Source organism: Cantharellus anzutake (genome assembly GCF_015039405.1).
Source record: "Cantharellus anzutake strain C23 chromosome Unknown EI90scaffold_193, whole genome shotgun sequence".
Taxonomy (NCBI): Eukaryota; Fungi; Basidiomycota; class Agaricomycetes; order Cantharellales; family Hydnaceae; genus Cantharellus; species Cantharellus anzutake.
The window spans coordinates 1-63,033 of NW_024067143.1; the positions used below are offsets into that span (position 1 = coordinate 1).

Genomic DNA, 63,033 nt, shown 5'->3' on the forward strand with positions numbered 1-63,033 from the left:
TGAGGTCAGACCAGCATCCAAAGTGCTGACAGTGTCAGCACTTTTGCTTGAGATCTTCATAGTAGGTGGCAGTGCAACCCTACCCAACCCTAGCAATCCTAGTGTCCAGAGTGCCGACACTGTCGGCACTTCTGCATGAGAGGCTGCATAGTAAGTGGCAGTGCAGTGGCAGTGAGGTCAGACCTAGCATCCAAAGTGCCGACAGTGTCAGCACTTCTCCATGAGAGGCTGCATAGTGAGTGGCAGTGCAGTGGCAGTACAGCTAGAGCCAGCATCCAGAGTGCCGACAGTGTCGGCACTTCTGCTTGAGGTTCTTCATAGTAGGTGGCAGTGCAACCCTATCCAACCCCAGTAATCCTAGTGTCCAGAGTGCCGACAGTGTCAGCACTTCTCATTGAGAGCCTCCATAGTGGGTGGCAGTGCAGTGGCAGTACAGCTAGAGCCAGCATCCAAAGTGCCGACAGTGTCAGCACTTCTGCATGGGAGGCTGCATAGTGAGTGGCAGTGCAGCAGCAGTGCAGCCAGAGCCAGCATCCAAAGTGCCGACAGTGTCAGCACTACTCCTTGAGAGCCTCCATAGTAGGTGGCAGTCAGACCCAGCATCCATCCAGCCTCCAGCCTCCCAGCCTCCCAGCCTCCCAGCATCCCAGCACGCTAGCCTCCAGAGTCCAGCCTCCAGAGTCCAGCATCCAGTCCCCACTCCAACTCCCAACATCCCAAAGGTCAAGCATCCAAAAAATGGAATCGAGCATCCAAGTCCAAAAAATCACCCTATAACCGACATCATTTGTTATCGAGGGATGGGTGTTGCCAAGATCAGTGTCAGAAACTATGTTCGAGGGGAGCGCGGGAAGCGGGGCGGAGTACGGCGGCGTAAGTGGTCACTTAGCTAATGAGCTACTCCATTGCAAGGCGTCGAGGGGGTTGGGACTTCGGCTTCAACGACTTTGCCAGAGCGTTGCGCCACGCATTCTAGGCTGTCCCGTATTTCACGTTAGCGGGAAAGACCTTGCGGCGACGTTGACTTAAGCGGGATGAAGTTGAGGGGCGAACTCAAGATGAAAGTACTTAGGGGGGGAATTCTAGTCGATATTCAAACTGGGGTACATCGACAGTAAACTACAAGTATAAATAAGAAAGGAGAACAGAGAAGGGACCGGTCGGTCCGGCGCGGGACGGGAGCGAGATGATAAGAACTAACAGAGCGATGCGGACCAGGGTAATGGAACAGAAGAAAAGAATGGAACAGAGGGCGAAGTTGGGAGGCAGAATGGATAGACCGACAATATAGGCGCGCGGATCAGAATGTCAATATACGTATAAATCAAATATTAATAAAGGAATGATCAATTGTCAATAAAGGAAAGTCAATAAGGAGCGGATCACGGCGACCATAACAACCGCTAGTTAGTTAAGCGAATGAGTAGAGTAGAACGGTATCGGCCGAGTGCTGAGGAACCCAAGTGGTGGCGGGAGAACGAAGAAGGCGTTGCTACGGGGCCGTAGAGCGGGAACCACTATCGGCGCCGCTAAGTGATGGGCAATGGCGAGATTAACGGGCGCGAGTAACGGCGTGAGGGTGGGGGTGCAGAAAGTGGTAGAGGGGCGGGGACTTTGCGGGGCCGTGACAATCAGCATCCATACTTGCAACAATAATTCACGCTTAATTTACATGTGTGAGGTTTATAAGAAAAAAGCTGTAGCAAGAAATGACAACGAAACTGGCATGCCGAACACTCGTCAGTTTCTTCTCGTTTCTTGACGAAAGTGGCAGAAGAAACAAGAAAGAATCAGTCACCTTTTGAATGAAGACACAAAAAGAAACAGGTTTCTTTCTACCGAACAGAGCCTTAGTATATGGATGGTTCGACATGGTGTTGAACCTCACGTGCTCTCGACAGCACCTGTCAATGAATATCTCATGAACTACTGGACCAATTGGGATGAATGAGGTATCATTGGAAAGCTGGAAACGAGGAGAATTATGATGGTAGGCGAGGAGAGCGCCATAGAGGAGTTACCTTGCAAGGTCACTTTCGAGTCCGGAATTCCTGGGCATTTTTCCCACCTCCAGCAATGTCACCTTGCTACTTGGTCTCTTGCACTCACCTTCTCATTTGATTGCTTTGGTCGTCCCTGCAAAGCCATGCTTTTATGGAAGAATCGGTTTCTCTTTGGCATTCTCTACATTTAGCCTGGGCATTACGAGATCTATCCAAGATAAATACACACTCTCATGATAAGAGAGGAACACCGACATCCAGCATTCCTGTTGCTTCCCTTCTTGGTGTTCTTGGGGTGATCAAATAAGAAATTGTTGCGAGAGTGACAAACTCTGGGATCGTTGTTCATTTGGGGATGTGCACTTGAGATCTTTGTGCCTGCCTGAGTGTTTTGGCTAATTCTCCTTGTTGTACATTAGTCTTTGAAACTCAGGATGTTAGAATTACTAGGAAACAGAACCCCTGCAGAGCTTTTCTCTTGCTGGAACTTTTCTGTGAATTTACTGTGATTCCTTTGCTGGATCTGTCACTCAGGCTTTCTGAGAGATAATTCTTTTATTTAAGTTGACTTTAGTCGATCCCTGTAAGGCCTGAGAAGGCTGCACATGCTTTCCCATTTTATTCCATTTATATCTTGCTGAGATAGCACGCAAAAGCGTGCTTGTTTACTATTTACCAAGCCACATGCATTTGCCAACTCCATGTCATGACCCGACACATCCGTCACATCCATCAACACGCCCTAGTGCCACTTGGCCCGTCCTGCCCGCTAACATCATCATCCGTCCATCCATCCGTCTGTCCACCCGTCACCGTCATCCACACTTCCTCCCCTGCGCGCATACCTCCCAACCAAGGTTGCCTGCTCAAGTGGTTCTTTGTTGTCCACCCACCAACCAGCCAGCTTGCTAGACGGCTGGATGACCTTTTCTCTTTTGTTCACTTGCAGACTATTGTTCCTCCTTTGCCACTTGTTGTTCTTGCTTGCCTTTTGTTGACCAAGTTTGTGGATATTAACTATTTGTCTCTTTCTTCATTCATTAATATGGCACTTGATCCGCCACTCCTTCCGGGCCAGCCCATTTAGTTACTTGTGCTTATAACGCGTGTAGGTTACACCGGATGTACCTCAGTTCGTATATTGACTTGGATTTCCCCCCCTAGTCTCTTCTCTACATCGTAAGGCTTCTGTCTGAAATTGGGACAACAACGTAAGAACGAAGTGCAGCGCGCTCCACCTGAGTCGCTGAAGCTGAAGTCCCACCCCTCCGACCTTACGAGCCTGGACGACTTTGCACACTTTGCAGATCATCCGGATATGCGTCCGACATGTTCCTGACACTCCGGCATACACTTGTACATATGTATATAAAGTAGCATGGAGGGCAGACTGGCTCTTTAGCCTTTACTCCCCAGTTGATAATATAGCTTCATATGTTATTTCTCCTACAACGCTACTCAATATTTCCATTATTTGATTTAGTTGGATACAAAAATTCCCATCACAAGGGGGCACAGCAGCGATTCTAGTTACTTGCTAAATTGTTGATCCACTATGATAATTTCCCCCATTCATTCATATTTACCTCTCTGTGCCTAATTGGACACTTGTTATTTGGGGCTGCCTATTGAGCCATTTGCATGCCCTGAGAGTAATTTGGTACTGAGGAGAGAGCGAAGATTTGGCAGTGCAGTGGCAGTGAGGTCAGACTTAGTGTACAGAGTAGCAACAGTGTCAGCACCTTTGCTTGTAGTGAGTGGGAGTGCAGTGGTAGTACAGCCAGAGCCAGCATCAAAGTGCCGACAGTGTCAGCACTTCTGCATGAGAGGCTGCATATTGAGTGGGAGTGCAGTGGCAGTGGAGTCAGAGCCAGCATCCAAAGTGCCGACAGTGTCAGCACTTCTCCATGAGAGGCTGCATAGTGAGTGGCAGTGCAGTGGCAGTACAGCCAGAGCCAGCATCCAAAGTGCCGACAGTGTCAGCACTTTTGCTTGAGATCTTCATAGTAGGTGGCAGTGCAACCCTACCCAACCCTAGCAATCCTAGTGTTCAGAGTGCCGACACTGTCAGCACTTCTCCTTGAGAGGCTGCATATTGAGTGGCAGTGCAGTGGCAGTGCAGTCAGAGCCAGCATCCAGAGTGCCGACAGTGCAGCAGCAGTGCAGCCAGAGCCAGCATCCAAAGTGCCGACAGTGTCAGCACTTCTCCATGAGAGCCTCTATAGTAGGTGGCAGTGCAGTGGCAGTACAGCTAGAGCCAGCATCCAAAGTGCCGACAGTGTCAGCACTTCTGCATGGGAGGCTGCATAGTGAGTGGCAGTGCAGCAGCAGTGCAGCCAGAGCCAGCATCCAAAGTGCCGACAGTGTCAGCACTTCTCCTTGAGAGCCTCCATAGTAGGTGGCAGTCAGACCCAGCATCCATCCAGCCTCCAGCCTCCCAGCATCCCAGCACACCAGCGCGCCAGCACGCCAGCCTCCAGAGTCCAGCATCCAGTCCCCACTCCAACTCCCAACATCCCAAAGGTCAAGCATCCAAGTCCAAAAAATCACCCTATAACCCTACTCTGCCGCACCTGTCTTAGCACCACAGTCTTTGCCACTTGATGGGTCCTGGTTTTATGCCTCAGTCGTTTGCTGGGTGTTTTGGCATGGATGCATGGAACAGACCACACCAGAGGTGTGTACTGAACCTCCATCACCATGAGAGTGCTCACGACTAGTTCAGGCTATGCATATAAAAGGGTGCTTGCATCAACCGTCTTCCCTGTCAACTGAACTCATGTCTCTCTCGGTGAGTACGTCCTCCTGCTGCTCTTTCCCAAACTTTTACTGGTGAACCATCACTGCCACTCCTGCCGCCCTCTTGGCTGCAACTTTGTCCACACCTGCACAGTAATCTCTGCCTTTTTTGCACTTCCCATCTCCTCCCCTCTCCACCTTATCTTTTGTTGTTCTCTGAATGAACCTCTGATTTGTAGTTACTCCATCTGTACTGTTGAATTTCATCTCTTTGTTTACGTTCCTCACTTTGCTTTGGACAGGACGGTCAGGGCTAGGGCAGATTCTCCCTGGTGACTTGTTTCAGCTTGTGGTCACGATTCTGTTACTTTCATGTACCACATTGTGTGACACAAACAAGTGTCACACACAGTGTTACAAAACGGTGTCACCCATTATGCACTGTGTTATTGTTTCTCCTCTGTGCCATCAATTCATGGCCCACACTTACCAAATCACCTCCACTCATCCCACCCAGTGTTGTTACTGGAACTGTTCATTCCTGGTAAATTCTTATGCCCCCAAGTACTGGACCGAATTTGGTATGAATAAGTTACTCATGCACAGTTACAGAAAATCCGGATCAACAACGAAGCCCTATGGCACATGGGACTAGACTGCAGCCCAAGCATCATGGATATATAGCAATGATGACAACAGATCTCCTAGATACACCTCCAAGATCATGGAGGTCCCAGACCCGAACAATACAGTAGAACACTTCCAGGGACTATGAACTACAAAATGTCAATACAAATGTTATACATTGTTAATAAAGATGTGCACTTTAATTCTACAAGTACATTGATCCCTACTCTGAGCGGTTTCATTGAGTCTTGATGGAGATCGGGAAGAAACAAGATATTGAAAATGTGTCACAAGGGGTGATGCATTGCATTTAATTTTGGTGAATGGCGCTTCTTTGTGTGCTTCCTCAGGGTGTGCTTCCTCAGGGCGCTTTCTACAATCTGTACCTATAACCTGATGCTGGTGTGTAATCCCAAAGCAAAAGTTGCAGTGGGGACAGCTGTATCCTGGTGGTTATGATGGCCAATGGGAGTTGCCGATCACTTTTTCTCCATCACTTTTTCTCCTCACCTGACGACAGTGCTAATGGACTCCAGGGAAACAACCCCATCAGACTTTGACCCTGAAGATCTCTTAGACATTGACTTCTCAACATATGTCAGAACGGCTTTCCGACTGGAGAGAGGCAAAACTGCTGGGGTCTTGCATGAAGGATTTGAGCAACTTCTTTTAGAAGGCAAGGATGAAAGGGGCTGTTACTTGAGGCTCAATACTTCGAACATGAGAACCAGACTAGGCACAGATGATGTCTCTCTTCACAGAGACTATGACTCTCTCATTGGATTCTATGCTCGGTTGCCACTGTTTGAAAGTGTGGAATTTGGCCTGGTTCCTCGTCCAATGGATGTCCTGCCAAGTTCAAGCAGCCTCCATGTGAAAATTCCTGAACACCTCTTTTCCATTGTAAGCCTGAGTTTCATATACATGTCTCTTGCGATTGACTGTTATCTAGGATTGTACTGTGGGGCCCCATGCAACAGAGGCAAATAAAATACCAAACTACTGCCTAGGAAGATATTCCAACAATGGCCTTATCAGGATGTTTTTTCCATACCTGACAAACATGGTCAACAACCGGGTGGATGAGGTGCATATTGCCGAGTTTTATGATGAAGTCTTGCGTCCTGCCATCATTCACATAATCCCCCATTCTGCCCCTTCATATCCCCCCTACCGCCTACTAGATGGTATCCTTTCCCGCACTAAGGATGGGAAGGTGGTTGGTGGAAAACGACTCTTTGCCTCATCTCTCCTTCATGACTTGGTCCTCCAGATGAGGCACTGCCTCCAGATAAAGGCAGAAAGGCTTAAATGGGCACACAGCTTTTTCTTTGGCTTGGAGATCAAGGGCATAAAACTTAGCACCACACATCCAATTCCCTTCGAGGATGCCCATGCCCATTCTCCTGAAGAAGAGACAGCATGGACACAAATCCTTGGGCTCTTCAACCATGAATTATCAGCAGAGGAGCAGAGAAGCACATGGGTGGATGTGGGGCTGGAAATCCACAGGAGGGAATCCGTCCTCCACTGGGATGCATCCAAGCATCACGATGTCCTTCAGGTTCTTGCCCATGGGTATCAGGGAGAGGTTGAAAGGGGACCACACCAGGACGAGAAGGGTACTTTTGTGATGTTCAAGCAGGCATCCTATCTTTGGCTGGTGGCCGTTGTGCATTACCCCATCGTGCACGGTTGCCTGTTTATGCACAGTGGTATGCTTCTGAGAAGGCAGTGGCCAGAAGGGCAGACAAATTCCATCCCATGCTGGAGATTAGCAAGAAAAACGTCCTCCTGGAAAAGAACCAAAAGAAACTCCAGCGAGAATTCGATAACCTGGATCAAGTGTGGAGTTTAGCCAACGAGGAGTGCACAGAGGGAACAGCCAGAATGGAGATTTGTGTGCCACTGGGGAAAGCAAGGAATGCATTGAGGAGGGGCATAACCAGGGAGTTTATCGAGGAATGCACCATCTCTGTACCTGCTCGATGGTGGTGGTAAGTCAACAAAGGTTAAATTATATCTGCACTGTGGTTAACCATTCAACCTAGGTTGTTCAAACTCCTGACTGCCCGTGCATGTCGTCAGCTCATAGAAGCTCAGCAGAATGCCACCCCCAAGTCCAGGGTGCAGCCTTATGCATTGGAGCTCACTGCAGCACTCCTATGGTGCATCAACATGCTCAACAGCAGGCCTGCCACAGGCTCCTCAGAGCATGCACTCATGTGTGCTTCCCTCCCAGTGACCGATAACTTCTTACACCCAGATGTCCTGGATGGACGTGACAGAAACCCTCACAGAGACCAGGCTGAGGGTGAACAATGTTGCCCATTTGCACCTGGAAATGTTCTCTGGTTCAGGGACATCAGTTATGGTGGCCCCTCCAATCGTGGGCGAATCGCCCCTTCATTCAGGGCACATACCACACTTGGACTGGTACGACGGTGGCCACTGGATGAGGACCATTTTAACCACCTCCTGGGCTATTCTGTCGAGGAGATCAAAACACTGCTCTCAGCCACCCTCTACACTGCAGTAAGAGCCCCTTTCCGTCTCCCCAGACCTCACCGTACAGAAGCCCCCCCTGTACTCGAACCAGAACATGAGCTTCCAGCCGATCTTCATGTCAAACTCAAGAAGCACCATATCAAGCACCTGAGGACTGCCTACTCTGTTGAAGACCACCATTCTGTGCCTCAGCTTGTTCAAGGGACCACCTCAATAATTTACACAAAGTCTCTCCACCAGATTATCCAGTATTTCTATTCCAACGTCCTGCAGACCATCCCAGTACCACAGACCCCATCTTCTGATGTGTTCTATCACATCGTCCGTGATCCAGACAACCCTATCGATCATCCTGGTATGGAGTACTTTGTGGAACCAGATCTGCATAAAAGTGGTTTCATTGGAGCTCACCTCCGAAGGTGCAACCCTTCTGAGTTTCATGTTGCATTCCAACTCACTTTCCCACCTCCAGACCTCCAATGGGAACCACCAAGAATGCAGGGCAAATACAATCGGGACAGGAGACAGGGGGGGCGTATTCAGTTCAAAGATGGGGGCAAAGGATGGAAGAGGCATCCATTTCACGTCTCTTGGTGGGAATTCATCATAAAGTTTGACCGTACTGGTGGTAATCGTATCAGAGAGAAAATTTGGGAGACAGTATACTCCAAACTCGTTTGGGTACCATATTCAGATCTTTCACGAATGTGGTACACTACAGCCAACCCTCGGAGTTCAGACACTTTCCCTGCTGACAGGGCTGGAACAAGGCTCCCTGTGCTCATTCTCAATCCCTTGGTGGATGACAAGGCTATGTGGGATGGGAATCTGATTAGGAGGGGGGTGTGGAAATCTCCCATCCTACAAGATGAGGGCATGGAAGACTGATTTGGCTTGATACTACATGTAATTAACTATCTTCACATGGATGTCAAGCCCCTGACATGGCAGAATGCAGGCAATACACATTTTGGCAGGCATGAGACACAATCTTTATTGTGGATGCTCTCCCTCATTTCTTGACCAAATCCAACTAAGGTGCATTGGATTTGTGAGATCCTACACTGCAATGCCTCATGTGAGTCCCACCCTGTTTCCCTTACTCCCTTGACCCACAATACAAAATTTGATGGAATCCTGTCAAATATGGGTTTCTACATGTGGCTGTAATGCCGCAATTATAAGTTATAACACTGCGATTATAACCCCCAGTCAACTCCACCGCTCGTTTGACACTACTGCTCTTTGAATGTTTTCTGCTGTGCTTGCGCTGTTCTTTCGCTATCTCCACTGCCCACATGCCTGCTATTTGTACCGATGTTGACATGTGTTTTGTTCAACATCACTGCTTCGTGACAATGAAGGCTGCCATGCCGCCCCACGACACGGACCTCACAGAGTAGTGCACCTGCTGCAGCTGCTTGTGATCCAACCCACCTGTCCACTGCTTGGGCACAACTGCCCTGTCATCCCCCCCTCCTGAATGCCCTGAAAGTGCCTGTTGGCACTTGCCCATCTCCAACCTTCCCGACGCACATTCTATGCCAATGAGTAGGAATCACGATTTGGCAAAATAAGAGAAGTTGCAGAGGTTTTTTGTAGGATTCGAACAACCTCTTGAATGTCAGGATTGATGAAAGACTGAAGGAGATCGACGCAAAAGGATGCATTTTGGAAGATTCAACTAAAAACTCGATGCCAGCGCCACCTACAAATCACTTGATCTTGGGCTCTTTCGATAAAGGAGAATCGGGCTTATCTGCATGACGAGTTTGGAGGAGAGTGATGCATTATTGCAGGAGTTATTAACGAAGTAAACAATGACTCTGGGTGCCTATCTCATCGCCCCCCATGTTCACCCCCTTTGCCACCATCTGACACACCGTTACTGTTGCTGCACTTGATGCCCCCCAACTGCTTATACCGTCATTGCCATTGCCATCCCCCTCGCCCTGCTGCTGCCGAGCACGTTATGTCTGGGCGCTTTGAGCAAGGGAGGCAGATTGTGAGCTGATCAAGTGCTCAAAGTGCAGCTGTTCCTGGTGTTGCCATTGACCTCCATGTCCACTGAGTGCAGCCGTTGCTGTTATGTGCCGACTGACCCCACTCCGACATCACCATCTCCTGCTTGTTTGCCACCGCCACTCTTTGGCCATCCTGCTGCTGGAACTGCCCTGCCATTGGAACCGCCCTGTCATTGGACCCTTCCACTCCATCCTACATGATCCCTGAATTGTCCTCATGATGCACCGCACCCACCTGTGCAGGGGTGGCTGCTTGCGATCCAATGTACCCAGCACTTGGGCTGCCTTGCCATGCTGAGATGAACCCCCCCTTGCCCTACTGCTCACCTGACCATCATTGTCGCCACATCCATGACTGGTGGCTGCCACACATGCTCTGCCATCAATACATCCTAGCTGACTTCGCTGACCAATGCGATGTGTCTGGTGCCTGATCATCCATGCAATGATGTGTTGCTGATGTGGATTAGCCATCGATGTTGTTGTTGGGATGCTTGAACTATTTCCATTGACATTCGACCTAGTACTGCATGTGTACTACCCGCTCTGCTCCTTGCCAACCATGTCCCATCCCTGTTGCCGCAACTGCCTGCGCGCTGTCACTTGCGCTACTGAAGTTGTCCTGCTCCTGCACACCCTGCCATGCACCACTACCAAATGGCGTTTTTCCCTAATAAGAGAACGGGTTGATCACAGGATTGTAACAAGCCCTATAACGCTGGGATTGGTGAAGAAGTCGGGGAGATCGTCATCAAGAACATGTATTTTTAATGATCAGAAGTAAACCTTGATGTGAGCGCCATCTAGGAATCGCTCAGACACGATTTTGCGCTTGTCCGATAGAGGAAGATTAGGGCTATCTACTTACTGAGCGTAGAGGTGAACGGCTCACTACTTCAGGAGTTATGAGCGAAGCAAACGAAGGACTTCCCGTTGTGACATTCAGAACCGAACCACCCCCCTAGATCACATCCGAAGTGCCTCCTGATGCGAACATTCTCACCCACAATACCTTCTGGACCACATCTGATAATGCAACCGCTGCCTACCCCATCTGCACACTGTTGTTAAGCACTGCCCATGATGCCTGCAGATGAGACATTCCCGTGCTGTTTGAGGGTTCAGTAAAAACCCACAGATGAGACATTTCCGTGTTCTGTTTCTTATGCTTAGTCACACTTGCTGTTTGTTTAGCAGTTGGGGTGCTTGAGGTTAGTGAAACTTCAGCATGCTGACCGCGCGCTACTGCCACTGCCTGTATGGGGTTGACTGTGCCACCGATCCCCATGTTCTCTGTGTGCTATTGACAAGCGCTGCCATTGCTGACATACAGGCGCTCCATATGCTCCATCACTGCGAAAGCTGAGCACTTGGGACCAACAGGCACTTTGAGCAAGGGAGGGAGATTATGAGCTGATCGAGTGCTCAAAGCGCAGCCATTGTTGCTGCCACCACTGTTCCCTGCTCCCCATTCCCCACATTACCACTGCCATTTCCAGTGTTGCTGCCCACCCCCCTCAATGCGCTGTGCATCCATGCTGAGGCTGCCTGCGACCATTTGACACATGCTGCTTGCACTTCTATGCCCCATGTCTGTGAATTGTGTGCAATCAACGTGTCATGCCTACATTGCTGTGAGTGTGTACAGTGGCTGTTGAAGCTTTGAAAAACCCTGCACATCCCCATGGTCATGCACACTGTGCCAGTGCTGTTGGCCATCACCCTGCTAGTATCTGTGTCATACTTGCTGTATGATTGCCCTGTGTTTGAGGAGGCCCATTGACGATAAGCACCGCTGTGCTGTTGTCATCTAGTCATCTAGACCTGTTTATGCACTGTAATAGCGCTGTCACTGTGGGCTGTACTCACTGTACGCTATAGGCACTTTGAGCAAGGGAAAGTATTGCTGTGTTGCTCAAGCGCTGTCTGTGCCATTCTCTGCACTGTCCCCCCTGCCGTTTCCACTGTCCACTGTCTGTGTGTCAGCACTGTCACTGCCCATTGTTCCACCGTCCCTCTTGCCATTCCCCCCTCGTTGTCGAGTCGCTGTACCCATGTCACCTGTGCCTGTTGACACCACAGTGGAGAAAGTGAGATGTATGGATGTCGGGTTGAGGGGAAGGGTTGATGTAGCAACCCAATGTTGTCAAAGTAGGAAAGGCCAGGACGTCATGTTGAGGGAAGAGTTGGTAGAAACCCGATGTTGCTGAAGGGAAAATCGAAATGCACTGCAGATGATGTGCTGATGTATTATGCCACCCTGCTTACTGTGATCGGAGTGTCCTGTAACCTCACCGATGATTGGACTGTTCTGTGTGGGCTTGTGATCAAATGTTGGGCACTTGAGGATAAAGCTCTGTAACTGCCCTGTGCCAAACCCAACCCAACCCTGGCAGCCGATACTTTACCAATACAAGTATCGCGTTGCACAGTTATTACAAGAACAACATAAAAGATATATGGGAGTAGCAACACAATGGATAGAATATGACCATCTCCACAAGGGCTGTACTAAATCTCCTAAGCTTGGACTCGTTGGACTCGCCTTGACAATAGCTTTCCAACGATACTAGATCCATCTGGATCGGAGAAGAACTGGGGGAGATATGGTGAAAATACTGTGAAAGTGGCCCAATATGGAAACTAACATGTGCCAGTCCTGAGAGTGATGATAGCATTGGCACTTGTCCAAGAGGACCTCCATATTGGGTGGCAGTGCAATCGGACCTGGTCAAGAAAGTGCCGACAGTGTCAGCACTTTGCCCAGAGGACTTCCATATTGGGTGGCAGTGCAGTCAGACCTGGTCCAGAAAGTGCTGACAGTGTCAGCACTTTGTCCAGAGGACCTCCATATTGGGTGGCAGTGCAGTCAGACCTGGTCCAGAAAGTGCCAACAGTGTCAGCACTTTGTCCAGAGGACTTCCATAGTGGGTGGCAGTGCAGTCAGACCTGGTCCAGAAAGTGCTGACAGTGTCGGCACTTGTCCATGTGGACCTCCATGTTGGGTGGCAGTGCAGTCAAACCTGGTTCAGAAAGTGCCGACACTGTCAGCACTTTGTCCAGAGGACCTCCATGGTGGGTGGCAGTGCAGCCAGACCTGGTTCAGAAAGTGCCGACACTGTCGGCACTTTGTCCAGAGGACCTCCATAGTGGGTGGCAGTGCAGTCAGACCTGGTCCAGAAAGTGCTGACAGTGTCAGCACTTTGTCCAGAGGACTTCCATAGTGGGTGGCAGTGCAGTCAGACCTGGTCCAGAAAGTGCCGACAGTGTCAGCACTTTGCCCAGAGGACCTTCATGGAGGGTGGCAGTGCAGTCAAACCTGGTCCAGAAAGTGCCGACAGTGTCAGCACTTTGTCAGAGGACCTCCATAGTGGGAGGCAGTGCAGTCAAACCTCATCCAGAAAGTGCCGACCTGTCAGCACTTTGCTCAGAGGACCTCCATAGTGGGAGGCAGTGCAGTCAGACCTGGTCCAGAAAGTGCTGACAGTGTCAGCACTTTGTCCAGTGGACCTCCATAGTGGGTGGCGGTGTAGTCAGACCTGGTCCAGAAAGTGCTGACACTGTCAGCACTTTGCCCAGTGGACCTCCATAGTGGGTGGTAGTGCAGTTAGACCTGGTCCAGAAAGTGCCAACAGTGTCAGCACTTTGCTGTGTAAGACCTCCAATCAACATCAGCACCTCCAAAGTCTGACCCCCAAGGTCGAGCATCCAATGAGCATCCCAGTCCAAAAAGCATCCTATAACCCAACCTCCTATGTGGAGCGGGGGATGCCATTTGACCGAATGAAGCACAAACTCACATCCAATGATCCTGACTTGCAACCACCAACTGATCTCCGACTGGAGAATTATTGGACCATCAACTTTTCTGGAATTGCACAGGAGAAACGGACTGGAAGGTCAGAATGATATATTGGAAGTTTTGTACTTTGTATTGATGGTTGATCTCCAGAGCTGTTTTCGAGAAGATTCTCACCCCCCTTGTGGACACATGGGTTGATCCGGAATTGGTAGACAAACTCAGGCGCAATTTGGTCATCTTCAAACCTGAGGTATGTGTTGGTCATGATCAGCTTTGACGTGTCTAATATGGTGGGAATGGGGATGATTTAGGTCCTTCAGCGGACATATCTTTGGACCACATACCCTCTCTTCTGGGCCATAGATCACATCTACCAATCTGAAGTCCAACGCAAGAGAGAGGGACGTCCAGCAAACTTGCTGCTGCGAGAGCTGCTTTCAGCACTGGAACGAGCTGGTAGCTTTGGGTTCTGTGGTGCAGGAAGGGTGCTGTCCACATATGTGATGGACCCTCTTTTGCTTTCTGTCGGAATCAAGGAAACTGGATTCCCATGTCTGAGTGACATGGTGGGGATCCACCTTGAACGAATGGAAAAGATTGATGTCGATGCATCCAGATGGCCAAAAGATGCTGCAGGAGTCCCACGCTTCGCATCAAAGCGTGTTGTTCTGTACAACTACTCTCAGGCCACATATGATGTGAGTGTTTATTTGTTTTAATCCTTGGGATAGTCGTTCTTCTGTGTGCGCATGGGAGTACGACCTTTCTCTTAAGTCTCTGGAGGAAATTAATGTCGTAGTTCTGTGCTCGCATGGGAGTACAACCTTTCTCTTAAGTCTCTGTAGGGAAATTATTGTCGTAGTTCTGTGCTCGCATGGAAGTACAACTGCTTTTCTAAAAATTCACCACAGAGAAGTTGTTGTCATTCCATGCGCGAATGGAACTACGATAATAACCCACTTTTTCAATCATGCATGAATTTCCATTGCCGAGTACTGACCCACCCCTTCACTTTCACTCACAGCGTATGAAAGCCACCTGCTTCATTGAGCATATCCGCCTTGGTCTTCACACCACCGAACATCTCCCCACCTCCCTCCCAAGGGAGGAGAAAATCCTTCAGTCACTAGCCAGTTATGTGGTTGAAACGCTTGAGACAGATGCCCTCTATGAAATTGAGAAGGGAATCAAGAAATCCCTGAATGCAAGCTATGCAACTGCAGACCGAGATGACCGACGTCGCCTCAATATCCAAGCTGATGCACTCAAGGAACTCTTGTCCAGGGCACACCCCTTTGACAATTCTAAAGTGGCCACAGAGTGCCAGATTCTCACACTCGCCACCTCCTCTCAAGCCATACACTCAATTTTGAAGAACCTGCCCCGCATTGATGTCTATGAATGGGTCCGTGGCTTGTATGCAATGGTCACACCGCCTGACCTTGTTCAAAAATCATCATCAACAAGGAAGGGCCTTGGAGCACCCTTCTTTCGACAAGGGTCTGCTGCGGAAGTCTGCACTCAAGTCTTCCAGGCATTGCGAGACCTTTGCCCACACACATCATCCTCACAAGGGCAACAGGAGTTCTGCATTGAGGCTGTTGTCTTTCAGATGGATTCAAGACGGATGTATCGATATCCACATTCCACCATGTTTCCCACAGGGAGGTCAAGTCAATGGGCACAGTATGATTCATGGGCGGACTTGATATACCCCAGCAGGAATGCAAGACGACCTGATCTGGGAACCATGTCTGATCCAGATTGCCTTGCAGCCTCCATTGCCAGCACCCAGATTACAGAGGGAAACCCACAGGCATCATGGCACTGGATTGATGCAAGGCTTGGTGACCTTACATGGGTCATCAAACGTTCTCGACTTCCACTTGACTGGATCCAGCAAGACATCTTGAAGGACCCGATGTCTCAGGAGCTCACAAATTGGGTCACCGAGAGCTATGATATGTCGGATGCAAGATTCCACATCAGCCTCATTGCTGCATTCATCCTCACTGCATGGGCTCCCTTCCATCGGGTCAAACACAATGAAGAGAAGATTCCAGTGGAACGGGCAAAGGGTGCAAACATGGTTGAATATGCCAACAGCCTTGTATGGGACCGTGAATATGGGAAGACTCAATCAGGGTGGAAAGCAAAGCCACCACTCTTCCACCTCTGGTTGATATACATTTGCGGTATTTTGGTGGAGGACAGTCCTTGGTGGCGGAGACACGAACAGAAGGCCTGAACTCAGTCCATCAAACTGGCCTCCCGTACTGCTGAGCAAGGAAAAAATGCGGAGATGATGACCACGTTCAACACCAAGCTCCGTTAGTGCTTCCTGAAGCTATCTGTATCACAATTATGATGATAATAATATTATTATTATAGAGAGGAAAGGGGTCACCATTGCTGTCCTTGCCCGACTCCACCTGGTAGAGGCCTGCAAACCTAATGCATTCAAGCCTGGAAGTCGCTATCAGATGGACTGGAGGCGCCATCCAAAGGAGGTATTGGAGTCTAGGCTTGCGACCATTTCCAAGCACCTAGCCCAACCTCCACACATGTGCCCTGTGTTCTGTGCAGTGCGATATTTCTTGGGTGATGAGTGCCGTTCCCTTCACATTGTGGAGTCTTTCCGAGTACCACCCATGAAGGAGCGAGTGCCCTCCACTTCTTTGGCACACAAAGCTTCAGAGGCATCCCTCCGTGCTGATTCTGAGTCATCAGAAGATGAAGCAGAGAATCCTGGGCTGAGTGCTCGTCCTAGGAAACGTTGCCAGGTTCTGTAGGAAATAATATCGTCTTTTCATGCGCGCTTGGGAATACAACGTCCCTTAAATATACCAACACCATGATATAACATTGTATATTGACCCATCATCAAATCTTGCAGAAAATTATTTATTATCATGTTGTATTTTCACGCGCGCTTGGGAATACAACATCCCCTCAAATATACCAACACCGGTATATAACAATGTATATTGACCCATCATCAAATCTTGCAGAAAATTATCATGTCGTCTTTTCACGTGCGCTTGGGAATACAACATCCCTCAAACATACCAACACCGTTATATAACAATTGTATATTGACCCATCATCAAATTTGGCAGAAAATTATGATGTCGTCTTTTCACGCGTGCTCAATAATACAACATCCCTCAAGTATATCAACACCATTACATATAACACATAATTGTACATTGACCCATGATCAAATCTTGCACGCAATTATTATCATGTTGTCTTTTGATGTGTGATTGAGATACCATGTCACTCAAATGATTGCAAATCAAACATGGTGAAATCCAATGATACATGTTGTTTGGTTTGGCTTCTGTCATTTCAATAGTTCAAAGTTGTGTACGATAGGGGGGATTTTGAGAGGGCCCTGAGGGTCCCCCCCAACCCGAACCAGTGGGTGTTTTTAACCTATAATGGCACGATTGAGCACAAGTCAATCGTGCCCTACTTGTGCCATTGCTGTTTTCTCTCTGTATTATCAGGCCTTGTTGATGTTCCAAAGGCCGTATTGATAATCTTCACCGGATGCAAAAGACCCTGAGTCAATAGCTGCTCTAGTTCTCGAGCTATTCAATAAACACACTTGTGCCCTCCACTTGTGCCCATGGTCCCATGTTTGGACTTTATTGCTTGAATAACTTCACAACCAGTGACCCGTTTCACTCAGGGTTTTCTGCATCGTGTATAGATTTTCAATACCTACCTTTTGATATGCTATACACCCCAAATGAATCGATTCTCAACTTGAGCTCAAACACTAAAACTCAGGGCACAACTTTGTTTCCTCAATAACTCAGTAACCGTGGCAGCTATTCGCTTGGGGTTTTTTGCATCTTGTAGAGGAGATCCATACGGCCTTTGGACACTCGTTTATATTTCATAATATTGAGAACTGGCCGAGTACTGGCCAATGGCACAATAGGGCACGACTAGGGCACGACTGGGCACGACAATGAATTGGCCATAACTCCTGAACCGTTTACCGGACTTCCATTCCCGTTTCACCGTTGGAAAGGTGTGATCTTTCTCTTTTTTATGATACCAAAAAATCACCATGGCACAAGTATTATGATTCATAATACCCACTGTGATTAGATAGGATTCGCTTGCTTGTGACCTCTGAGGATAACTACACCAACGATCCTATTACTGATGAAGGTGAGCAGAATTACCCTGTTCTCAATTTAATCCTGCACCCTGCAATCACATAGACTTCATCCAGCCCCTTAAGCGTAAGTGTGATATTGGCCTTTCCCTTAGATATAGCTAACATTGGCTCCACTGATGTGGATAGGTCGCTCTTATCCCAGTCACAGCAACAACAACAACAACAACAACAACGATCATATAAGCGGTGATGATACTGGTGCTTCCATGCCCATTGCTCAAGCTAAAAGTATTTGCTTAATTTTGTCATCAACTGTAGCATAGTTAATTAACATTCATGTCATATCCATCCCCAGCCATCGACTTCCGTGCTCTCCGACCCCTCCGTTCTAACTCCGCTCCCCCCTCACCAACCTCGGAGCCCCTGTATTCCGCAAACCTCTCGGTACCCCTCGATGGTCACCACCCCCTCATTTCAGTTTATTACCTACACCTCCCTAAGTACGGAGCCCCAAAGACTTCCGGACAGCTCCGACGTCCGCTAGCACACTCCCGCCTCCACTGGGCAATACACTCGCCTGCCCTGCAGAGCCCACCTTCAGGCCTATCCCTCCTTTCCGTTTCTGGGTTAACGCCTGCCTTTCCGCTAACCCCGCGAACCGACTCGTCGGTAATATTCAGTCGGCTAATGTCTTAACCCCATTAGCTCCGCTCCGTTCGGCTCCGCCAATTGCAGAACCGTCTCCGCTGTAACCATATATATACACTACTTGTACATAGGTTACGCCCCAGCAGATAAATCAACTAGAGTTACCCCCCCTAGGTTCTAAGTGCCAGTCAGTAAGTTAGGGCACGGACGTGTCACTAGGCACAGCGCTCTTGGCAGAAGTCGCTGAGGCCAAAGCCCTCTGTTACGGAGACATTCCTTCATCTCAAGTCTGGTCTCTGACAATTCATAATAGTGTCACGACCAAAACGCAAGTCACTTCCTCGCCCACTCTTTCAGTACACTCATTTTCAAGTAGCTCGTGCCCTTCAGAGGAAACTCGCCCCTTTGGATGAGGAGAATGTGGCAGATACCAGTAGAAAACATCAGAGGCTCCATGACGGGTTGGATGCTAATCGGACTCGCACCAAACCAGGTGAAGGTACTCACTCACTAACTCAACCCATTGCTCATAAATGATTTCCAGGCACTCCCTACAGCTGCGGTCCAGAGGACGGGACTAGGCGCACGAGCCTGAGGAACTCAGGTCAGCAAGGAGCCAATGTCAAACGAGGCAGAAGTAGATGCGCGAGTCTGAGGAGCTCGGGTCAGAACACTGGCGACGAACAGGGCAGAAGTAGGCGTGCGAGCCTGAGGAGCTCAATCCAGAGCGGAGATCGTTCATTGATCCCATTGCATCTGATGTACACTTACTCCAAGTCTTCTAGGTTAATCATGCTTACTGTTTCGCATCGCAGCTTTCGCCAGCACCGCATCTTCTTGTCAACTCCTTCCGTCGCATCAGTCCCCTCGCACTTCGTTACCTGCCCTCACCGCTGTTGTACCACTAGAATTGCTGTCGTCGAACCATTCATATCTCCGTCATTTCCTTTCACATCTCAAGCCTGAATGTAATATAGATACCGTGCGTGCTGATGTTCCAATCAATTAGTATATTATCCCCGAAGATATGCAATTAAGTCCTGAAGCGAAGCAGGATTAGTCCAGCTGCTAGAAAGACACTATCATGAATTTGTACAGGATGAATTGACTAAATCCCTTGCAACACAAGATTTTACGACAGGATTTTGATCAAATTGGTGAAAAAACCCGGATTTATCACATGTAGCAGGCCACGAAAAAATCGTGTTTTGTGGTAAAACTTCCATCTCATATCGTCCATGATTTTATCATGGAATCACTTTCCTCAGTGGGTTCCTGGGCCCGCACCGCCTTCACGGATGACTCACTGACTGTAGACGCTCTCCAACAAGATGAACTCTGACAAAAATCCATTGTGTATGCTTAGGATACCTAGTTACGAATCAAATTTACATCTAGCTTCCGAATTGCGACTTTGTCTGGTCTACCATGAGATAAAAATCCGGCTCTGTTCCGCCTCCAGCAAACAGTGGAACCGGTCTGTAAAAGATCAGGATAAGAATCCTATTCCACTGAGCCTGAAGGTAGCAGTCCGCGAAGTTACATGATAACGGACAATGTCTTGTTTCCAATAATTGCACAATGGTCAGGACTTTTCGCAAAATCGTGACCTATCACGTTACAATATCATGGAATCGCTTCTCTCAGTGTACCAATCTTCATCTTCCAAACGAACGCGACCCGTTGCTCGCCGATGAACCGCTGACCCGACACGCCGCCTCCGTGGAACGCGGCCCTTACTCACAAAACCGGGCGTGCATCTCCGTGCCTCCCCTGATCACCTTCGTGTATTGGTTGTCAATCTACACCCACGGCTTGACGCGTGGACAGTTAATGCATGGAATCCGTGAGTGACCTTCTGCGTATTCTAGTTATTGCATGCACAGCCTGTCGCATGCGCCTTCTTGTTGAGCATGGGTCGTTTGCTCTCGTAGTGGATTCACAATTCTCTCTGCCCCAACCAATGAGTCAGTCGGTTCGAGCGCAGCGGTATTTTTATTTCCAGAATTGTGGATTCTCACGACGACTTGACGAATATTATTCCGATCTTATCTCGTGACTTGTGCAATGCGTTCGCTTTCCTAGGAAACATCACTGCTACGACAAGGTGAGTCAAACAAGTTTCCTTCTGGCGTAGCCCTCCACGGACACTTGATCCGCGGGGTCAGCAGCCACTATCGCATGAAGCCGGTTGGCAATGGGCCGAGTTTATCCATTTCGACCCCAAGACTTATCATTTTTCAAAATGATTTCTGTTTCTTTGTCGCCTAACTAGGAAAGTCGTTGACCTTCTTCCCCTATTGACTCACCGGCGGTGCTCAGCGTTCGACCAAAGGGAAACCGAAATGGTACATGGTGGACGTGAAGTTCGTCAGGCGATTACCAAATTTTGTTCCATTATGGTCACTCAGGGGAATAGCTATTGCCGGATTGTTAGCTGAGGGGTTGGGTAGAAGGACCGGTAGGGATTCCAGTCCTGCGCAAGCGGTTCACGGCTCTGCGGTGGAAGGGCGATGCATCCAGTTGGTGACCATGGCGAGGAGAACGCAGATGAAGCATCTGCCACTTTTCACGCACAATTCCGCATACCCGAGTGCCTGACGGCTGAAGATGTGAGAGCTATCCGAGACATGACTCTTCTAAAGCGGGGGCCGACTCAGTGTGCAGGCTGTCAGTCTGGAAGCGTATGAGGCTATCGTGAAGATGAGGAACATGGGGGGGGTGGGAGGACCCGGGAAGTAGTGCTTGGAAAAGCATCGCTATCAGTGCTGGGAAGGGGAGCAAGAGAAAGGTGGGAGGGGAGCAAGAAATTGCAAAAGGGGATGGAGATGAAGGCGAAGATGAAGATTTACCGTTGAGAAAGCGGACGCGGCGGAGCCTAAGTAGATTGGTGTGTGCCGTAGTGATCGACTGTGACTGTATAGTTGCTGCGCTGGCGTTTGCCTTCAGCTCAGGCCAGACGCGATTCTTTGCGAGACAGCATGATGTGCAGCAGTTGGCCTCAATTATCTGAACTGTTTACCGATTGTATTCAAAGGGAAGGGCATATGATGTTTTATGTAACTTGTGGTAGGCGTATCTGCGGTTCTGGGCTCATATCGATCTCCGATGAGCGGGACCGGGATGAACCAGTGCCCCAAAAGTATGGTTCATTGTTACGCAAATACGGGCGTGTTAGCGATTGAGCAGCTCACTCTGCAATTTTGAAAGTATTCTGGCTCACCCCGTAAGCATGATGAATCTTGGACGTCGTCCCCTCTTCACGAACATGCATACATTTACGATCTCAAGCTGAATTAGATCGCAAATTAATACTCGGCCGATCGAATGACAAATGACTGAATGAATTTGAAATCAAAGGAATTTGGCCATGGACTGTGGGAAATCTTCCCCTCGACCACAAGCACACACAATCATTCTGCTTCCTCCGCCACCTTCCACGTCCACCACATACTTTGTTTATTCCCGCTCTATCGCTCTCTTTCCTTTCCATATCGCCCGAATCAAGGGCTATGAGATCCTAGTACAAATCATATCTTCACATCGCTCTGACTGTTGCTATCAGCTCACTTTTTGCCTACATCAAACAGATCATCGCTATCCTCCAACTCTGATCCAGCTGCTTTCTTTCGTTTCCTTTCTTATCAGCTAAAAAAACGCTATATACACTTAAATCTATCGCATCTCATGTATCAACATTCTTCTGCGGCGACTCCATCTAAAGACGACGATCTCACTGAAGGACTGAGGTTACAATTACGCACGCCTGTGCAAGGAGGACCTCCGTCGCTTTTAGCAGGACAGTACTTCCCCAGCGATGCGCCTACACTGGAACCATATCATCGACCGTCAGTGAGTGCTTCAGGAGGCACCCAAACCATTGACGCGCATCGTGACGCGGATATGCACCGAACGTGGGGAATCCATGATTATTCGAATCGACAAGGTCCGTATTTCCGGTCTTTTTGATATGGTGATACGTCTCTTCAGGGCCTTCGTGCCTTCGTGCCACTGCTCCTCCTTTCGAGCACACTCCGTCCCTTTCGTTCTCTAGACTCTGGAGCATTGATAAAAGTTTGGTCGCGGGTTTGAATATAGATTCGGATAACAATACGGTTTCTCGCGATTGGCCCACCCACAACGATCCTGAATTAAGTCAAGCCAAAGATAACGGCAGAGGCGATGAAGGTGCAGTATTGATTATAAGTGCTCCCGACCGTGGCGGTCGTGGGGACGAGCAGGGGGTGTTGGTAGCAGGACAGGTTCCTCTTGCAAATTATTCCATTGGTTTGGGGTCGAAATCTCCGCGAGGGCCGGTTCAAAAGGTGGGCATGGCTCAATTTCAATAACCCGCCAATCCGAATCCTGATCGATGGTCGTTTGTGACTGCCCTCGTGCCATCTTACTTTACTTGGTCACAATATTTCGCCTGCATCCCCCCTTTCCCCTTCAAATACTCTTTGCTCGCATACTGATGCAGAGACCTGCCTCTTCTTCTGGCCAAGGCACTGCCCCTCCCCGCACGTTGGCGCCTGTAAGAGACCTCTCCCCGCGTAGGGATGTTACACGTACGACCAGTGGAACAGCTAGTGCTTCTTCTGGGGGCGCCCATCGACGGCCCGGCGGCGGCGGTAGGGGTCACGGTGATGCAGAGCACAGTATCTTCGTGGGTGATCTCGCTCTGGACGTGACTGCGGAAGATCTTGTCGATGTCTTTCGTAACCCATCCATCGGGGTCCCCCCTCAATCAGAAGATGAACCAAGACGACTGATTAAGCCATTCTTGAGCTGTAGCAGCGCAAAGGTCATGTCCGAACCAGAGACCAATGGGAGCAAGGGGTATGGGTTTGTGAGGTTTTCAAACCGGGATGAGATGGTGCGCGCTTTAGTCGAGATGCAGGGTGTTTACTGCTGCGGCAGGCCAAGTAGGTCGACTGATATTTGTCTCGTCCTCACATGCCAGCCATATGCCCCAAGGGCGCCTTTCATTGCGGTCCTCCGTATTGTGTTCCTTTTCCTCCCCCCAGATTCGAGCGTGGGAACTGACCGTTTTCCTCCGCCTCCTTCGTCACCTTCCATTTTGTCGCTACCATACCAGTGCGTATAGCAAGTGCACCATCAAGATCGAAGCCGCCAATCGCGTCTGCCACTACCAGTCGGGCATCCCCACCGCGTCCCCTTCCCCCAATAGACACATCTTGGCGTGAAGGTCCACCATCCGAGAGTAACTCCCGACCGACGTCGCGACTTTCCACCTCCTTTCCCCCAATTCCGCCTTCTCCTCAGCGTTCCTCCGGTCGCGGGCCACCGCAGCCCTCCCCTATCACCTCTTTTTCCCCATCATCGCCTCTGTATCCTGGTTCGAACGCAAGCTTGAGTCCCCTAAATTATCGCAACACTGGGAGTTCAGCTGGTCAGGCTCAGGGACGAGGGCATCGGTCCGGGGTATCCAACAGTTTAAGTCCGGGCGCCGGAGGGTCGAGGCCTTTAAGCGCCTTGTCCCACCGCAGCAGTGCGGGAAGTGGTGTCAGGCCAATAACAACGATAGATGATGTGCCTAAGCCGTTGCTGAGACAGATCGTGACTCTTGCCAAGGGTGGACTTCTGGATCACCTCGTTGCCGATGACCAATTCACATCTGAGGAAGATGGAGAGATTGCCAGCATGTTTTCTTCCCTCCCTCAGCTTCGGCAGGCGTTCGGCGTTGGAGTCGGGCCGCACAACCTGGCCCCAAGGGGCTCAACGAGCACATCTCATTCTTCTTCCCCGCCGCGTTCTTCCCCTGCTCCCGTTTCGACACTGGCGTACGAGCGCCTACATGAGGTCCGGTCTGCAACTTCTACTTCGCAAGCACCAACGCGGACCTTAGAGATATCTACGAGTCACTTAGGGATGCCAATCGATAGGGCATCACCGTTGTCCAGCGCAGCGAATACGTCGCCACTTAGAGATAGTGCGAGTGACATTACAGGCTTTTCAGTCGCTCCTGCCTTGAGTGATGCGGGTAGCTTTATGGATGATGATGGTAATGATGTTGGTAATTCGGTTGAGTGGAATACGACCGTCTTTGTTGGTGGGTTGTCCTCCGCTGTGACGGAAGAGGAGCTCCTTTCGTGTTTTGGAGTCTTCGGGGAGATTCACTATGTGAGTTCTATCCTGGATGCCTGGCCCCATCGCTTGGTCACAAACTGTAACATGACCAATAGGTCAAGGTTCCTCCAGGGAAGGCATGCGGCTTTGTTCAGTATGTACGCAAGGCGGATGCTACTCAGGCGATCCAGAACATGCAAGGTGTTCAGCTCGGTGGAAGACCGATTCGGTTGAGTTGGGGTAGAAGCCAGGCTAAAGCTGTCAAACAAGCCGCTGCACTTGCTGACAGCGCAGAGAAGTTGAGTCTGGGCCCAAACGCAAGCCCTTCCAGATTGCCGCTGTCTTCAGATGAGCACGTTAGACGGGTTCCCAGTGTGGCGGGGACCCCGATAATTGTCCCTACTGTAATAGAACCATCTCGTCAGAGACGCGCGCCGCCTCAGTCTACCAACCGCTCATCTACTTCCTTCGCCCGCCCTCTTACTGTATCCACGGAGCTTTCCTCGTTTAGTAATCCTAGGGAGATCCCTCTTCGTCTTTCGTCTAATCAATCGTCATCCAGGACCCCTAGTGGGCGAGGAATCAGTGTTGCCTGTCTCCCCCACGATTCGGGTAGCCGTTTCTTGTCTCCAATGTCTATTCCTGCAGGGATGTCAGTACACCAAGGTGCGGGCCAGCATCGACGGACTCCGTCGCCTCACTCTAGTTCGATGAGAGGAATGGGTAGAGTGTTCCCAAATTCTGCGCCCCTTCGGAGCATGAGAACGGCCGAGGGAATGGATTTGGAACAGATGCTGACGCGTGTCTCCCCGGAGGCAATGGCGCAGCATAGCTCATCATTCTTGCAGCAGCACCCGGGGGCATGAACGATGCGGCGTATCTTGTGGACAGGCATGACGAACTGTCTCGGATATTCGATGGCCAGTTGGGAGCGAGTCGCTCGCGAATGGGGGGTGAGTATATTTCCTCAGAACACCATCCTCCCATACCTGCTCCTAGTGCTAGAAGAGCGTACAACGACGTGTCAGAGTTTGAGATGAATGCTCCAGGGTTCGCGGGTGGTGTGTTGCCGGACGTGGGGCCAGGCGTTGCTCAATCACAGCAGCACGTCTTGCGGGATCAATATGATGTTCGCCAACCCCAAGATGCGGTAGGATACCGTCAGCGACAGCAATCGTTCTACGATCCCTTTGAAATTGGGCCAGGGTTCTCCGGGTCGAACATGGGTGTATGGTATGGCCCCGGGTCCTCTGCCCTTCACTCTAATGATGACATCTCCCTTGATCCACAACGGGTTCTGGAAGAGCAATCCGATCGACCGATGCAACCTGGTACTCGTTCAGGACGTCGCTAAGCAGTTGTGCATCTCCCTCTCGTTTCCCTGAACAATGAGTTTGGTGGAGAATTTTTGATGTACCTTCATTTATTCAAGGCGCAGATGATGGTTACATCGACTGGTTCAGTTTCTGCACCGAATTTTCAATATTGGTCAGCAGAATCATCTCGCTTTCTTTTCAGCTGTTGGGAATCCATCCAAGCTTTTACTCGCTTTCTTTGTCATCATTTGCTTTCCATAGTTAATTTTCGTCGCTCCTCCTTTGTTGCATATGAACACTCTACGTACACACTGTTCCATCCTTGGTAAGTTCAGAGGATTCCGCTCTGAGTCGATACCCCGCAAAAATCGTTATCGTACGTATTCATTATGGTTTCTTTTTTTTTGGTGGAACCGCCCGTAGCTTTCGCTGGGTAGGTTTGCTACCATTCATCATGGTTTCCATCAAGTCGATGCTCTTCTTCCCACTCTACACTTTCGCCTATATCATGCTCCCGTCGAATAGCTTTCTTTTCTCTGGTGGACCTCCAATAGCTTTCTGGTTGCGCGTCCGCTGGTATTTATTTTGAGTCGTTCTGGCTCGCTCCGGCCCTTCATTCTGAGAAATGCCCTCATCGACATTGTTTTTTCTTTGTTGCAGTACCTCCTGTGTCTGAACACACGTGACACGACCGCTGGCAAACAGTCGGTCTACCCTTAGTGGGTGGATGGTGGGGTAGCAGGGGTGCGATGACCCTTTATATAATTTCAGACAGCCTGCAGCTTGATCGATTCTAATTTGGTACCCACAATGACCCTAAAGGGGGTTAAGAAACAGCATAGAATGTCTGACGCAGTTCCGGTGGTTTTCGAATGATGATAAATCTCTCTTATTACCCCGCGGCCTCGTGATGACGTGGCAGTGCGGCTATCCCGTCTTGACACCGTAGCGTACATGAGGGGATAATCTAAGCATTGTGGTATGGTGTCTGATTGGTATCTTCGGGTGTCAGCGATCCTCGGGTTCTGTAATGTCTGGGATATTGTCGTGGGATTGTTTTCGAATACGACGATGATGGGGAATTAACGGAGATACCCCCTAACCACCGGTGATTAGCGGTTGAGCCCGCTAACTCCGAGTGGCAGAGGGTTTAGGGTAAGTAACCCTTTGCCCAGCCAAGGAGCATATAAACCTTGACGCTACCAAATCCTTCGTGTCCCCCTTCATTCCTCTTCAACGATCTGTAAGTGATGTCGCTTCGAAGCCCCGTATATGGCCAAGTCATTCCTGATGATAATCGCGTGCATATTTCTAGATTATCAAAGTGAGATCGCACTCGCTCGCTGGATTATTCGTGTCATTTCCTGACGTACAACATAGATGGCCGAGTCTCGTGAAGACTCTGTTTACCTTGCAAAGCTTGCTGAACAGGCTGAGCGTTACGAAGGTGGTTGTTGAATATTTGAATTATGTGCAGTTGCTCATGGCGTGAATGAAGAAATGGTGGAGAACATGAAGCGCGTCGCTTCGTCCGACCAGGAGCTTACAGTTGAAGAGCGTAACTTACTCTCGGTTGCCTACAAGAACGTCATTGGTGCCCGTCGCGCCTCATGGCGCATTGTCTCCTCCATCGAGCAGAAAGAGGAATCCAAGGGCAACGAGGCTCAGGTCACCATGATTCGGGGCTATAGAGAGAAAATTGAGTCCGAGCTTGCCAAGATTTGTGAGGATATCCTTGACGTCCTCGACAAGCACCTCATTCCTTCTGCTGCCTCTGGTGAATCTAAGGTCTTCTACCACAAGATGTAAGTTTCACGAACTCCATGTCTAACTTTAGTCATTCTCTGACATATTTTCGGCTCGACAGGATGGGTGACTATCACAGATACCTGGCTGAGTTCGCCACCGGCGACAAGCGCAAGGATTCGGCAGATAAGTCGTTGGAAGCCTACAAGGCTGCTTCAGACGTTGCTGTCACTGAACTCCCTCCGACCCACCCCATTCGCCTTGGACTTGCCCTCAATTTCTCTGTCTTCTACTACGAAATCTTAAACTCACCCGACCGTGCATGCCACCTTGCGAAGCAGGCGTTCGATGATGCCATTGCTGAGCTTGACACCCTCTCGGAAGAGAGCTACAAGGATTCGACGCTTATCATGCAATTGTTGCGTGATAACCTTACTCTCTGGACTTCGGATATGCAGGAGTCGGGCGACAAGGCTGAGGCTGGCCACGAGCAAGCAGCTGAGGCACCAACAGAGGAAGCTTAGAATTAAGTTCTTTTGCTGTTGTTGTTTGATGGCTTCCTATCAGTCTTCTCATCGTGTCGATGGTTCGCGTTCTTTATCACATATCGTACACTGCCCCGCCTTACCTCTTCTCATCGTGAGCGCCGCCACCACTATATCGCATCCTTATATTACAATTTTTGTCTCTTGAACGCTAACGCAAATGAATACGAATTTTCCCGATTAGTAGTTGCTTGATTGTCTGAACAGTCATTGTTGCACGCGTCTGACACGGTGTTATGGTACTTGAAGTTGAAGCTCGCCTGCGAAACACTTTCACTGGCTAGTTTCAAACCCGAGCTTATTGTGTTGAGCTGTAAGCAAGCTGCAAAGAAAAACGGCGCGCCCGACTTGGATGAATATCATGAAAGTCATGTGATTATCCAAAATGGCAAGCGGGTGTGGTCACATGACTCATTTGGCAATTCAACAAAATTCCCGCAGCGGGTCCTACGTTTTTTTCTCCTGGTTGTCTGAATACTTCTCGCAGAAGTCGTACCGTGTCATGTCCAGAGCTCCGAGATAACGCAACATAAGCGTTGAATGGCGTCAGTCCTGTTGGTAGGGGGTGCAAGATCGATCAAATGTCCCCTGAAACGCTGGTTCAACTCATTATATTTTGCTATGCGTGTGAACACGACTGTGAAAGACATGATTGCTTAAAGTCAGTACTAGAGTGCGATGCTGCGACTAGTTGCAAAGTAGCGCCATGTCATGTGCAAGCAAGGTCATGGTTGCGAAGCAACCTTTCTAGTGTATCATATGCTTTTCAGAACCGACCTCTTACAACATCTGAAGTTGAGTTGGCCATCATTTTCACCTCTTCGCCCTCCTTTAATGTGAGGGACTCATCTGCGGTTATGTTCGCTGATAGCACCGCAGTCGTGGACTCAGCGTCGCTCTCCACTGCCCTTGCTATTTCGCGATTCTCCAATGCTCTAAGTCCCTGGCCATCCTTCGGGATCCGCGCGGTGTCCGTCACCAGCGCCGAGTTAACCTGCTGAAGTAGCTCTTGTAGCCGGAAGGCCTCTGTCATTAGTGTATCAGATTCCTCCTTGAATACAGCCTCTCTCTCTTCAAGGGGGATGTCTTCTACAGGCTGCTTTAATGCAGATCCCGCCTTCCTCTGGCCTGTGCGTACGACGTCCATCCAGGTGAGGCCACGTTTTTTCAATTCAGATGTCAACTCGTCCTTCAATCGTCTTGGTGTGCCAGCTCCCTCGTAGGCGAAGGAGGTCCAGAGTTGGATGGCGGTGGCACCTGATTCGGCGAAGGTTATGGCATCAGCAGCGGTCGATATACCCCCGCATCCGAAGATAGGGACTGAGCCTGGGAGAAGTGTCCGCAGAGTTCGAAGAGCTGCAAGCGATAGGGGCATTAGGGGTGGGCCAGAGAGACCGCCTGCCTCCTTAGACGGCGCTGGTAGGGATGGGTTTGAGTCTAGACTGGAGCCACTTTGGAATGCTAACCTGAGAGTAATGATGAGGGTCGCTGAACAGTTGTATTGCTTACGATCACACCATCGATCCCGCTCTGTCGTACAGCTTCTGCGATCCCTTCAATATCGTTTGCGGACAAATCAGGGGCAATCTTGACTACAAGCTTGGGGCGTTCCCATTTGGTGCCATTCATACCGACTTGACGTCTGGGTAGCTGATCACGTTCATTAATCACGGCATTGAGAAGTTCAATAAGTAGACCGGGGGATTGCAATCCGCGCAGACCAGGTGTGTTGGGCGAGGAGACGTTGATAACAAGTACGTCCGCGAAGGGACCAAGGGTCCGAACACCAACAGTGTAATCATCCACGGAGTCAGGAGCACTCGTTTTGTTTTTTCCGAGATTGATGGCGAGAATTCTGGATGAGTACAGATCATGGCGTAGAGAAAGAAATGACCGAATTCGGGAGGCGACAAGCGCGGCACCGACTGAGGGAAAGCCGTAGCGATTGATGATAGCGGAGTCCTCTTCGAGACGAAACACGCGAGGCGCTGGGTTCGGGGACTGAGCTTTCGGTGTTACACTTCCTATCTCGACCCAGCTAAAACCCAAACCGAATAGCCCTAATAGACGCTCGGGATGGGTTCCCTACATGGACCTGAGATCAAGCTCACCTTTAATCGCTTCAGCATCTTTATCGAATCCTGCGGCCAAGCTCACAGGACTCGGGAGCCTGTGACCCCAAATTTCTGTCTCAAGTATTGAATCGTCAGGCAGATCATCTGTTGGGACGAAGCCACCCGCGAGTGCTTTGACAGCAAGTCTGTGGCATTTCTCCGCGTCTAGTGAAGCCCTGAGAAGTGGGGGAAACACATGGCGGTGAATAATTGAGCGTGAATCAAAGTAGTATGCAGTGAGAACAATTCCCGAGGCGACAAATGCAAACACTCGAACAGATGTTTGTAGGCGACTCGGGAGGGTAGATGGAGTAGATGCGGGCCGAAAAAAATGGGAACGGATGTTCTTGGGGCGCGGCGGACGCAGGAATCCAGCATTGTACCGGAACACCATTGAAGAAGTGGGCGCGCTCTTGCGTTGGAATTGAGTTGGGGACACGGTGCATGTGATGTCACTGAACGCCTGAGCACGTGCCCGCGGAGAACGTAAACAAGTGGCTGGCAACGTAAACGTCGCTCTCGTTTGTACCGTTCAAAAATGTCCACGACCGACCCCACTGGAATCATAGATCTGACACAGCTCGTGACGGGGACTTCCAACCGTGTGTATCCATCCGAGGATGCAGTTGTTGACGTTCTCCAGGCCCGTTTTCGGCGAGAGATGCCGTGGACTTGGATTCGGGACTCAACCCTTCTTTCCATCAATCCCTTTAAGGTCTTGGAGAACGTTAATGATGCGAGCAAGAAGCAATACCAACAGCTCTACACTGATGTCGCACCAGACGAAAGTGCCCCGGTTTTACAACCCCATGTTTACGAATTGGCTGTTCGCGTATACCTCACAATGCGACGACGACGGGAGTCACAGAGCGTTATTTTCTGGTGAGTATTCGCCTATATTATTATACAGTGTTGCTCATACGCTTCCTAGCGGAATCACCGCCTCTGGTAAATCCCACAATTCACGCCTGCTCTCCGCGCAGTTATTGCGATTGTCGACTCATTCAAAGAAGGACGCTCGCCTGGCAGAACAAATTCGTGCTCTGGAAACTGTTTTAGAATCGTTTGGGCATGCTAAGACTTCCATTAACCCTTCTGCAACTCGGTATACGCGCTACACAGAATTTCACTATAATGACAAGGGTCGTATCGAGGCTGCCCAAGTCCTCGCTTTCGCACCAGACAAAAGCCGTCTTCTTCGATTGTCCAATGACGAACGCACGTTCCATGTCTTTTATCAGCTTCTCGCTGGTGCCACACCGGATGAAAGGGACGCCTGGGGACTGGAGGATCCCTCGGATTACGCACTTCTGTCTTCCTCGGGTTGCTATCGCCTCCCCAGCGGGCCTTTCAGCGATGATGCCGTCAACATGGGGGATTTGCGTGCCAGCATGAAGGCTCTGGGCTTTAAACCAAAGCACATATCCTCGATTTTCTCTCTTCTAGTTGTCGCGCTCCTGCTGGGGAATCTCCAATTCATCGATTATAACACGAAGGAGGTTAATTATGAACCTGCCCGTGTATCGAACCCCCTTATCCTGGATAAAGTTTGCCACCTCCTTGGTGTCGAAGCGGAGGAATTGCAGGAGGTTCTGACCAACAAAACCACGTACATACGGAAAGAAGTTCAAATGGTTGTTCTTACCGCTGATCCTGCTGCTGCTCAACGGGACCGGTTGGTACAAGATTTGTACGCAATCCTTTTTGCTTTCGTCGTCGAAACCGCAAATCACCGTGTGGCACCTCCATTATCCGGTGCACGGTCGCCCTTCGGGCAGATCATCCTTTTCGATCAACCTGGGTTCCGATCCCGTGGCTCCATTGGATCTATTGGAGGTCCGGGACCACTCCTGTCGGCCATCGGCCACAATAAATATGAGGAGTTCATCACGAATTTCCAGAACGAAATTGTCCAATTCTTTGTGACCCAGTCTATATTTGATGATACCACCGGTCTCAATTCCCTCGTGGTCTCGGACGGCATCAGTCTTCCATCCATTCCCATCATGGATAATTCTGCGTGCGTTGAGTTGCTTCGAGGCAGTGTCACGAATAAGGGGAGTGTGCCGGGTGGTATATTGGGCATTATTGGAAAGGCGGTGTCCACATCGCACCATGTCAAGAGTGGTGAAAGGCGAGACGAGGAGCTCTTGAAGGATCTTAATTCAAAGTTCTCCGTTCATTCTGCTTTCGGGAGGCCCAATGTTGGTTCATTCTCCTCCGCTGAGCTATTTACAATTAGTCACTTTTCTGGAAGCTGCACCTATGATATTGGCGGCTTCTATGACCGGAATTCGGATTTATTGGATGCTGCTTTCCTTCCCCTCCTTCGATCATCCTCGGACTCGTTCATCTCCAAGCTATTCTCGGGGCCGACCCTTTCCGTCGAGACTCACCGTAATGACCCCAACATCATTGTGCAGGCACAAGTTTCGTCACGTCCGTTACGCCAACCAACTCCCACTGCTGAGCCAGTGGGACTTTCCTTGGACCCGCAGACGATTTATCCAGTCACGATGCAAATTGATGCCGTGATGGTTGGTATAATGCAATCCATTGAGCAAACCCACCGTTGGAATGTCATCTGTCTTCGACCGAATGACTCAGGTTCTCCCAACTCATTTGACAAACGCCGAGTGAAGTCTCAGCTGCGATCATATCTTGTATCCGATATCGTCGCCCGCCGATCCACGGAATACTCCATGCACTACAGCTTTGACGCTTTCTGTGATCGCTATGCATATAGCGACACCGTTGGACAGGACCCCCTCGACCGGATTCTTGCTGTTCTGAATGACTATGGACTGGTAGAAGGCCCAGAGTACGTTTTAGGGCATCAATCTGTTTGGCTTTCTTTCCTTGCATTCAAGTCGCTAGAGGATCCTCTCCGCGCCGCTGAAAAAGAGCGTCGGAAACTTGCCCGTGGCCTAGCCGGGAACTTGGAGACAGAAAGCGTCATTGATGGCGATGACATTAGTACTGCTGGCGACATGGACGTTCCAAATGATTGGAAATCTCCCCTACCTCGCAACAGTAGCTCAGATAATCTCATTCGCACTCAATTTTCTCCTGCACTGACGCCATATGGTACGACGAACGACCGTGGTGCCGGGCCATTCGCCGATCCAGAACCAAGTATCGGATGGGGATCTGAATTCGAGAAGGCCATCGGAACCCCTCGCTCAGAGGCAGCCCCATTAAATGACTCCAACATAGGCCATACCAAAGCTAAAGCGAAGGAAGCAACAACTCTTGAGGTTCCCACGAGTTCTGCCCGGAGATGGTGGGTTCGTTGGGTATGGTTGTCGACTTTTTGGATCCCAAATTTTTGTTTAAGGTGGCTCAGCAATATTTATACCGTGCTTTACGGACTTAAATTCACTTCACAGCCGAGTTGGTCGAATGAAGCGTCCTGACGTTCGCATGGCATGGAGAGAAAAGTTGACAATATGCATGATGATTGGTGCCTTCTGCGGTCTTATTCTTTTCTACATTATCGTCTTTGGCATGCTCCTTTGTCCTGGACAGAATAAAGTCTGGAATACGGCTGAACTTGGCGGACATGACGCTGACAATAACTTCTGGGTTGCTCTGCATGGGAGTGTTTATGACATCACTAAGTTCTGGCGCGGTCACTCTAGCAATGATCCTAGTGTTTCCATCACGCAACAGGACATGCTATCGTTGGCAGGACTGGAATTAACTCAGTACTTCCCCGTCCCTCTTAGCGAAGGCTGCAGTGCATTCGTCACTGATGGCGTTCTGTCTTTGACTCCGGCAAACTTTACACCTGGTGTCCCTCAAGCCATTCATTATTCTGGCGCGCAGACTCTGTATACCGGGACGGACTTGTCAAACTCCAAGTGGTACACTAGCACGTTCCTCCCAACCATGAGACAGTATTACAAAGGCCCTTTTGTGTATTCCAGGCGAGAGGTCGCGAGTCAAGCGAACAAGGACGGAAGGTAGGCATCTCGAATATGCTCAATCAATTGCTCCTGCTCATGCCTTGGATAGATACTGGTCGATTTGGAATAATGAGATATTTGACCTCTCTGATTATTTCAATACCCTCACGATCCAGAATAATGCCGCCCAATACAAATTCCTTAATACATCGTTGAGCAGCATATTCAAACAACAACCTGGTCAAGACGTCTCGGACTCTATGAATAGACTGATGGCGTCGTACTCCGATGATGTAAAGGCAGCCACATACGCATGCTTGAAGAACAATTTCTATTACGGCAATGTCGACTTTCGGGACTCCCCACGTTGTAAGGTTCAGAATTACCTTTTAATTGTTGCTTCTGGCGTGCTTTGTGCTACGATTGGGGCAAAATGTAGGCCATTCATTGGTTCGCCTTCTCGAGGTGCCGCAACACTGACCAATTCCATGCAGTCCTCGCTGCTTTGCAGCTGTCGCCGAAGCGAACTCCAGAGCTGCTTGACAAGTTTGTTATTTGCCAGGTGCCTTGCTACACGGAAGGCGAGGAGTCGCTTCGCCGTACCATAGATTCGCTAGCTGCTCTCAAATATGATGACAAGAGGAAGTTGATTTTCCTCATCTGTGATGGGAATATCATCGGTAGCGGGAACGACCGGCCGACCCCGCGGATCGCTCTTGATATACTAGGAGTGGATCCTTCTCTGGACCCAGAACCTCTCCTGTTCCACTCGATCGGCGAAGGTTCCCGACAGCTCAATTATGGCAAGGTATATTCAGGATTATATGAGTTTGAAGGGCATGTCGTTCCGTACGTTGACGTCCCTGCTGGCAACATACCTTCTGACATTTCAATCATCCTCTTACTGAACAGGTATATGGTTGTTATCAAAGTTGGCAAACCGACTGAGCGCTCAAAGCCTGGGAATCGGGGCAAGCGGGACTCACAAATTCTATTATTGCAGTACCTCAATCGAGTGCATTTTGATTCTCCGATGAATCCCCTTGAGCTGGAGATTTATCATCAGATGCGCAACGTTATTGGGATTGATCCAGCTTTCTACGAATACATCCTCATGGTTGATGCGGATACAGTAAGTGCCTCCATGGAGTCACCGTTATTATTTGCTAACACAAACTCAGACCGTTACTCCTGATTCACTTAATCGGCTAGTTGCTTGTACTGCGGACGATACACAGATCATCGCGATCTGTGGGGAGACTAAACTCGACAACCCCGAAGGCTCTTGGTGGACCATGATCCAGGTTGTGTGGCTCCCATTGACAGGGTCCCAGTACTTACTTCTTCATAGGTATATGAGTACTATATATCGCATCATCTCTCCAAATCTTTCGAAAGTTTGTTTGGCTCGGTTACTTGTCTTCCAGGTTGTTTCAGTCTTTACCGAATCCGTACTTCCGACAAGGGACGGCCACTCATTATATCCAACCGAGTCATCGACGATTACTCCGAAAACATCGTGGACACTCTTCACAAGAAGAACCTGTTATCTCTCGGAGAGGATCGATATCTCACTACGATTATGATGACGCACTTTCCGACTTTCAAAATGAAGTTCACTCCTGACGCCATCGCACATACTGTGGCACCTGACAGATGGGACGTCCTTCTTTCGCAGCGTCGCCGTTGGATTAACTCAACTATTCACAACCTCGTTGAACTGTTGTTCATTCCCGAACTCTGCGGTTTCTGTTTGTTCTCTATGCGTTTCTTTGTCTTTCTGGATCTTATTGGGACGATAGTGAGTTATGCCTCCTGGTTTTTGGGGTCCAATGACGCTGATTTCTGTTTTAGATGCTCCCTGCCACTGCTGTTTACGTATGCAGTCATTTTAGCCTTCCTGTTTGCTGTTACCTAGATTTCTTTTTAGCTTGTTTACCTCATCGTGGAGGTGGCCACTAAGAAGACCGCAATTCCCATCATTGCTCTCGTCCTCATCGGGGTCGTGTATGGACTTCAAGTGAGCTGACGAGTCTTCATTTAGGCAACCTCCGCTGATCGGTTCCCTTCCGCCGTAGGCGGTAATATTTATTCTTAAACGAGAATTCATGCTCGTCGGCTGGCTCATCATTTACATTATCTCGTGCGTTGTATCTTCGCTTCAGTCTGGACTACGCCTGCTGAGTGTGAACACAGCTATCCGGTATACAGCTTCTTCCTTCCGCTGTATTCATTCTGGTGCATGGATGATTTCAGTTGGGGTAACACTCGCGTTGTTGTTGGGGAAGGCAACAACAAAAAAATCGTGATTGATGATGATGAAACGTACGACGATTCAATGATCCCCTTGAAGCGATTCAGTGGTACGTATACGCAGGCGGCTATTGAACGAACTTCTTATCCGGCTTCACAGAATACGAAGCCGAGGCGTGGGAGACACGTTCCCACATGACTGAACATCCTCGTCCACGCAGTCCATCCAACCAAGCAGCTTCTCAACTTCGTTCTGATCATCCTCCACGCTCCGCGTCACCACTCAGCTTTGCACCATCTCAGGCTGCTGATGATTACTATCGTAACACCAATGTTCTCAACCCCAATCGCAGTAATGTCCAAAGCGTTCGTGCGATGTCTCAAGTGGGCGGTCCACCGCGGCTCAATATGCCACCCATCGGCTCTGGCAGTTTCGGAGGTTTTGGTGGGTCTCAAGTGGGTTCCGAATATGGAGGACCCGTCGGTTTCCAGGCTCCTGTGCAATTACCCCAGCAGACAGGGATGAGCATGAGCATGGGTATGCCCAGCTACACAGGTAGCATGTATGGCATGCCACCGATAGCTCCGCGCAACAGCGTTATGACAAACCTGAACATGTTTTCGGGCAATCAGGGGGGAGGGTCGGATGTGAACGCGCCTGGGGGCCCTCGACCAACATCCATGACCCTTACGAGTTTAATGAATCCGAACCCATTCCCCAACGGACCCAGTCAGAGCATGAACCCCTCTGACGAAGAGTTACTTGCTGTGTTAAGAACTTACCTAAGCACGCAGGATCTAATGGCTGTCACCAAGAAGTGCGTCTCACGTAATAAGTTGATAATATGGAATTAACCCTTGCTCGCCTTAGATCTGCTAGAGAAGCGGTTGCTGGCCAATTCCCCAATGCTGACTTGAGCAGCAAGAAAGAATTCTTGAACATCTCTATTGACAATATTCTCTCTTCATGACACTTCCATGATACACAGGACTTGATTCCCCTATCCTATCCATGCATTCTTTGGACTTTGTAGCACACCATAGACAATATGATAATCCCACGATTACTATTTCTGAGGCTGACCTAGACAAGTTACCTTGCTTGGTGGGGGCAGGAAGGTCGCAGCACGGCTTGCCTATTCAACACCTCCTGGGGGCGAGTCTATATCGTACTGCGTCAAATATCATCCGATCATGTTGATACAGATGAAATCTTGATGTAATCGCTACCGCGCATCGTTCGCCTTCCCAAATCTCATTCGGCCGTCATGATTCGCTATCGACCCAGTGTCTTCAATTAGAAACCGTCACAAAGATTTTAGATGGCGTGCCTCGCATCGCTGCAACCTGCACAGCATCGATTTGAGACCCGAAAAAATCTCTCAACAATCAGAGAAAGAGAGGGGATGATATGGTACAAGGATGATATGGTACCCGTAGGGAATGGAAGCATTGACGCAACGCAAGAGAATGAGAAGGGCACCTTCGGCTGAGTCGCAGACATCAAAGACATACTAGTACACAAGGGAGGACGCGATTCTGAAAAGTGAGGAAGCAATATGTACATATTTTAACTCACATGAAGAGGGTGAAACTTACAGAAGTGTAGTTTCGAAGGGGTGGATTTGAGAGTAGTGGTGGAGAGCGTTTGGAAGAGTGCGCTCGTCATGCATAAGTAGAGGGAAAACTGAGAAGAGTGCGTATCGGGAGAAGGAGGTCGGCTAAGCGTTCGTTGAAGAATCATGAGGATGGATGGCTTGTGTAAAGTTTGGAAAGGGCGGAGAGGCGGTCAATAACCGCGTTGACCCAGTATGTTGTTATTTAATCAGATGTCAAGGCGGACTCCAAAGTGTGGTGGAATCAGCAATTGAGGTGAAGGTCACTATAACAACGAACCCACATACAGACATCGCCCATATTCCCACTATGTGACCTCGCACTCCATTCACCATGTCGGAACGGTGCAAGATATGAGGTTTCCACTGAGTTGTGTGTTGGTCAAGTTATTTTAATATGGAGATGCCTTCAGCACATCAACACCATGTTGATTGTGTGGCCTCCAACTCTGATTTGAGCTGCACTGCTGCATGCGCTGATGCTGATGCATCACCAGCTGTGTCTCATCATTCACACCAACTTCCACTTCCTCCCAAGTCGATGCACATGTCATCAACACCATCCAATGCATTGGTGCCAGCATCAACTGATGTGTCACCATTGTGCTGTAGGAGAAATAATATTTGAAGAATAAAACAATGATGTATCAGAATAGTCAACAATCAGGTGACAAGTTCAAATGTTTAACAGATCTCATGATCTTTATGAGACTGGACAGACATTAGAATATCATTATAATTATCCACACCCATGTAGCATGAGATTTAAGCTGCTGCATAGGTGTAGGAAAATATAATATTCAAAGAATATATCCCTACAACAAGAAAATAGCACATAGATGGCAGAATAAGAAGGAACATTGGGAAAGAAATGTGAATATCTTGGGAACCAGTAAACTTTTGACTGTAATCTTTTTACCATCTAAAAAGACTGTTTCTAAACTTTATCCATGGTTTTGTTTCATTCTAAAAGCTTCAAAACTAACGGAGATATCGCTCAAACAGCAAAACACCTTATAATTCATATATATTTGTTTGCTAATTCTTACAAAAAGTAATGTTACTCAAGGGAAATATATTGACGCCCGGAAGTCTGGCAGACCAAATGCCATATGGCAGAGTATCCCCTGGCGCAGATGGACAGTTTTTGATCGCATCAGAAGAGGAGAAAATGCTAAAAAACCAGATCTTGTATATTTTCCCATGATTCATCAAAACTTTTTGATTTTAAGCTCAAATAAATTGGAACAAAGGAATGATTGACGATCTGGATCTTGGATTATAAGCATAAAGTGATTCAGAAGTCTGCAGATCAGCTAATTAATTGGAAAAGCTCTAGAACATTAGTAATGATGTGGCTTCACAAAAAGGGGTGAATTAGAGAACAGTCTAGAATCCTTTATAGCCAAGTCATTTCTAAAGATAACCATTTGTAATTAAGGCAGTGTAGAGCATAGCTTTAGCACTGCAAGACCCCGCTAAGATCGGCCCAAAAGACAAAGAACCAAATTACTTATTGCTGAGTCATGTCCTAAGTCCATTATTAAGCTTACACAGCCCAAGCCCCTATATCATTCTAGAACTATCTATAATACAAATGTAGCACATGTAACTAGTGTGAGGCATGGGAGTAGAGAGGCCTCTGAAAAGCATAAAAGGCTGCTGCTTCTGCCCCCTCTCAAACCTCAGGTAGAAATATAAGTTTAATTCTCCTCACCAGTGGTTGGTTCGTTTGCTCCAAAAGATAAAAGCAAATATTAGTTGTTAGCTAATATAAAACTAACATGTCACTCTAAGCACGAGTTAAGGTCAGTTAGACACAGCTGAACAAAAGTGTCATAGTGAGAATTAGTGAGAATTTGGTGGAGGGACTTAATTGAATAATCTCTCAGAAATATTTGGTTATCACACCACAGGAGAAAAGTGAGCAATCCTGAACCTGCTAGATAACTAGCATGCACTCTAAGCAATAGAAAGAGCAGTTTGGTCACTCCTGTATTGAGTAACATTTATTATGGAATTATTTTATTAGTAGTTTTTCTTCAGTAAATTATCAGGAAAATCACATCCTACTGAAAAGTGGTATATCTAGGTGTAATATTGACTAGAAATTATAGTAAAGTCAATATAAAATTTTATCCATAGATGATCTATACATCAGGTGAGATCGTTGGGGGGTGTTCAGACAGTGAACAATTATATATTTGGCAACCAAAACACGGTCAGTATGCAAATCAGCACAAACTCTAATATCATTATTGGACATAGGAAACTGGTTACATAAGGTGATCCAGCTCCACTCCTTCAGCATGTCCATGCCATCTGTCATATCCATACAAACCCAATCTCGATCCAACTTCCAGACCCTCCACTCTACCACCTCCGGAGTCCTACACCACCCCTACTCTCCTTCAAACTGGACCTCACTCCTCTCCTTGCTCCTCTCATCACTTGTCAGGGCACACACCCTGACTAGCCCGGACCCGGACCCGCGTCCAGACCCGCTTCCACCCACCGCACTTCCCACACACACACACGCTCCACGCACCGCATGCTCCGGGCCCGGTCCCTATCCCTTCATGTGACTTCCGGGTATCCCTGGAAGTTTTGCTGATATTGTGGCCACTGTGGGAAGATGAGAAGTTAGCTTCCTTCTCATCTTCTTACCCACAGTAGGCAAGTGTATATACTTGCCTCTTTATCTATTCATCTTCTTACCCACAGTAGGTTGTGCCCTGGATAGGGCTGGTTACACCTCAGGGCTGTGGACCATAGGGGAGGGTCATGGGGACCCGGGAGTCGTCCCCTGACATCACTCCCCTCCCTCCGACCCTCTTCCACCAACCTCTGCCAAGTTACGACCTTCCACCACAGTCCCATACCCCATACTCAGACACTGCTCATTAGGGCTCCTAGCGGATCAGATCGGTCTGGATCTGGATCAGAATCCGCGGATTTTTAGAGGTTTGAAACAAAAACCATATCCAGCAGTTAGAAATCTGTGGATATGCGGATCAACCATGGATTATAGATAATACATTTCAAAATTATATTTCGTTAGAATGGCCCTGATGAGAGCTTTCTAACAACACCAAATATGTCCATATTGGTGGAGAACTGACAGAGATATGGGGAAAATGGCACAAAAGGTGGGTGTCAGATGCCAAATTTGGAAATAACGGGCCTGGGTGGTTAGATAGGACTTGAAAAAATTGGGAGAAAATATGGAAACATAGGAGGGGTATCTAGGAAAGTGGGATATATTTAATCCACAGATAATCCACCTATCTGCAGACTAGAAACTGCAGATATTATCCTCTCAAAAGCCACAATAGGGTAAGAGTTACAGTAAATATGGGGAATTTCACCCCTATTTGCCTCAGATCTCCTGCATATCTGCAAGCAATAAATCATGTGATAAAACTGTGGATAATCTGCAAATCTGATTAAAAACCACAGATATTTTCCTCTGAAAATCCAAAACCGGATCCGTGAATTTCCGGATGCGGTTGTGGATATCCACAGATCATCCAATCTGCTAGGAGCCCTACTGCTCATACCTTTGCTCCGAGATCCTGTCATGGCTCTGACCTCGGACTTCGACTCCACCTTGGCTTAAGTCCACTGCATTGGTGACCTCATTTCACGTAAACTCCATTGCCAATATTCCTTGGACTTCCAACTCCATCTCCATAACCTCCATAAGCTCCGCTGCCTCCAAGCTTCACAGAACATTCTCAGCACTTTCCCCTCATCCCTATTTGGACTACTGCTTCCTTCCATGTAGCCAGTTAGTCATCAACCCCACTTCACCTCATCCTCCTGCCCCTCTGGGCTTCACCCTCCCTACCTCCTTTCGAATGTACCATAGAGTCTAACTCATGACCTTCAGTACTGCTCCACTGCCATAACTCCCTTTGTCTCCATTTGGATGCCTTTGTTCCGATTCGGACCCCCTTTGATTTCCTTGTGCTTTCATCCCCCCATTATATACAGGCACTTGTACATACTTGATTAGGCCCTCAGTCTAAAATTGACTAGAAATGCCCCCTAGAGACTTCTCACTCATTGCTTCTGAAATTGAGGACCAAATGGACAAACAGCAATGGCACAGCGCTCCCCTTGAGTTGCTGAGGCCAAGGTCCCTCCTTGCTAAGTCTCCGGTTCCACTCCGGAATTGTCAGCCCTTGCCCCATTCTAACACCATCTTCTGATGTGTTGGTGATGTCCAAATGTTGTCATTGTCATCAAGGCCGGAAGAAGTGCTGATCTGATCAGCAGCTAACTTCTCCCTCTTCCACCTTGTCAGAGTCCGTGCGTCTATTCGCAGCGTAAGAGTATCCCCAGGAAACTAGTTGATATCAAAGCTGGGGGGCTAGCCCAGCTGGCATAGTAGCCTTATGTACATGAGTTCTGCTAACTCATGAGAGTGCAGTTACATTGGGAAGATGGTAACCAATAGAAGCACAACATCAAATAGGAAGATAGAAGATGTGGGAAATGAGGGAATATCGGGTAAGGGGTGACGTGATAGCGAATATAGCGCAATGAGTTATATCTGCATTCTAACTATGTAATTATCTCACGCAATCTCGGCTAATGATTACCTCACTGATATCGCTTAGAGTAAAGGGGGGCCAGATAACTGGGTGTCCCCTGACACACCTCCACCACTCCCACTCCCATTCCTCTGTCAGGGACACATCCAGGGTTGAGGCGGTCTGGGTGTAGCGCACGGCACTGAGGACCTTGCAGGGGGTGGATCGGGCATGCATACTGGCAGGCCTGATGTGGGACAGCTGTCCCTGGCCACTTAGACTGAAGTGGAAAAGGTGAATTGTTATTAAAGGGGAAAACTACACTACTTACCTGAAGTGGACAATGTTAGAGACTGGATTGAGATGAAGGAGTTGTCTCCATGGCAGAGGGCTTCGGCCTTAGCGACTCAGACCAGGAGTGCTGTGCCAAGTTACATGTCCATGCCCTAATTTACTTACTGGCAATGAGAACTAAAGGGGGATCAACTCTAGTCGATTTTGTCACTGGGGTGTAACCTATGTACAAGTTAAGTATATATATGGTTACAGCGAGGGCAGGCCCGTGAATGGTGGGAGCGGAGCTAATGGAGTTAAACATTAGCCGATTGAATATTACTGACAAGTCAGGTTACGGGGTTAGTGGAATGGCAGGCGATAACCCAGAAACGGAAAGGAGGGATAGGCCTGAAGGTGGACTTGCAGGGCAAGCAAGTGAATTGCCCAGCAGAGGTGGGAGTGCACTAGCGGACATCGGAGCTGTCCAGAAGCCTTCGGGGCTCTGTACTTAGGGAGGCATAGGTAATATATTGAAAAGAGGGGGTGGTGACCATTGAGGGAGGTGGAGGTCATTGCAGAATATGGGAGCTCTGAGGTTAGTGAAGAAGGAGTGGAGGTAGTCCAGAAGGATCAGAGGTAGTGGAAGATGATGGCCATGGATGGATATGACAGAAAAGGTGAGAAGAAGGTTACTTCTTCAGTTCCCACTTCAGGTACATTTAGGTACATGTGGCTTGGGTCACATGATGGGTGCCACATCATCCTTGGAGACAGCTGCAGCCATCCAGGTGTCCCTGTGGGGGGTCCCTGTCATGGCCCCACAAAGTCCCCGCCCCCCTACCACTTTCTGCACCCCCATTCTTGCGCCGTTACTCGCGCCCGTTAATCTCGCCATTGCCCATCACTTAGCGGCACCGATAGTGGTTCCTGTTCTACGGCCCTGTAGCAGCACCTCCTTCGTTCTCCTGCCACCACTTGGGTTCCTCAACCATTCGGCCGGTACTGTTTTATTCTATTCACTCGCTTAACTAACTAGCGGTTGTTATGGTCGCCGTTGATCCGCTCCTTATTGACATTCCTTTATTGATATTTGATTTATACGTATATTGACATTCTGATCTGCGCACCTAGATTGTCGGCCTATCCATTCTGCCTCCCAACTTCACCGTCCTCTGTTCCATTCATTTCTTCTGTTCCATTACCCTGGTCCTCATCGCTCTTTAGTTCTGTCGTACTTATCATCTCGCTCCCATCCCACGCCGGACTGACCGGTCCCTTCTCTGTTCTCCTTTCTTATTTATACTTGTAGTTTACTGTCGATGTACCTTAGTTCGAATATCGACTAGAATTCCCCCCCAAGTACTTTCATCTTAAGTTCGCCTCTCAACTTCATCCCCGCTTAAGTCAACGTCGCCACAAGGTCTTTCCTGCTAACGTGAAATACGGGACAGCCTAGAACGCGTGGTGCAACGCTCTGGCAAAGTCGTTGAAGCCGAAGTCCCAACCCCCTCGACACCTTGCAACGGAGTAGCTCATTAGCTAAGTGACCACTTACGCTGCCGTACTCCGCTCCGCTTCCCACGATCACCTCGAACATAGTTTCTGACAGTCCCAAGAGCATCCACTGCAGGTGCATGTGCTGGGCACAGCAGGAAGCTATCTGGGGTGTCTGGGCCAGACAGGTCAACAGTACAATGATACAAGGGAAAGTGGTCCATGTAAATAGAAGGAAAAAACAGGAAGAGAGTGATGGGAAGAATGAAATAAAGGAAAGGGAAGAAAGAAAGAAAAGAAAGAAGAGAAGAGAAGGAGGGAAGAGGGGAAGGGGCACCGGGTGGAGCCAGGTAGAGCCAGGTGAGTGGGTGTGCCCTGACATCCTCTCCCTATTCTGACTCCCCATTTTCCATCAAATTCTCCTAAACATATCCCATTCCCTATTCTTACATATGCTGCAGTCACTGGCAAGGCAATGCAGCCATGTATTTCATTCCCAATTCTTGCCACCCTGGATACATGACCTCGAAGGTCAATCAGGAATGTCCATCGATGTCAGACCAAGGACCCTCCATAGCTCTCCTGTCCCTTAACTCCTGGTCTACCATCCTTCCTTCATGGTTTATTTTCAAACTCCCAAAGGTCTAGTGGGGGAGGATGTGAGGAAGGGATGGGTTTCAGGGTGGTGATGTGTGCTGTGCACACTATCTTTATTCATTGATTATTACTTTTTATTCCTCGATGTAAACAATGTATATAAAATGTGGGGAGGGTGAAACAGGTTTTCACTCTTCCCCTCCCCTGTCTAAATCAAAGCTCTATACTGCCTAGATTCCAGACAGCTTGAGGATAGCAAGGGTCAACACTCAGGTCAGACCCTCAACCAACCTTACAGTCAGAGACCCTTTATAAGTGCACAGATGTTCCTGTTGGCATATTAGGTTTCAGACCATACTACAGCTGAGATTGTTCCTGTCATATCCATCCATGGCCATTGTCTTCCACTACCTCCAATCCTTCTGGACTACCTCCGCTCCTTCTTCACTAACCTCAGAGCTCCTGTATTTATCACCTGCCATTCCACTAACCCCATAACCCGACTTGTCGGTAATATTCAATCAGCTAATGTTTAACTCCATTATGATAAAATCAACTAGAGTTGATCCCTCTTTAGTTTTCGTTGCCAGTAAGTAAATTAGGGCACAGACATGTAACTTGGCACAGCTGTCAGGGATGTGTCCGGGGTCAAGAGGGCCTGGGGGGTAATGTCCGGCACTGAAGCTGTCGCGGGGTGTGGAGCGGGCGTGCGTACTGGCGGGCCCGATCCGGGACAGTGGTCCCTGGCCACTCAGTCTGAAGTGGAGAATGTGTTATTATTATTAAAGGGGAAAACTATACTACTTACCTGAAGTGGAGAATGTGAGAAGAAGGTTACTTCTTCGGTTCCCACTTCAGGTACATTTATGTACATGCGGCTTGAGTCACATGACAAGTGCCACGTCATCCTTGGAGGCAGCCGCAGGCATCCAGGTGTCCCCGTGGGGGATCCCAAGAGCGTCCACTGCATGCGCATGTGCTGGGCACAGCGGGAAGCCGTCCGGGGTGTGTGGGCCGGACGGGTCAATAGTACATCGATACAAAGGAAGGTGGTCTGTGTAGATAGAAAGAAATAAACAGGAAGAGGAAGATGAGAAGAAAGAAATAAAGAAAGAAATAAAGAAAGGGGAAGGAGAGGGAGGAAGGAGGGGGGAGGGGGATAGACAGCAGGGAGTGGGTGTGGTGTGGCCAGGTGGGTCCGGGTGGACCCGGGTCAGGCGGGTGTGCCCTGACAACAGCGCTCCTGGCTTGAGTCGCTGAGGCTGAAGCCCTCTGCCATGGAGACACTCCTTCGTCTCGATCTGGTCTCTGACAGTATTTTATCACTCCCTGACTAGTACACATCTTGTATGGCACCCAAAGCCCCTCTGTTATAGGAATGGACCAGAATCTTATGGTCCATGGTTACAAGCAAGTAGAACCAGGTATGCCTCTTTATTGTTTTCCCCTATTTCTCTACCCAAACCCCATGCCAAGCTTTCCCACTGGGTTTTGGTGCTGGCTGGGGGAATTGTTGAATTTCAAGGGACTTCCTTGACCATTACAACTTTTATATTAGATATAAACTAGTCATATGACATGTAAAGGCAAATGCCGAAAGAGGTTTTCCTTATCTAATACATAACCCACAAAACCTTGTACCGCAATTGTAACTGCCACACCATTGTGCCCCTTCTCTGTAACATCTGACTTGGTCCATATCGATGTCTACATCGATATTCTTACAATCTGTGAGAAAACCTCAATGGCCTGGTGAGTGCTCAGACACCGGACCTTACCCTTCCTGCTCCCACCCCCCCACTGAGTGGTTGAGCCCCCACTCCTACCCTTCCTGTAGTACCCTACTGGGTCCTACAACCCTTCCTCCTTCTTTGGGAGGGAGAGGTGACTCAGGCAGCCCCAGGATGCCTGGCCACGTACCCGCAGGCCCAAATTCCCACGGTCACTCACTACCGTGCACTGGTCAACCAACCTGCCTGTCCCAACAAATCCTGCTACTGGTATGCTCCCCTGAGCACCAAGTAACCAATAGTCAACCACTGGGCTACTCCCTCAAGGAGTGCCAACTCCCCATGCTACTGGTACACTCACATGAGCGCCAAGTCACCACTAGCCGACTGTTAGGTGGCTCCCTCAAGGAGCCCCCACTATACCCGCTGCCGGTACGCTCCTCAGAGTGCCAAGTCACCGTTAGCAGACCACCACACCCGCTGCCAGTACGCTCCTCAGAGTGCCAAGTTACTGTTAGCCCACCTGGCCTCGGATCTCCTCCTGCTCTCCCCTCAACGGCTACGCAGCCACCTCCGTCCGTGAGTAGAATGGCTCAGGTTGGGTTCCCCAGAACCCATTCCTGTAACACCCTCGCACTCGTTCGCAACTATGCACATTAGTTCCCAACTCTGCCTCACTGTCCCCCAAACCCTTGCAGCCTGGTCCTAGTCGTCTGGCAAGAAACCCAGTTGAGTTTTGCAGCTTCTCCAATTTAGAAACCCCTCTCCTGTCGACTCCGATCATGCATCCCATTAGAAATCGATCACCAGTTGCAGATTCTGACTTTGGAGACACCATGGAACAGCCCATAGACCCAGTTCACTTCTTTGGACTTGGTTCCGAGGTCCCCGATTTCGTCGACCCTCCTCCTGCTGATCCTCCCATCCCCACTGTCCCAACCACCAACGATGCCAAACCCATCCCCAATGTGGCTATTACACAGCTAGCCCAACCCATTGCCAGTTTGGCTCATCACACTGGACATCCACGTCCTCCACCATCCTCCACTCTCCGGACCAAGGTCCGTGAGCCCGAACAGTTTGACGGAAAAGATCCCCAAGAACTCCGAGTATTTCTGGTCCAATGCGAACTGAATTTCCAGGACTGCCCCCTTGCTTTTGCTAGCAACCATGCCAAGGTCATCTTCGTGCAGTCCTACCTCAAGGGAATGGCCCTCGATTGGTTCAAGCTGGATCTATTATTCGATCAAAATTCTACACTTCGTCTGCAATGGATGAATAACTATCAAGAGTTCGTCAATGAACTTCAAATGAACTTCAGTCCTCACGATCCTGTGGGCAATGCCGAAGTCCAACTAATGACCCTGGATATGAAGGATGGGCACCACATCAATAAGTATGTCATCGAGTTCAATCGACATGCCTCTCAACTTCATGGGTACGGAGAAGCCACACTCCATCATTTTTTCTATAACGGATTGCCAGAACATATCAAGGATGATATTGCCAGAGTAGGTAAACCTTCTACTCTTTTGGAACTTCGCACCTTGTCACAAACCTTCGATGCACGCTATTGGGAGCATAAATCCGAAGTGACATGTCACACGAAACCCTCCTCCAATGTCTTTGACAAGTCCACTGCCACTTCTCGCTCCGACCCCGTTCCTTCCTCCTCCTCGTTCAACTCCACTTCCAGTAGCAAGCCTCTGAAGGACAACAAAAAGTCTGAGGCCAGCTCCGCTAAGCTGGATCTCTTGTCAAAACTCGGAGACAATGGCAAGCTCATGCCACAAGAGCATAAGCATCATCTCAACAAGAAACTTTGCATGTTCTGTGGTCAGTCTGGCCACATGGTCAAGGACTGTCCTAAGTCTTCTTCTCGTGCATCTAAGGCCCATACAGCCCAGACCGAGGAGCAAGGATCCACTTCCGCAGAGGCAAAAAATTAGTCCACACCCCTGTGGACTCTGCATGGACTGGGGGTTGCAATTCTTCCCTCCGTGCACTCAAAGAAGTACACTTAAATGCGTCTTCCATCTCTGACTTATCCTGTCATATCCGTGCATACCTGACTCCCAGACCTCCTCCTTCACCACCTCCGGAGTCTACCCTACTGCTGTCCATTCCGATATCCACCTTCAGTCCTGACACCACACCTCCCCTCACCCCTCATGCCACCTCCACTCCTCCGTCCTTCTCCTGTCCTATCTCCATCCACTCCGATACTCACCTTGGACTGAACACCACTCCTCTCACCACCCTCCTCCTACTCCTCCTCCCACTCCTCCACCTCCTCCTCACAACACCTCCACCCTTCCGTCATTCTCCTACCCTTCACCCATCCGCTCTGATACTCACCTTCGGACCTGGCACCTTTCCTCTCCTCCACTCCTTTCCTCTTTCCTCTTTCCCCTCTCTTCCCTCTGGCCCTCTTCCACTGACCTTCCACCAAGTTACGACCTTCCGCCGCTTCATACTTGGACACCGCTCGTACCTTTGCTCCGAGACTCTGTCATAGTTCCTACCTTGGACTTTGACTCCACCTCGGCTTTAGTCCATTGCATTGGTGACCTCATACTACGTAAACACCATTGCCAATATTCCTTGGACTTTCAACCCTGCCTCCGTAACCTCCATAAGCTCCGCAACCTCCAAGCTCCATGGATCATCTTTGGCACTTTCACCGCTTGTAATGTATCTTTCACATTTTCCCCTCATCCCTATTTGGACTGCTGCTTCTTCCCATTCTAGCCAGTTAGTCATCATCCCCACTTCCCCTCATCCTCCTGCCCCTCTGGGCTTCTCCCTCCTTACCTCCTTTCAGATGTACCACAGGTTCTGCCCTATGACCTTCGGTACTGCTCTGCTTCTGTCATCCCTTTGTTCCCATTCAGACGCCCTCATTCTGATTCGGACCCCCTTTGTTTCCCTGTGCTTTCACCCTCTCCATTATATATATCGGCGCTTGTACATACTCGTTTTAGGCCTTAGTCTAAAATCGACCTGAAATGCCCCCTAGAGACTTCCTGCTCGCCTCCTATGAAATTAAGGACCAAATGGACAAACAGCAATGGCACAGCACTCTGCTTGAGTTGCTGAGGCCAAGGTCCCTCCTTGCTAAGTCTCTGGTTCCCCTCTGGAATCATCCACCCTTGCCCAGTTCTAACATATCCTCCCTCCATATTCCCATTTCTTTTTCTCTTTCCAATGGTGTCAGGGACTGCGTGTCAGTTCACAATGATAAGGGTGTTCCCAAGAATCCTAGTTGTTGTTAACACTGAAGCACCACCTTCAGCAGAGATAGGGCTTACAGTTCTCCAAAAAACCATTTCGATGTTTGGCACTTTTCACTTGATGGGCTTATAACATTATGGAAACACATTTTAAAATTCTTATAAAATCAAGGGATATTACCTAATATCTTATCTACAGATCTGAAAATTATCTAAGCAATATGTCCATTTTTGGTAAAGTTATTTAATTTACAAGGCACCCATGTCATCGAAACGGTTTTTTGGAGTGCACCTGGCACAACCTAAAAAACAAAATATCACATGTCAAGTCATGTGACATTGTTTACTGTACACACTAGTAAACAGACTGACATCGCTGGAGCATAAATACCAAAGGATTTTGCATTATAATGCCCCCAAATCTAAAATGCGAGCCTTATCTGCTTCACAAACTGCACAAGTCCTTTCCCTCATTGATTCTGGTCACAGTGCTCGCCAGATTGCATCTACTACTGGCCATGGAGCTTCCACTATCACTCGGCTCTGGTCTCAACACCGTCCTGATGTCCCTAAGCCCAGTGGTGGGCATCCACGCAAGCTGTCAGGGAATGACATTCGCCATGCCCAATGCCTCATTAACTCTGGCAAGGCTGACAACTCTTCCCAAGTCACCCAAATGCTCCGAAAAATTACCAACAAGAGCCTCTCACCTGAGACTGTCTGCCTGCACTTGAAGGAAGCTGGTTGGAAAGCAGTGGTGAAGAAGAAGCAGCCTATGCTGATGTCAGGGCAATAGCCCCGAACCCCGAGTCACATGTAAACTAGATAGATATAGTCACGTGGACAAGCGGGAACCTCCGGGTAACCGCTTACACACCACCGTAAAATACATCATCTTGTATCACTTACGGCTTTGTGTGCTGAGCAACCCCAAAGACCTCACACTTTTTTAAGTGCATGAGGTGTGTTTTACAACACAACCCACAACTATAAAATCTCAACATCTGATTCGGAAGCGCTTATGGCGCCTAAACACGCCCGCAAGGGCAAGGTCGCATCTGCAGCGACGTTAAAAAGAAGCGAGCGGTTTATTAAGAAACCGCAATCTCCCATCATGGGAGATTCAAACCAAAAGCCATCGTCAGATGACGACGAGGATCAACGCGATCCGGAATCAGCAACCACTTCAGGGCTGGTCCCTGAAGACTTTAGAAACTTACGTGGAGTAAGTGCGGGGCAAAATACCCCCAGAACTCCACAACAAACCGATCTAACCCAAGCTGGGGAAGATCCCTTATCTCCTCACGAGGTAATCGACTTGCGCGAAAAACGCGTAAGCGCCGAACGATCAGCCCAAAAAGCTGATCGGATAGAGCCGCAGGAAACCCCAGGGCCCCACTATCCCCTAGAGTTCCCAATCACGTCCCCAAGTCAAGCCCTAAAGGCAGACAAAGGGAAACAAAGGGAAGAACCCCCGCGTCGGCTATCCGAAAAACTACTGGACTTGTTCCAGGTTCCGTCCGAATGGAGGACGGAAAGTGAAGATCAACTTCTTCTCAGGCTGAAAGCCCGAGAAGGCGCGAAAATACGCCCTGAGAGCAGGATCTCTCAGAGCGTGGAAGCTCCAAAAGAGCCTCTGCTGTTTACACCCCCATGCACCATGCCAGACAAGGCAAGGTCGCCAACTTCGGAGGAGGTCTCCGAGATAATGAGGAGGAGGCGAACTGAAATGAGGGAGTTCGCTGAGGAAGCCTTACGTAAAAATAAGGAGAAACCAGCGAACAGACCCCTCTATGAAAGGGAAGCACCCTCCGCAACGGCCTCGCCAAAACAAAGCGAGCGTGGAGTGTTCACTCCAAGAACCCATTCTGGAACTCCCAGAAGCGGAAATGTCAACTGGGGAGAGTCACTGCTCGCCCAACCAAACTTCCTCCTGGAAAACCAGGAATCGCGCATAATAAACGCGATAAACTCGATCCAGAAAAAGATCGAGGAAACGAACCATAATAGCACGGCTCGTCTAGAGATAACTCTAGAAAGAATGGCCAATGCAATCGACGCGTTGACAGAAAAAATCAGCGAACAAACAGATTTGCTGAAGGAAATAAACTCCTCACAAAAAAGTGAGGAAACAAATAAACACCCCTGGACCACGGTCCAGGACATAAATAGAACTCGTGAAAAATTCACGAAAAGAACCACCAGTGAAAGCACACTGGAATATCACCAGCGACTCGACAGAGATGCTAAGGAGATCCTTCTCCCAAGGATAGGAGAAGACGATGCCGAGAGAAGACATTGTTCAGAGATTAGAAGGAGAATTGGCACGTACCAAAGGTTCGGCCAAACATCCAATTATGACGGACCTCTCGAACAGAGAGGTAACGCATTCATACCCTCTCAAAACAATGAGAGAATACAAATACAACTTCAGGCGAATTCGCCTGAAACCAAAGAAATGCTGCGAGAAAGATTCCCCCCAGCAAAAACCCCCCCAAAGGAGAGATCTCCATTGGACAGCGACCCCGCGAAGGCAGGGGAGCAAGAAGAGTACCTGGAGAAATGGTACGAAAAGGCCATAAGAATGGCCGAAGTGAGAATACTCACTCCCTACCCAGAAGGAGTGAAGCCAGAAGCCCTAAAGAATGGGCCGGCATTCCCTGACAAGAAATGGTCAGGGGAGAACGACATGGAATCGTTCTGGCAGTGGTTCACAGAACTACTGGGATTCCTCGCCTCGCGAGGATGCAAAGGTCCCCAATTCGACGAAGTCCACCTGGACTGCTTGATTCGTGGATTAGGGGGACCCACATTTGACCTCGGAATTAGACTCCGAGACGAAACTCTCCTCAGAGGAGACGAGGGCATGTTCCTCGAGGTTCTCAACATATTGATGAGAACCTTCATCAAAGCCTCTGCCGCGTTGAACGCGACAAAGAAATACCGCAACGTCAAATACGAAGCGGAAAAAGGCCTAAAACAGTTCTACTTAGAACTGTCAAAAGCAGCGTCCCAAATGGTGACGCCGCCAGACCAGGCGTCCTTTAACGCCAGGTTCTTAAACTACATTCCCCTCGAATGGAAGAGGGAAATGATTGCTCATGATAGAATCAGAGCAGACTTCTCCTCAAACGAGGAGATGTTAAAAGCAATATCTCGTGTAGACGAGATAATTGACGGGCTGAAGATGTCTTCAGCCTACAAATCAGGGTACTATACCCGAACAACCACCACGGCAACAACGAGCCGCGGCAAAGCCCTCCCATCAGGAAAGAAAGCGGAAGAGCTGAAACCCAGATGAAAAGAGGATACATCCTCGAAAAACTCGAGGAAAACTGACCAAAAGTCAGTTCCAATTTGCGGCAAATGCGGCAAAATAGGGCAAACGAAAGATTGCCCAAGACACAATATAACGAGCGATGAAAAACCAAGGCGTATAGCTGCCATGGAAATCGCGAACTCAACAGATGAAGAGTCAAAAAGCTCATCAGATGAGAAACCAGAGAACAACTCTGGTAACTCCGAAGCATCAAGCTTCGAAGTGGAGGACCCATACGAAGGACCTCAATACTCACCTGACTCAGAGGGTGAGGAAGTCAACGTTGGGACCATAAGAATGGGCCCAATGTCAGTCGTCGACCACGATGACATAAATTATAAAATCAAACTGGCTGTAGCACACCAGTTAGAAAACACGGCAGACGAAAAAGTCGCCGAAGCCTTGGTGGAAGCACCAAGAAAAGACGCCTTGGGGAAATACACCAAAGTACCCAAGGAAAACAAGGACAAAGGGAAGAAGGACCAAAAGTCCATCGAAACCCAGTCCCCTTTATTTGATGCGAAATTCCGCATCTCAAAAGACGCGGGAAAATACCCCGTAAACAGACCGCTCTCAACAAAGAGAACGCTAACGGCTCACATAAAAATAGCAGGCATAAAAGCCTATGCGCTATTCGATAGTGGAGCCGAAACAGACGCTTTATCGCTGGACTTTGTCCGCGCGGTCCACATCCCAATCCTTCAACTGGAGAACCCAGTCGTCCTCCAAATGGGGACGAAAGGAACAAGATCACAGATCCTGTTCGGAACTAACGTGGACGTTGAGATCAACGGCCACGTAGAAAAACACTACTTCGATGTAATTAACATCGACAGGTACGACGCCATCTTCGGCGCCCCCTGGTTAAACAAAAACCAGGTAAGCTTAGACTTCCGGTCCCACAAAGTGAGAACGGCGAACAAGGGCAACATAGACACCCTTGGAATAAGCGAAGACCGTGTGACGAGATTACACGGAGGGAAAACTCGAGCAAGAGCCCGAGAACAACCAAAAAAGAAGCCCCCCTGACAGGGAGGCGGGACTGAAACACACCTCAGGGTAATCACAAGAAAATACCCTGAAGGTTGGCCCAATCCTAGTCCGGAAGGACTAGAACTTCCAGACGTACCACACCTGGAAGGTCTCTCCATGAACAACCCCGAGTTCGAAATACTCAGGGAGTGGTGGAGAGAAAAATTTGAAACCGTAATGGCGCCAGCGCCATTAGAAATGCCTCCCCTGAGGGAAGTGAACCATCGAATCCCGTTGAAGGATCCGAACAAGAAATTTCGGGAAAACACCCCGAGATGTCCCGCAGCACTGCAGGAAGCACTAGCGACCAAAATAGATCGCTATGTAAAAGCAGGATGGTGGTATCCCGCGAACAGCGAGCGAGCATGCCCGCTACTGTGCATCTGCAAAGCAGATGGATCTTTGCGCACGGTAATAGACACGAGGAACCGTAACTCAAACACGATCCTCGACGTCACACCAATGCCAGACATGCGACTGATCCAGGAATCAGTTGCCAGAGCAACATACCGATCAAAGATCGATATGTCGGACGCGTACGAACAAATACGCGTGGATCCAGATGACGTCCATAGGACGACATTCTCCACGCCCCACAGGACGTACAACTCAAACACGATGCAGCAAGGAGACTGCAACGCTCCCTGCACCTTCCAGCGCGCACTGACCTGGGAACTACGAGGAGAAGTAGGCAGACGCCTACACGTCTGGTTCGACGATATATTCACTCGCCTAAAAGGGGCGAAATTCTACATAAGCCGGAAAAAATTCCAGCCATTTGCCCCAATCCTAGACGTTCTAGGAAGCCGAGTGGACGAACAGGGCATCCACGCTCAAGCGGATAAAATGGAAAAAATCCGCAACTGGCGAGAGCCAGCAGACCACACAGGAGTCCTAAGATTCCTGGGAATGGTAGAATATCTATCGATATTCATGCCAAACGTCAGCGGTTACACAGGACCACTGCAAACAATCTGCTCAAACAAGCAGACATTCAGGTGGACACCACTCCACCAGAAATGCTTCGACGAAATCAAACGTCTAGCATGTAGGGCTCCGATCCTGAAGCCCGTCCAGTGGAACCCACCGGAAAGCCTCTCAGAAGAAGAGAGGACCAAACTCCACGTCTGGGTCATAACAGACGCATGCCCAGCGGGCATGGGTGCATTAATTGGACAAGGCGAAAGGTGGCAGACTTGCCGCCTGGCCGCATTCATGTCCAAAAAGTTCACCAACACACAACGTAGGTACTTCGCCTACGAGCTCGAGGCACTGGGTGTCCTCGAAGCACTCATGAGATGGCAAGACGACCTCATGGGAGGCCGTGAATTCACAGTAATCACGGACCACAAAGCTTTGGAATATTTCAAAGCGAAAAACCACAACTCAGGAAGACACCTGAGATGGCAAGCCTTTTTCGCAAGCTTCAATTGCGAAATAAAATATGTGGAAGGCCACAAAAACAAAGTGGCAGATGCACTCTCAAGATACTACGACTCGTCAACGGACGAGGATCTGCATTTCGACGATTATGTGTCGGCGGACATCCACCTGGACAAAAATGCAGAAGATATCATTCCCGACAGAATCGAGGAATACAAAGAACTGCTACTAAGCAGTACCCTGAGTAAAAACTCAGAGAAAAAGAGACTCGCAGTGATACGCGCGAAAAACACCCTAGAGGAAGCTCTAGGGGGGAGCGATAACCTAGAGGAAACTCTAGGGGGAGCGCCCAAAATCTGGAAGAAATCATAACTCCAGAAAAGAACCTTCGAAAACAATTCGAAGAAAAAGACCTCATTGAGGCAATAAAATCTGGATACTTGAAAAGCCAGATCCACCGGGAAATCCTAGAGAACCCGGGGAATTTCAAAAACTTCTCCGTAAAAGATGGACTGATAACCCGACTTGGAGAAGGAGGAACGACCCAGATAGTAGTCCCGAAAGGAAACTACGAAAGGAAGTCCATTCGGGGAATAATCCTCGAGAGCATCCACGAAACACTTGGACATCTAGGATCCAAGAAAACAGTGGAAACCCTCCGTCGACACTTCTGGTGGAAGTCGATGAGAAAAGATACCCACAAGTTCTGCAGGTCTTGCGGAACTTGCCAAACAACCAAGAAAAGCACCAGGAGAAATCCCGGAATGCTTCACCCACTCCCGACCCCCGAGGCACCATGGTCATCAATAGCCATGGACTTCACAGGTCCATTCCCAACAAGCTTGGGATATGATTACCTCTGGGTAATCATCTGTAGGTTGACGTCCAACGTCCACCTAATTCCAATAAAAACAACAACGAACGCACTAGAACTAGCATTCGTATTTCTTCGTGAAGTTGTAAGACTCCACGGTCTACCACACTCGATCATATCAGATCGAGACTCGAAATTCACGTCAAAATTTTGGCGCGAACTACACCGAATACTCGGTGTACAGTTGAAATTCACAACTGCATTCCACCCGCAAGGCGACGGCCAAGCGGAAAGAATGATACAAAAAGTAGTACAAATACTACGTGCGATGGTTAGACCAGACCAACGCGACTGGGCAGCGAAACTGTCGATGGCGGAATTCGCAATCAATGCGAGCTCGAACACATCGACAGGATTTGCCCCGTTCGAATTAATCTACGGCCATATGCCAAAGATGTGCCTAACAGCACCACTCTCGGACTACCCGGGAATAAATGACTTTGCTCAAAAAGCGAAGGAAAACCTCATGGCAGCACACGACGCGATAATACATAATCACGCTGCTCAAACAATCCAGGTGAATAAGAAAAGACGCCCGGACCCGCCTTTGAAAAAAGGCGAGCTCGCATACTTATCCACAGATAAGCTGAACCTACCCAAAGGCAGGGCAGGAAAACTAAAGCCCCTATACATAGGGCCTTATGAAATCCTGGAAACATTTCCAGAAACGTCCAACTACGTCCTCAAGTTGCCACCACAACTTGAACAATGCGGAATCCACCCAAGATTCCATGTATCCCGGCTAGCACCTCACGAGCCGAATGACCAGGAAACCTTCCCAAATAGGGAAGTAAACATATTCTACGATTTCGGGGAAGACCCTGATCGCGAAGCAGTAGTTCGCGAAATCCTAAACCACGCATGGGTTCACAACGAACTCTGGTTTAAGGTTAAATGGGAACTAGGGGACACCACATGGGAACCCCTAGGAAATTGCGACGACCTCGTCCACCTGGACGAGTACCTCACCTTACAAAATGTAAGGGAACCAGAAAAACTCCCTATCAAAGAAGACAGGGAACTCTCGGCATTATTACGCCCCCAAAAACGGAGGCGGAAGAAGTAAAGCCGAGGGACGATGGCCCACAGCCAAGAGCGTGGGAAAGTTCTGGGCGAGTAACTCGCCCGGACAGCCACACCATGTACAAGAAATCACATGGGCTAGGCAAGCAACTCGCCTAGACCACGTGAACCACAGGCTCACGTGCAAAAGAACACACAACCGTGGCGAATCCCACGCACACAAGAACGAAGACCCCTCCCACCGCCACGAGTAACATAACGACGAGATGTTGTTCTCTGGGGGAGGCAACCCTCGGTTCGATCCAAACAAACCGCCGGATATCGAAATACGACAACCCGGGGAGCAAGGCTCCCCGGAACAACAACAACACCAGGCGCAGATAAGCGCCATGGATTACACGACGCATGCAGCACAAATGAGTGCTGCGAACCATCAACCATCCGCGTTGCCAACAGGCATCGCACACCCCCAGCCTCCCCAAAGAGGCTTCCAACCATACGCGGTGCAAACTGCACCGATGGCGCAACAAGCGCCATTCCAGGGGCAGCATTTGCTGCTGCAGCCCCAGGCATACTCCCCAGGGAACTTCCCTGGCCAGATCAACCCCTGGTTTAGCCAATTCGGCCCAGGTCCAACAACGCCCCAGCCAAATGCAGGCTGGGAATCAGCCATCGCGTCAGCGGTAGCTGCTCAGACAGGTCAACTCCGTGAGGAGCTGAAAGAAATGAAGTCCCTTGTAGGAGGGAGACGAGGGAGCGACAGCGGCTCCTCGTCCAGACCGTCCAAGCGGGCACGGTCTAATAACTCGAGGGCGTCAGAAGACGCCTGCGACCATTGCGCCCACTGGAGGCGCGAATACAATAGAGCACGAAGAGATGCTGAGGGCATCTTTGACTCTCTGAAAGACGCAGAGAGAGAAGTCGATCTCCAAAAAAGGGAGATCGAATTACTGAAACGCGAGCTCAGAGAGGCACGCGCACTGGCAGACCTCGCTGCCAAACCCATCATGACGGGGGCCTCCCAGGTCAGGGGGAGGGGATACGGTTCCGGGCCTCATGAGGCGCGACCCCAAATGGGGACTAGCGCATCAAGGGGTGGGGCACCGACTATCCCGCCACCCCATGGGCAGGCGACCCTGTCCGGGTTGCATAAAGGCCCGCCCTCAGAGGGGCAAACCCATGTCGAGGGGAAGAGGGAGAGTGGTAGGCAACTGACGGCAGACCCTAAAACGGGGACCACTGCCAGAGGCGGCGGGCCACTGAGTACCTCAGCACCCTATGGGCAAGCCACCCTGCAGGGAAGTGTCCACATGCTATACGAGACCGCTGAACTCAACGAGTTCGGCAAAGTCGAAGCTCCAGTCGACATAACAATCGACCCCAACTTCCCCATGAGGAGAATAGTGGGGTCAGAAGCGGCGCATGACGCCGCATACGCTTGGTGGACAAGTGTGAGTGGGAAAGAATTCGTACACTGGTACGAACAGGCTGAAGCCGCCTTCAAAAGCGGCAAGGTACACAGAACCCTTCGCGAAAAAGCGAAGGAAACCGAGAAATACTTCTTGGGACTCCCGAGCATCGCAAGACTCGCGGAGGAATATAATTCCCTGGAGAACAAGGGAAAAATCTCCTGGGAAAGTCTAGGCAAAGCTGCCTACTTAAAGTCCCAGTTCAAACCACTCAGGACTCCTGAGGAACGTGCCGCAAGAACGGCGGAGCGGGAAGCGAAAGCTTCCAAATACCGGGAAAGAGACGCAAGTCTCCGAGCTGGACAACCAGCCCAACGACCATCCTTCCCACGAGAAGAACGGTAAACCTACCGTACTCTACACCTGAGCCAAGCAGCTCAGGAACACAACAACCCGCTCCCACCCAGGGAGCACCCACTTCGTCGAGCCCACAGCCCGACAATGTAGCCCAGGCTACGTCATCGCATCCGATGCAGCAATCGGATGTCCAGATGAACAACCCGGAGGAAAACCCTCCTCCGGGGCAATGAATCCACCCTTGAGAGAAGGGAGAGTGACACGGTAATACGCCATCGAGGCGCCCGTGAAAACACCCCCCCCAACTCGAGGCCCCGCACACAATACTGTATGCGAGGAACCGCAAGTAACAATTGCGGAAATCTCCACTCCGCCAAAAGACCCACACCCACCACCGCTCGTGTGTAAACACCACTTACACACGAACCCTCACAGAACAAGTGAGGAACACCAAAGAAATACAACCTTTGGGTCGAAATCCATTTTCGACAAACTCCACCACTTCTTTCTTCTCTCCCTGCGATACCAATGTATCGCCGTTCACTTCAAAGTAACGGCCCACACTCATTCAAACCCCTTCTCTTCCTTTCACCAACATGTACAAAATCGCCCACTTTAAAGTGGCGACAACAGAAACACTCATTGATAATTCCAAACTCAATGTAAACCAACTATTAAAATTCTGTTTTTATTCACTATCAACTTTGTATGCGTCGCATATGCAACGCAAGGGGGGAGAATGTCAGGGCAATAGCCCCGAACCCCGAGTCACATGTAAACTAGATAGATATAGTCACATGGACAAGCGGGAACCTCCGGGTAACCGCTTACACACCACCATAAAATACATCATCTTGTATCACTTATGGCTTTGTGTGCTGAGCAACCCCAAAGACCTCACAGCTGAGCAGGAAGCATAGAAAAAACAGAATGGACTTTGCAATCAGCCACAAGGAGTGGACTCTGGAGGACTGGAAGAGAGTGGTGTGGTCAGATGAGACCAAGGTTAATCGCCTGGGCTCAGATGGGAGGAAATGGGTGTGGAAGAGGGTGGGTGAGCCTCTCAGTGACAGGCTGGTGCAAGGGACCAAAAAGTTTGGTGGTGGATCAGTCATGGTGTGGGGATGTATGATGTGGGATGGGGTTGGGATGGCATGCAAGATTGATGGGAGGATGGATGGGGAGCTTTACTGCCAAATCCTGGATGATGAACTCCAACAAACCCTATCATATTATGGCAAGAACCCTGCCCATGTCCTCTTCCAACAGGACAATGATCCCAAACATACCAGCAAAAGGGCCCATAACTGGTTCAACAATCATGGTATTAGGGTCATGGAGTGGCCCTCCCAGTCCCCAGACCTCAATCCAATCGAACACTTATGGAATCATGTGAAAAGGAAGCTTGGGGAGTATGAAGAACCTCCAAATAGTGTTCATGAGCTGTGGGATCGGTTTCAAGAGGAATGGGACAAGATAGAGCCAAGGATTTGTCAGAATTTGATTGAAAGTATGCCTAGGAGAATTGAGGCAGTGATTAAGGCAAAGGGTGGCTATACCAAATATTAATAAATGCTATTTTCTTCTCCCAAAAATCAACTCCAAAAAACCGTTTCGATGACATGGGCACCTTTTAAATCGAATAACTTTACCAAACATAAATATATTGCTTAGATAATTTGTATATCTGTAGATGAGATAGCAAGTAATATTCCATGATTTTATGGGAATTTTAGAACATGTTTCCATAATACTATAAGCCCATCAAGTGAAAAGTGCCAAACATCAAAACGGTTTTTTGGAGAACTGTATATACATGGATACCACTATCCACTAGAGTGTGGCTACAAATGAGATAAGGAACAGCCGATAGAATGATGACATGAAAAGATAACTATTCATTCGGATAATCATAAGTGAGGTGTGGGAAAGGGGTGACATGTGGACGGAAGATAGAAGCAGGATGCTAAGCGAGAGCTAAGCGAGATTACCTGCGTTCTTCAGATCACTCCAGATCGTCTGACAGCAACTCCCTTCCGGCATAGGGAGTCAGGGTAGCTGGTTAGGCTGTGCCCTGACAAATGGTCTATTTTCTCCTCTCAATGTTGACCCTTCAGTTGATGTTCTACCTGTTGTAGATAGTGTTGCTGATGTACCACTCTCTCCTCCTCCCCCTCCTCCTACTTCCGTAGATCATTCCACCTCTCTCCATTTCTCTCCTCTCTCTTCTCCTGTTTCTTCTTCTTCTCTGTCCAATGTTAGGACAAACAATAAACTCTTCCACACCTATGAGAACATCCCTGCACTCATAGACTCTGGGTCTTCAGACTGCTTCATCGACGACACATTCGTGAAGAAGTTGGCCCTGAAGACATATCAGATTAAACCTCTACAACTATGCCCTTTTGACAGTAGCACTAACTCAATCATAACCCGTGCCATTGATATTCCCCTCCACTTTGCTTCCAGAAACATCACCCCCACAACTTTCTTTGTCACATCGCTGGATGGATCATGTTCCCTAGTCCTAGGACACAACTGGCTTACCCACTACAATCCATTGATTGACTGGGTCTCAAGCAGTATTACGTTCCAAACTTCTGAACCTACCAAGACAGTTACTCTGAGCTCTCCCCCGTCATCTCCGGCACCACTGCTGTCATCCAACATCCAACCATCTGATGTTCTGCCAGCACCTCAGCCCCAGGCTCCCATTCCTCCATTACCATCTATCGAGTTCGTCAGCCGTTCCACATTTGCGAAGGCTTGTCAACTTGAAGGATCAGTATCCTTCAGCCTAACCATCCCTTCCAAGGACAGCCGCTTGAGGGCTGCCTCATCCCACACTGATTCTGTTGACCTCTCAGCCATTCTGAAGGAGTACCATGAGTTCACAGATGTGTTCAGTAAGAGCAAAGCCTCGACGCTAGCACCACACCGTGAGCATGACCTGAAGATCGACCTTGAGGAAGGCACTTCACCACCCTTGGGTACTATGTACTCCCTCTCTACTTCGGAACTCGAGGCTCTCTGGGCATTCTTAGATGAACACCTAGCCTCCGGGTTCATTCGTCCCACTACTTCTGCTCATGCAGCACCGGTCCTCTTCATCCGCAAAAAAGATGGATCCCTCTGTCTTTGCATCAACTTCCAAGGGCTGAACAAGATCACCAAAAAAGATCGCTACCCACTTCCCCGCATTTCAGACCTCCTTGATGCACCTAGCTGTGCCACAGTCTATACCAGACTCGACCTCCGGCATGCTTACCACCTGGTTTGCATTGCAGCAGGCAACAAATGGAAGACTTCCTTCCACATGCGCTATGGTTCCTACAAGTGGCTTGTCATGCCATTCGGTCTCACAAATGCACCTGCAGCCTTCCAGCGATTCATCAACATGATCTTTGCCAACCTCTTGGATGTTTCTGTGCTAGTCTACCTAGATGACATCCTTACCTACTCAGAAGACATGGCTTCACATCAGGAGCATGTCCAAGAAGTTCTTAGGAGACTCCGCAAACATGGCCTATATGCCAATCCAAAGAAATGCAAATTTCATACGGACACTACAGAATATCTTGGATACTGCCTTTCTCCCTCCGGACTCACCATGTCCATTGAGAAGGTTAAAGCCATCCAAGATTGGCCTGAGCCCCGTAAAGTCAAGGATGTCCAGTCCTTCCTTGGCTTC

The 63,033-nt window shown here is 49.2% G+C and overlaps 8 protein-coding genes across 8 annotated transcripts; 6 read left to right on the forward strand and 2 right to left on the reverse strand.

The window, feature by feature from the left end:
* Nucleotides 1-5,894: 5,894 nt before the first annotated feature.
* EI90DRAFT_3023118 (uncharacterized protein) lies at nucleotides 5,895-8,765 on the forward strand (the record flags this gene model as incomplete). The annotated part of the gene is made up of 4 exons (XM_039057849.1): nucleotides 5,895-6,272; nucleotides 6,322-7,056; nucleotides 7,083-7,366; nucleotides 7,421-8,765. 4 exons carry the CDS (start codon nucleotides 5,895-5,897, stop codon nucleotides 8,763-8,765), a joined length of 2,742 nt encoding a protein of 913 aa, XP_038907977.1.
* Nucleotides 8,766-9,112: 347 nt separating this feature from the next.
* EI90DRAFT_3023119 (uncharacterized protein) lies at nucleotides 9,113-11,189 on the reverse strand (the record flags this gene model as incomplete). Its single annotated transcript, XM_039057850.1, has 8 exons — nucleotides 9,113-9,179; nucleotides 9,269-9,416; nucleotides 9,980-10,094; nucleotides 10,133-10,228; nucleotides 10,443-10,571; nucleotides 10,770-10,862; nucleotides 10,964-10,988; nucleotides 11,038-11,189. 8 exons carry the CDS (start codon nucleotides 11,187-11,189, stop codon nucleotides 9,113-9,115), a joined length of 825 nt encoding a protein of 274 aa, XP_038907978.1.
* A 1,710-nt stretch (nucleotides 11,190-12,899) lies between these two features.
* Nucleotides 12,900-16,495, forward strand: EI90DRAFT_3137554 (uncharacterized protein; the record flags this gene model as incomplete). Its single annotated transcript, XM_039064854.1, has 9 exons — nucleotides 12,900-13,050; nucleotides 13,126-13,344; nucleotides 13,407-13,418; nucleotides 13,494-13,800; nucleotides 13,854-13,953; nucleotides 14,015-14,401; nucleotides 14,728-15,906; nucleotides 15,958-16,033; nucleotides 16,095-16,495. The coding sequence occupies 9 exons, from the start codon at nucleotides 12,900-12,902 to the stop codon at nucleotides 16,493-16,495; spliced, it is 2,832 nt and encodes a 943-aa protein (XP_038907979.1).
* Nucleotides 16,496-22,887: 6,392 nt separating this feature from the next.
* Nucleotides 22,888-23,695, forward strand: EI90DRAFT_3094105 (uncharacterized protein). The gene has a single exon (XM_039062488.1). It carries the CDS (start codon nucleotides 22,964-22,966, stop codon nucleotides 23,594-23,596), a length of 633 nt encoding a protein of 210 aa, XP_038907980.1. The 5' UTR covers nucleotides 22,888-22,963; the 3' UTR covers nucleotides 23,597-23,695.
* A 732-nt stretch (nucleotides 23,696-24,427) lies between these two features.
* EI90DRAFT_3094106 (uncharacterized protein) lies at nucleotides 24,428-24,814 on the forward strand (the record flags this gene model as incomplete). Its single annotated transcript, XM_039062489.1, has 1 exon — nucleotides 24,428-24,814. Exon 1 carries the CDS (start codon nucleotides 24,502-24,504, stop codon nucleotides 24,811-24,813), a length of 312 nt encoding a protein of 103 aa, XP_038907981.1. The 5' UTR covers nucleotides 24,428-24,501.
* A 2,461-nt stretch (nucleotides 24,815-27,275) lies between these two features.
* On the forward strand, nucleotides 27,276-28,338 carry EI90DRAFT_3094108 (14-3-3 protein; the record flags this gene model as incomplete). Its single annotated transcript, XM_039062490.1, has 3 exons — nucleotides 27,276-27,342; nucleotides 27,394-27,700; nucleotides 27,763-28,338. The coding sequence occupies 3 exons, from the start codon at nucleotides 27,276-27,278 to the stop codon at nucleotides 28,163-28,165; spliced, it is 777 nt and encodes a 258-aa protein (XP_038907982.1). The 3' UTR covers nucleotides 28,166-28,338.
* A 440-nt stretch (nucleotides 28,339-28,778) lies between these two features.
* On the reverse strand, nucleotides 28,779-30,756 carry EI90DRAFT_3094109 (uncharacterized protein). The gene is made up of 3 exons (XM_039062491.1): nucleotides 30,298-30,756; nucleotides 29,653-30,246; nucleotides 28,779-29,602 (listed from the first exon to the last, which is right to left on the reverse strand). Exons 1-3 carry the CDS (start codon nucleotides 30,692-30,694, stop codon nucleotides 28,953-28,955), a joined length of 1,641 nt encoding a protein of 546 aa, XP_038907983.1. The 5' UTR covers nucleotides 30,695-30,756; the 3' UTR covers nucleotides 28,779-28,952.
* An 11-nt stretch (nucleotides 30,757-30,767) lies between these two features.
* Nucleotides 30,768-37,768, forward strand: EI90DRAFT_3160064 (chitin synthase). The gene is made up of 14 exons (XM_039066260.1): nucleotides 30,768-31,182; nucleotides 31,232-33,637; nucleotides 33,690-34,265; nucleotides 34,318-34,643; nucleotides 34,703-35,057; nucleotides 35,121-35,340; nucleotides 35,390-35,512; nucleotides 35,560-36,009; nucleotides 36,063-36,086; nucleotides 36,139-36,228; nucleotides 36,287-36,351; nucleotides 36,405-36,571; nucleotides 36,622-37,279; nucleotides 37,333-37,768. Exons 1-14 carry the CDS (start codon nucleotides 30,839-30,841, stop codon nucleotides 37,430-37,432), a joined length of 5,904 nt encoding a protein of 1,967 aa, XP_038907984.1. The 5' UTR covers nucleotides 30,768-30,838; the 3' UTR covers nucleotides 37,433-37,768.
* The last annotated feature ends 25,265 nt before the right edge of the window (nucleotides 37,769-63,033 follow it).

Excerpts from the sequence above, each read along its gene's own strand:
- EI90DRAFT_3160064 (XM_039066260.1), top strand. The coding sequence starts at position 30,839 with ATGTCCACGACCGACCCCACTGGAATCATAGATCTGACACAGCTCGTG. Across the intron at positions 35,058-35,120 it reads TTTGAAGGGCATGTCGTTCC|GTATATGGTTGTTATCAAAG; the intron begins GTACGTTGACGT and ends CTTACTGAACAG. Across the intron at positions 37,280-37,332 it reads CTAATGGCTGTCACCAAGAA|ATCTGCTAGAGAAGCGGTTG; the intron begins GTGCGTCTCACG and ends TGCTCGCCTTAG.
- EI90DRAFT_3094109 (XM_039062491.1), bottom strand. The coding sequence starts at position 30,694 with ATGGTGTTCCGGTACAATGCTGGATTCCTGCGTCCGCCGCGCCCCAAG. Across the intron at positions 30,247-30,297 it reads AGATGCTGAAGCGATTAAAG|GGCTATTCGGTTTGGGTTTT; the intron begins GTGAGCTTGATC and ends AGCGTCTATTAG. Across the intron at positions 29,603-29,652 it reads ACCCTCATCATTACTCTCAG|CGCCGTCTAAGGAGGCAGGC; the intron begins GTTAGCATTCCA and ends CATCCCTACCAG.
- EI90DRAFT_3094105 (XM_039062488.1), top strand. The coding sequence starts at position 22,964 with ATGCAGAGACCTGCCTCTTCTTCTGGCCAAGGCACTGCCCCTCCCCGC.